Source organism: Sardina pilchardus, chromosome 15 (genome assembly GCF_963854185.1).
Source record: "Sardina pilchardus chromosome 15, fSarPil1.1, whole genome shotgun sequence".
NCBI classification, from domain to species: domain Eukaryota; kingdom Metazoa; phylum Chordata; class Actinopteri; order Clupeiformes; family Clupeidae; genus Sardina; species Sardina pilchardus.
In genome coordinates this window covers 33,319,326-33,391,414 of record NC_085008.1, presented here as the reverse complement: position 1 = coordinate 33,391,414, position 72,089 = coordinate 33,319,326, and the positions used below count along the sequence as shown (strand labels likewise).

The following is a 72,089-nucleotide window of genomic DNA, read 5'->3' as shown; positions in this document are numbered from 1 at the left end:
GGCTGCGTTCTCTCCCCTCTTCTGTTCATTCTCTACATGGACGAATGCCGATCTACCCATCCCAACTGCCATCTTGTCAAGTTTGCCGACGACACAGTCCTCCTGTCCCTTCTGTCTGGCTCCTCCCAGCACCACAGGTCGTCTTTAAGTGACTTTGTGGATTGGTGTGACAGATCATGTCTGGAGCTTAATGTGACCAAAACTCAAGAGATGGTAGTGACCTTCTCTAAAAGACAGAGGGAGCTGGCTGAGACTGAAGTCTCCATCATTCACGGCGAACCAGTGGAAGTAGTGGAGAGGTACAAGTATCTGGGTACAGTGTTTGACCACCAGTTGAAGTTTGACCACAACACAGATGAGATTATGAAAAAATGCCAGCAACGCCAGTACCTCCTGAGGAAGCTGAACTCCTTCAATGTGAGCAAAAACATCCTCACAACATTCTATTACTCCTTCATAGAGAGCATCATCACCTTCTCCTTCACATGCTGGCTTCATTCCATCTCACTCCAAAATAGGAACCGGCTGTCTGGTGTTGTCAAGCTCTGCTCCAGAATCATTGGTCTTCCTCTGAGACCTCTCTCCACCCTCTGCGAGCAACACACCTTGAGGAAAGCCAGCAGGATCCTTCAGGACCCATCTCACCCCCTCTTCTCCACTTTTGAGTGGCTCCCCTCTGGGCGTCGTCTCCGATGCCCGGGCTGCAGGACTCAGAGAAGGAGAGCAACCTTTGTGCCCAGGGCTGTCCTCCTGCTCAACTCGCAGCCATCGCTGGCCCAAGAAGTGTGTGGAGCCGCACCCAATCCCAGCCTCACCCAATGCCCCCAGCCCATCCCCACCCAGTCACTTCAACCCAGCCCCACCCAACCACCCATCACCCTCCACCTACCACTCACCTCCTAAGAATGAACTGTGTGGAGGGTTGGACTGGACTTGATTGGCCTGAAGGACATGAATGCACTGCACTTTAAAGTTGCCTTATTTATTATTTATTATTTATTTATTTCATGCTGTGTGTGTGTGTGTGTGTGTGTGTGTGTGTGTGTGTGTGTGTGTGTGTGCTTGTGTGAGTGTTTGCTGTTATATTGTGATCTGGACTGCTCAGCGTGCTTCTTAATTGCCCCTTGGGGATAAATAAAGTTTTTTGAATTGAATTGAATTGAATTGAATATGACAGCATACCCTGGCTTTGAGCGCAACATACCTCGCTAAGCCAACTGGGGATTCGTTCGTTGTCCCACTGTGGACAACTGGATGGCCAGGCGTTCGTCCTCAGAGAGCTCCAAGGAAGCAAGGATTGCCTCTTGTCCCCTGCCTCTGTGCTCTTCTGCTGAAGGACAGTGGGCATATCCTGATGCAGAGAGTGTGGCTCTGGTGACAACAGCCATGCCATCCCACATTGAGTGACACAGGAAAGCGGAGTGCTCAGACCAGGGGGTCAGGATTTGGAGGGTTAGCTTCAGCCAGTTAGCATGCCATTTGGCCGCCGACATCTTTGAAAAAATGGCGTTCCATGGTTGCAACATATCCGGCACCAGCGCATGCACGAGACAGCTCATGCACGAGCTGTCTCAGCTCATGCACGAGTTTCGAGTTGGGCACGAGCTTCGTCGCGCGTCCATGTTGATTACGCATTCCAGAAGACATAAATAAAATGACTGACGAGTGACGACTTGAATTAAGTTACCGATACTTGACTTAATGCCTACTGTATCATTATACCAGGCTTTGTGAATTTAAAAAAAAAGCCCATGTTGTTCTTATAGGTTACTATTATTTGCATTAGACTATGTATGAGTTGGCAAGGTATTATAAGATATTTTAGGAAATGCGAAGCAATTCTCTAAACCCAATTATTAACCTACTCACTGTCGTGTAGGCTATATGAGGACTATTTTAAAACGCTCAGCTGCAGTTCCTACCTGTAGTTCATAACAACGCAGCGTTGTGGGGTCACATAACCTACATAACGGCAAAAGTTTCCGACAGTGACAGCAGACTTAAAATGCATGCTGCTCGTAACACAACACATTGATGCGCGCTTCTACCGGTAAGCCTATAATATGCGTCATTTCGTCTGTCTACAAATGTAGGTTTCAGCTGCAAATTCACACTGGGTGCAGGACAAATAGCATATCAGGTATCCACACGTTTCTTACATCCCATGTCTACTTATTAAGAGTCATTTTCGTCGGGTAGACAGCCTATTGCGCACATAACATCAGTCAGTTCAAAGCATTTACTGTGGGGATCATATTTATGTGTATGCTACAGAAAGTGAATTCTTGCTCAATATTAGCCGTTTACTGACTGCACAGATAGCCGGCGATGCACGGGCTTTTAGCCGGCTAGTCCCGATTGTACTCACTGATAGCCGGCTAATCGCCGAGGTGATTTACGCTGCCAATTGTCCTCCCCTGAGGGTACACATATTCCCGGGGCGACTGCAGTGAGCACACGAGCCGGCTATAGAGCTCCACAGTCCCACCCACAGCCTTGTCCGGAAGTAAAAATCCAATACAATTTCTCCATTGACAACTGGAGAATAAGCCATAAAATCGTAACCGTCCATGGTAGACTTAAAACCAGCTACGATGTGACTAAGCGATTATACCTGCTCATATAGATGTCAAAAGTTAACGGGGCATCAACCTTGTTTTGAGAAAACAATGTTTTATTCACGATTTAACGAGAGTACTACACTACCCAACACCCTACCGTGTAAAACTGGTGAAAGCAGAGCCTTTGATTGGTAGAGATCGCCGTTGCCATGGCAATCCCAAACAAACTGTACTCAACTTTTCCCGCGCCTATCATCCAGCTTCGTCTCGCTGGAACTTCAAAACATAAAATGGCTGCAGGTTTGTCAGGACCGATGTGTGGTCTTCCGAAAAAGAACGGGTTTCTCATCTTGAAGGTTGAATTTACTCAATGGAAACGGTAGGAAGTAATCATCCTCTTTTCTTAGATTAATATGGAACCATGTTAAACTATCGTTAGGCTGCAAATGTTGGAAATGTGTGTACGTTTGCAAAGCATCACGGGATTTGAGTTTTCTAATTCGGAATTTAAGATATGTACACAGTCTTGTACCTTTCGCTTTTTTTACATTTTCTGTTCATTTTTTCACTGGAAATTATAAGTTATATGCTTATGAGTCACATCGTAGCTGGTTAGCCTAAGGCATGGTCTAAAACTCTTTATATGCAGATTTTTCCAGAAGTCAATGGGAGAAATGAATGAGAAATTTACTTCCGGACAAGCACCTCTCTCGGAGGAGGGGCGGGACTGTGGAGCTCTATGCGGCGGCTAGCTGAGACATGGGCGGAGCTGTCAACAACGAGAGTTGTGCACACACTGCTGAAAGACTTAAAATCAGCAAACAGCTGACTGACTGTATGCTGAGCACAGCTGTCAGATCATCATCATACTGTTCACATATTAACACTGGTCCTTGTGGTCCATCTAGCACACTGTTCTTTCAAATGTCAATTAAATCGCCAAACATCTCAGCATTTATTTATTAATTGCTAACATATTGGGAAAACATAGCCTATCCTGCTTTATCTACAGCCAGGATAAATTAGCTAGACCTTGGCTAGCTTGCTCAAATAACCATTGACAACGTATTTCGTTAAAGCATGTAGGCTAGGCCTATATCATACCCACCCTAAGGTTTAAGAAACATAACAACGTTGTCCAATTTTAGTTTAATGCATTTTTCTGAATTGGAGAGGTCTCCTTATGAGGTATAGGCTCTGCATTTTAAATGGCTAATCGCTAGTCGCGATTAGCATCGTTGGTTTAAACTTTGCAGAGCTGTTTTGTTGTTATCACAAAAATACTGATTGTAACTGCTGTTAGGAAGACAGTTTGGAACCTGGCAGACGTGAGGCAGTGAAAGGTATAATGCACAGTCCAAGCGGAATGAGTGGAGAGTTGATATTGTGATGAGGCAAGAATTACTCTGTTAGGAAATGTTTATTACCAGATGAATATGAGGAATGACATTACATGGAAGTGGCCTGTTTAAGATCCCCGTGGCTATATCCCACAACATGGGTGGCATCCCGTAACATAAACCCCTTATCCCACAACACATCAGCTGACTAGTCTAGTACACCTATATAATGCGTAACCGTCAACTATCTTATGACAACAGGCTGCTTAACCATCTTAGCCGTAGGCTACATTTCCCCCTTGCATGAACGTAACACAAGTACCGAGCCGCGCTACAATATTGTGTCACATCGAGCTAGCAAGTCTAGCTAGCCACAAACAACAGTGCATACCAGACTGTATAGAACAGGTGCATACTGCATAGGCTACTAATGACACTTTTTTACGGTCAGTGAATAGCACCGAGTGAAAATCAATGTTTGCTTTATATCTAGTGACAGTGGTGATGTCGTCAGTTTGGATAAGTAGAGTAAACTTAGTCAGAAGATCTAGAAATATCAAACGGAGGAGCAGAGAACTTGACAGAGAGCTGCACCGCTGTTTTGAGAATGACAGTAGTGTCACGAGACTTCGACGCCTATGTTGTTGTAAGTCACTGTTCAACTTCACACCCAGTTCTTACATGTTTACGCCTACACCGAGGCGGCTTTGGAATATCGCGCCTCTTGTCCTCACTGACCTAGCCGGGGAATGGCCGGTTAAACCTAGCCGCGGATGAGGCGGCGTTCAGTCAGTTAACGGCTATTGACTCGCCATGTTTATTATATCATGACATATGAATATCACATTATAGGATTTCGAGACAAGGGGCAAACTTCTCCGCCAACATCCCAACTCAAATAATGAAATACATTTGCGTCTGTAACGATAGGAGCGCGTTCACGAACACCTTCTCTCACTCTCCAATCTTCATCAACGATGTACCTATGTTGTCTCGTTGTAACGTGGAACCTAATTGGCTCATTCTAGCTGGTGACGGAAATGAACACCCATGGAACGCCATTTTCTCAAAGTTGGCTGCGGCCAATTTCAAACTTTTTTGGCTGAAGTAGCTAGCCTAGCATGGGCCATTGAAATGAATGGGGGCGGGACTTAGTCCCTCTCTCCAGTTCTTATACACTAATCCAGCGAAACACGGAAGTAACACAACACCGCCATTACTGCGTGACTGGCTGCTAAGAAATTAGCCCGTTGGTTCCATAGGCGGCTGTTGCAGAGGTTAGCTGTCATTAATACACGTCTTAATACCTTATGTTGTTAATAAATTACCTTCATTGGTAAGTTTTGGCACAGTCTGACATCATTGATCCAATGTTCCCTTTCACCTGACATTTTCTTTCATGAGCGGGATCTCTTGTTAGACATTCTCTGACAGGATGCTTTCATTAAAAAGCACAGGCAAGTGTCACTCGTCACACTCGCAGGCACGCAGTAATGGCGATATTCAAGATGGCAGCGCCCATAAAGTTCGCGCTGGATTAGTGTATACCTCCATGGCTCAGACAGAGACAACACCACTCAGTAGCAATGCTAGATCAGTAAACAAACAGTAGCACAAGGTTTCAAATAAACAGCAATTCATGCCATGTTTTGCAGACGAGCTGACAGGGAGCCAGACAAACAGGGTGTGTGGGTGTCATTTCCCTCATGGGAAAGTAAACGGACCATCCCTTTTCCCATGGTCAAAGGGTAGCAACGGAGGACCAGCCACCCCTCCTAACACCAGCCAGGACCACACCTGTTTAGTGGCATGCCTTGACACCCCTGACAACACCAGCCATGACCACTTTTATTTACAAGTGGCAGGCGCTGAGACAATAGAAGTGGCTGAAGAGGTATTGAATTGAATTGAATTGAATTGATCTTTACTGTCTCTGTGCAGGGAAATCTGGGCTTACAGGGCATTAGCAGCACATGTAACATACAACAACATAACAAAGTAGCACATCCCTCCAAATCCTACACATCCAGCTAAATAAATAAGACTACATGATGCCCCCACATACAGTCAACTCCAAAAGTATTGGAACACATGCTTAAAGTTTAATATAAAATCATCTTTTGGAAATTGATCTTAATGCTTTAATTGAAAAAAATGAGGAAATATTCAACCTTTAATGACATCAATTTTCTTTGTGAATGAATAATGTATTGTAAATAAATAAGTATTTTCCTTAAAATATAGGGGGTCATAAGTATTGGAACGCCCATGTTAAATTCCCATAGAGGATTTTTATTTTTATTTTTAAAGGCCAGTTATTTCATGGATCCAGGACACTATGCACCCTGATAAAATCCCCTTGGCCTTTGGAATTAAAATATCCCCACATCAACACTATACCTTCACCATACTAAGAGTTTGGCATGCTTAATGTCAGTTATTAGTTGTTAGCTGTTAAGCTCAATGCAATTCAAACCAGCTAATTTCCAAAAGATGATTTTATATTAAACTTTAAGCATGTGTTCCAATACTTTTGGAGTTGACTGTACATGCCATCAAGCCCTTACACAAGATGGACACAGCCCACCTCCTGTTGGTCTGTTATTGCACAACTGCGCCATCAACTTATTGCACATTCCTCCAGATATTACTAGATATCGCACATCCCGCTAAATAAATAGATAAATACCCCCACAAGCCCCTTGCATAATGCCCAATTAACCTATTGCACATTCCTACTAAATATTGCACATCCCGTTAAAATAAATGCCCTGTTAACTAATTACCTGCAATCACACTATACAGGTACCATTGTGTCAGCCCATTGTCCAGCCTCTCCAAGTGGCAGGCACAGAGGCAATGGAAGTGGCTGAGGAAGAAGCACCGTTGCTTTCCGTTGCTCAGCTGCCCGAGGAGATGCCAGCAGCAGGGATAGAGAGAGATACTCAGTCATACGTGTACTCACCAGAAAATCTGACTGATGATGTGGTTAGGATGGAGACTGGTCTCCCAGACCTGCCCATGTTCAGACGGGTGGTGGGGCTGGTCCAGGACTTTCAGGGCAACATCAACTATGCCTATGGCTGGACTGTAGAGGGGATGGCAATGGAGTCACAGGTTCTGATGGCCCTGATGAAAGTGCGGCAAAACTACACACACCTGCACCTAGCTTAATGTTCTCCTGCAGCACAGCAACAGTTTCAAACATCGTCAAAACACACATACACCTTTTACATGCACTTCTCTACAAAAACATGATGGCAACTGTGCCAAGTACACAAAGAAACACAACAAGCATGCCTGCCTCATTTAGGGCCAGTGCCAGGAATTGCCGGATCGTCATAGACTGTACGGACAACAAAGTTGCTGCACCTAAGCAGATGGACGTGGCGAAGATGGTGTATTCCAGCTACAGGGGGATGTATTCTTTCAAGGTGCTAATCGGTGTTGCCCCCAATGGGGTCATAACATTTTGCAGCAAGCTGTTCCCCGGGTCTGTATCTGACAAGGTGGTAACTCAGAATTCTGGCCTGCGGAATTGTCTTGAGGCCGGAGATATGGTCCTGGCCGACAAGGGCTTCCTAATTTCTGATATTGTTCCAGATGGTGTGACAGTCAATATCCCCCCGTTTCTCAACAAAGGGAAATTCAGTGAGAGTGAAGTGAGGGCCACTCGAGAGATTGCCAGGAATAGGATCCATGTTGAGAGAGCCAATGCTCGGATCAAGGAATTCCGAATCCTCCACATGATCCCGCACCAACTACGTAGCCAAGCAAATGTCCTGGTACAACTGTGCTGCGCCCTCGTGAACCTGCAGCAGCCCCTAATTAAAGAAGTTGCCAGCACTCTTGTTGTTCTGTAGTTTTCCTGTAAATATCGATCTGTAAATAAATACATGTGTTCTTTTTCCATTTTTCATTGGTGTTAATTTTCCTGTAAATATAAATGTAATCTGTAAATACATACATAAATTCTTTAGTTTTCCTGAAAATATGAGCATAAATCTGTAAATACATACAGTACATGCATTCTTTGTATTTTCCTGTAAATATAAGCTTTGACGGAATTACCACTACAGAACATCTCGGGGAAAAAAAATGCTATATTTGGATAAATGCTGTATTAATCATAAATATAAGTAAATAAATGAAACACAGCAGGATAGTCTATATATACTACTAAAACAATACCATAACTTCTTTACACACAAAAAGTAAACCTAACTTACTGTGGCAGGTGGTATAATGTTTTGAGGCTTTTAAGCCTGAAAATAAGAGCTGACTACGCCACTGAGGGACTTTCACCCAAAGAATTGGTTGATTCACACTATTCTTCAAATAGGACACTCAGGTTCGTACATGGAGAGGCCAGAGACGTGACTCAATACAAAAATACAATTTATTTATTATTCACACTGTCAATTGCACACATTTCATAAAAACAACCATCACACAGGGGTCAGGTTAGATTTCGCACAGCAAACGTTAGGTCCAATGCACACAGGTTGGATGAACTGCACACCAAGTACAAAATGTAGGCACATGCACCAAACCACTACGGGTTATAATGACAGTAATTAAACAGTCCGTACAAGAGGGAATTGCACACGCATCAACACACAACAACGTACCTCAACACACATCAACACACATCAACACACATCAACACACATCAACACACATACAGGGAAAAGGCCAGGGCTGAGGCTTACCAGTGGGAGGTCAGCAGGTCCTTCAATGAACCAGACCCTGCGATCCATTTGTATCGTAAGTCACCCGCCCAAGTTGTAAAGTGTAAATTACCCAGCTTTCTTGCGGCATTTTACAGAGGAACGCCCCCTTTACCTCGGAGTACTTGCGAGTACCCCGAGTTGGGCTTACGACCTGTAAACAAACATGGCTGCGCCCATAGTAGAGATGAGATGACATGTGTTTTCTTTGTATTTGTACCGTGTTGGTCGTTTTAATGACAATGGAATGCTTTAACACACTAGATTGCATTGCTGCTTCAATCTGGTCACCAATTCATACATTTAACGGTCTTGCTGTGCGTGCAATACAATGTAATGATTTGTTTTCCAGCTGGTTTGCTAAAGAGGCTAGCACACAACAATAACAATGACTAGCTAGCCTGCTAATGCCCATCTAGCTCATTAGAAATGCGACAGCACTTGTTGAAATTGCCCAAAAATGTTTTTATTATTCATTCCCATTGACCATACCCAAAAAGGGAGAATGAGGGACAGCTGCTTGTGTTCTAGACAAATGTCCAGCACTAAGAGACAGTTGCTGCCCTGGTGGCATCCATGTTCTTTCCCAAAAGACTACAAACTCCAGCGTTCACGCTAGCCACTAATTCTCACATGTCGGGCGGGTAAACGTACGAGACTGCCAACACTAAATGGAATGCACCAAGAATACACCACAATCACACGTGCCTTGGTCACTCCAACCCACGAGAAGGGCAAAGGTCACACTCAGTGAGAGTCAAGCAGCCACACCACACACAGCTGGAAACCCGTCACCACAAGGCTGCCCCCACTGGCAGCTCTCAGCACCTAAGCAGAGGGAGAGAGACACGAGTTACAAACAGGGCAGACTCATACACACAACTTAAGGAAAATAATCAAACAATAAATAAAGAAAACAAACTGCCACTCTGAGGATCAGCAAACTCAGTCTCCCCCCAGCAATAGCAAAACAAATATACAAAATGGAGTACTTGCAATCAACAACGGCAGGAAAAAGCCTCCAGTCAAGGCTGCAGAAGACAATGACACACACAGAGAACAGGACCACGCTAAAGCCGCATGAAAGCGGCCAAACAAAGTGTTGTCGGTTAGTTAAGCACAAGTCAAATTCACAGTCGTTCACAAAAAAAGGACAGATAGGACACAAAGCACAGTGTATAGCCTGCAATGTTAGCCCAGGCCTCCCTCAGCAACCTCGCTAGCGGATAGCAAGCTAACTCTGCAACATTAGGTTACCCGAAGAGGCGGGCACGGTGAAGCAGTCGTGGGCTAAACGCAGCGTAAGCAAAGCAGCAGTGTTCAAAGACTGATTGTAGCCAATTGGTGGCCGCTCCCCTGTTAAATGGCGATCCCTGGAATACACAGATATCTGCTTAAAACACCTATTTATGTGAGATACGAAACCCGTGCAATAAATGCAACAAACATACCCATGATGTAGAGTCTGGATTCACAGAGTCACAGCACTGACGACGTGAGTTCCTAGAGTCAAAGGTTCAGTTTACTACGGGAATGAAACCGGTTGGCATGATCTAGAAAACGTAGCGGCCAAAGTAACCTACCAAGAAATTACACTGAACATACACTCAGCTGGTGGAAGGCTGATACGGCACAGGGGTATTCTATGACAAGAGCACTCCAAATAAATAAACAGTTTCACTCAGTAACTAGTAACACTTAAAAACACATAGCATCAGTCCTACCTGCGGCTGCGGCGAGAGTCGGGTACACAAACAGACGTCGCGAGTGACGTAGCTCATCAAAACAAAAGTCTGCAATTATAGCGGCTTGGCTTAGTGTGGTTGGCTCTCGTCCGACTGCCAAGAGCCACTCACAGCATGGCAATCTACACTCAGATGAAAAGGCGTGAACCAGGCCATTTCATCCTGCTACATTACCTTGTCTTGCCATGGGGTTAATAGTCTATCCATGTTGAGAGAGCCAATGCTTGTATAAAAGAATTCCGAATCCTCCACATGATCCAACTGCGTAGCTCAGCAAATGTCCTGGTACAACTGTGCTACGCCCTAGTGAACCTGCAGCAGACCCTAATTAAAGAAGTTGCCAGCACTCTTGCTGCTCTGTAGTTTTCCTCTAAATATCGATCTGTGAGTAAATACATGTGTTCTTTGTCATTTTCCTGTAAATATAAATGTAATCTGTAAATACCTACATGCATTCTTCAGTTTTCCTGAAAATATAAGCATAAATCTGTAAATACATACATGCGTTCTTTGTATTTTCCTGTAAATATAAACTTTGACGGAATTACCACAACAGAACATCTCGGGGGGAAAAACATGCTATATTTGGATAAATGCCGTATTAATCATAAATATGTAAGTAAATAAGTAAATAAATGAAACACAGCAGGATAGTCTGTATACTACTAAAACAATACCATAACAACTTCTTTACACACAAAAAGTAAACCTAACTTACCTTGTCTTGCCATGGGGTTAATCTCTCTGCCCCTCCATCCACTGCCTGGAGTGTACGGCTGCTGTGTACTCGAAGAGCCTGATCAGTCCTTCACAACAACAAAAACAATTTAATTAGTTAATGAATTAATTAAATAGTTTAATACATAAATGATATATTTGGATCATTAGCTTCCCTGCTATTGTCCTTGGGCCAAGTACCCAAAATATACCATCTGGGTGAGCAAATTCTAATTGTGTGTGTGTTTTTTTTAAATACTGTCAGGGAAATCTTCCCAATATTATGACACAAGAACCACAGACAAGTAGTATAATTTTCAGTATACTCTGGCGCCAAGAGGAGAGACATAGAGAAGAGGTGCTTTACCTCTCCGAAACAGTCTCTGAGCTCTTGGACGCAAAGAGGCTCTTTTATTAAAGAAAAGCAGAGAGCAAAACAAGTCAGCATGACCTTGGTCGAAACCTCCCTAAAATCCTCCTCTCGCTCATGCCCAGTTTCTTATCTGCAGGTGCATAGCGTTCCTGTGAGGTTCCCATGTGAAACTGTGAATAGCAACTTTGAACACACATATGAAAGTGTGGATTATAACTTTGACGCACACAAATGAAGTTCATAATGATAAATATATTAATTTCTTTGTCATTTCCCTCCTGTTTATCATTAGTAAACTTCACAATCATTTGTTCCATTGCTACATACTGTAGATTCAACCATAAATCAAATCAAAGCGTGTAGTAATTATTACCAACTCGAATAGCAAGTTTCAAACCTTTTGATGGAAGCGAAAACCTTACCGGAAAACCTCAGTCATGATTGATCTTAATTTGAGGAGAAAACCGTTGAAGGAAAAATTCTTCCATTACCCTGCTATAGCAGCGGCACTTGTGTACACAAGCAAAAGGAGAAAAACTCACCTTCTACTACACATATGTTTTTCCCAGCCCCATATTATCACAACAATCAAGCAAGCAAATTCACATCAACATTTTGATGGGCTATATGCAATGAGGGCTAGTCCTCAAATAATCAAAGCTTAATTCTACAAAATGTAGGGCTACATTCTAAACTTCACTGATAACACCTGTAGAGAGGCAAACTCCCCACCGGCACAGAACCATCTCTGAAAAAACACAGTGGGAATCTTGTTCTAGGTTTAACAGTGGCATACAGTAAGGGGTCAATGTTACACTACACTTTATGTACTTCAAAGGGTGTGTCCCTGCACAAGGTTCACAGATCATGTTAATACCATTTTTATGTATTGTCATGTGGGATGAATTATAAGTCATCTTTGCCAGACTTCCCTTCACCTATACACAAGCTCTGTCCATGAGGAATTGTACGGCTGTTAAACGGGAATGATAAACAGATATTGGCATCAGAGAACACACATGGCAATCAGACACATTATTCAAATCAGCCAGCATTTGAGCATAACGATACCATGAATTTAAGTGATACACATGTGTGATGTAGGTATGCACATCCTCTGACAAAATCAATGTCTTTTTTCCGGCTTCCTTTGTCTTTCAAGAAAAAAAGTCTTTGTTCAGTCCTTAACAAAAGTGTCAGCAAGGTGAGAGTGATGGCCGCTCCAAGGACCATCCTACACACTGAAAGTCTGTTATCTCAAGGCATCGTCACTAAGCCTAGGAGGATCCAAAATCTTCACCGACGTTGAGACGATTAGATTCTAAACCTCTAATCCCCTTTGGAGTCGGGCTTCCCCTCCTCAGCGGTTGACTGGAACCTTACAGTGAGAGAGATGCGTCCAGCGGTCCGGCCCTCCACCTTCACTGTAGTGGGTGTAGATAGGATGATTCGGTGGGGTCCTTCCCAACGCGAGTCAGACCAGCACTTTTTCTTTGACTTTGATGAACACCCAATCTTCTGGTTTCACTCTGGGATCCTGTGGAAAAACAGAGAGAGAGGGAGCAGTATCCGTGTCTACATATTCCTTTGAACACAGTGTTTTAATTAGTTGCTCCACTACTCCTACATCAATACAGTACATATGATGCACTGATAACAAACATTTTGTGAGTAGTTTGTAAATCTATACGTTATAGTGTTTGTCTACTAGTTCACACATCCCTCCTGTTGAGACATGGCTCTGCCCATGACTCAAAATTGCTACCCATTTGTACATTGATTTCAGCAATGTAAGACACAGCAAAGGCATATTGGCTGTCTGTGTATATTGTCACTTTCTTTTTGGCAAAAAGCTCACATGCTCTGGTCAGCCCAGTCAATTCGGCTACCTGTGCAGAGCATGTGGCAGACAAAAGTTTAACTTCTAATTTAGCAGTTAGTCACTGCATAAGCTGCTTTGTTTACACCATATTTAATGTGCGGTTGTGATAACAATACTGTCATACGAGATAAGAATGTCATGTTAGTTTGTAACAGCAGTTGGGAGACGGCATGTGGGATTTTCACAGTGAATGGGTGAAAAAGCACAACTTCAACAGAATTGAAATATTTAATTTAAATGTTTAGTTTAATATGTAGGCTTTCTTTCTTCACTTTCTTAGTCATTTAAACACACATCAGCTCTAGTCTAAACATTCCTCACACATTTCTAGCTCTTCTTCTTCTCCACGTGCTAGTCAGGCCTGATCTCTATCGTATCTCTGTCTTTCTTATCTTTGGTGGGGCAGACACGAGACCAATGCCCGTGACCCCCACAGATGAAACACTTGTTGCTATCATCACCTTCATTTTCATAATCTCTCTGTTCTGACCCATTTCTGCCTTGTAATGCCATCACAAATGCTTCCCCTACATTCTCTGAGTCTTTCTTTTCTCTTACTTTCTTTTTATTCTTCACTGTTTTCTCTGAATGTTTAGCATGTTCCATAAAATCTGGCAGTTCTGTAGTTCTGAAAGTAACAAAATGTTTCTCTATAACTCTGGTCTGAAACTTTGGAGTAATGCTTGTTTTAATTGCTGTCCATAAATTATCTTATCTTCTGCACTCCCTGACTTCAGGCCGTTATAGGCTTTAAAAACTTTTTCAAATCTGTCTCTAAACTCCCAGACATCTTCATCATCTTTCTGTGTGGTAGCGTGTATTTTGGTGTAATTGCAATGTTTTTTAAACACGTCTTTACATTTATTCTCTAGGCTTTGGACTTGCTGATTTAAATCCAGAGAACCAGGCGCATACGCTGTACCAGCCTGATGGGCTACAAAGCTATCTTTAACACGGCTCCAATCAGAGCCCATTTTAAAGCGGAACATCCTTTCGACCTCGAAACCATTCAGGTGGTACACCGCTATTATGTTTTTCATTTCGTCGCAAAATTCTTCAATTTGGGCTTTATGAGATGGAATTCCCTCCACTGCTTTTTTTACGTCGTCCTGTGTCCATGTCCTATAGACATACATTAACCGTGGATTATTTTGACCCTCAGCCACGTCTGGCTTAAATGTTGGATTGGGCAGTTCTACCATTGGAAATGCCTCCACCGGAGGCGGCGGTGGGGGCCAATTTGGAGTTTTACCGTAATCATCATCATCGTCATACAGGTGCACTTCTGCATGGCATGATGATAACCCTGGTTTTAGTTTGCAAATTCGAATTTATCTTTCCATCGTGATAGCCAATTTTCAGTTCCTGGATGGACTCTAGCTATGAATTTGGCATCACCTTTCAAAAGTTGTCCTTTATCTTGAGTATTCTCCATTTTGCACAAATAAGAGATTGTTCTGTGTCGTCCTCTTAGGGCAAACAACAAGCCTGGGAAGCGAGCTTCTAGACCTTAGTCCGGCTTCCCCTGGGTGTTTTATCTCTCACAGGCTCTGTTGTTCGTTTTAACTCACAGACAATCCCTTCACACACACACTTCTCAGTCACACTCCTTCTTTCCCTCTATTATCAATATAGTGGACTCTAACCCCTATTTGATAGTTCAGGACTCTTTCTTTCCCTCTATTATCAATATAGTGGACTCGAACCCCTATTTGATAGTTCAGGCGGGACTCTAACCCCCTATTTTTAAGGTGGGACTCTAACCCCCCTTTTTAGATAAACCTCAGGCGGGACTCGAACCCCCCTGGAAAGTTTATCTTTTTTACAGCTGTATTAAGAGAACGGCAACTTAATGCGACTTTTCCCTTGGGAACGGCAACTTAATGCGACTTTTCCCTTTTCTAGAAATAGTCCAAGACTATTAGGCCTATGAAATTATACTCACACTGTTATGGTTCTGCTCTGTAGTTCGGAAGTCGTCAATCCAGTCTAGGAGCTGGTCGCCGTCGGCTGGCCTGCACGGAATTCACCGTACGGGGCTTTTCCACGGTTGTAGTCCGCGGGCTGCTGCAGTCTTCAACTTCCGACGATCAGTTCCAGAAAGGATATATTGACATCCGGCTCGAAGGACCAAAGAATGTCAGGGAAATCTTCCCAATATTATGACACAAGAACCACAGACAAGTAGTATAATTTTCAGTATACTCTGGCGCCAAGAGGAGAGACATAGAGAAGAGGTGCTTTACCTCTCCGAAACAGTCTCTGAGCTCTTGGACGCAAAGAGGCTCTTTTATTAAAGAAAAGCAGAGAGCAAAACAAGTCAGCATGACCTTGGTCGAAACCTCCCTAAAATCCTCCTCTCGCTCATGCCCAGTTTCTTATCTGCAGGTGCATAGCGTTCCTGTGAGGTTCCCATGTGAAACTGTGAATAGCAACTTTGAACACACATATGAAAGTGTGGATTATAACTTTGACGCACACAAATGAAGTTCATAATGATAAATATATTAATTTCTTTGTCAAATACCTACACATGGCCCATGGACTAACAAGTACTGACAGAAAACGCGACGTGAACGCTGATCCAGTGTTTCCCAAAAAAATGGAACATGAACAGAACTGATTGAATTGAAAAAAACTATGTACATATTATTTACATTTAGTCCGCTCTACCAACCAATGCTGGGAGGATGTGCTGTCGGTAAAACTCCTCCAGAACAGCAAGGTTTTGTCCCCACTCCGGGTCTTTGGCAATGGGGATGATCAGGCTCTCCTTTGTGGTCCACACTACAAAAAAACAAAGTTCCCGACCGGCAAGGTAGAGCTGGCCCTGGACCTGATGCCAGTAGGCATGCTTCTTCTTCAGGGCATACCCCTGCCCCTCCACACAGACACAAAACCTCGGATCACTGACAGCCTCAGCAATGGAGGAGTTCCGCTGGCTGTAAGGGCATTTCACCTCCAGGAGGGCAGACGGTCCAACAAGTCCATCAGGAGATGCCCCAAGGATGCCCGATGGGCTCACAAAGAGTCCACAATCTTGCACCTCCGTCTCATAAGCCATTTTGAAGGCTTTGATCCCTCTCATTCATGATGCCCCAGTTGATAGACAGGACACCATCCAAGCTCTGCCCCCCAAGCAGCCTCTTCATCAGTGACGGACAAGGAGGAGCAGAGGCGGCAGCCCGTCGAGACAGCACAGCCCCAAAATTGCTTGCGGTAAAACGCCCCTGCCTGTGCTGCTGCCACTGGGGATTTGTGCGTTGTCCCACGTGTTTCAAATATCAATTCGCTGTGCGTAAAAACAGGAACTTTGGTCACTGGCTCTACTTGGACATCCTAAAACGAGTAACCTACAGTTGCTCAGGAAAATACTACAATATCTGGGAGGTCGACAGCCATGCAGACTATAGGCTATTTTCCATACTCAGACAGTGTTGAAAAAAAGTTACTTTGCAGCTCTTGGGCGAATGAACACAGCGAGACCGAGACTTGTACCACAAGGTGACAACTATAGGGGCATAGAAAACAAAGCTGTCAGTCAAAAAAAAATAAGCTAAACTTTCCAGATGAAAACAAGCACTAAAACTCCCCCAATCCGCCAGCTGTTGACAGTCAAACTCGTGCAATTTTTTTCGACCTGTTGCTGGCTTAGCCTATATTTCCTACCTATGCATGTATGTATGTATGTATGTATGTATGTATGTATGTATGTATGTATGTTTGTATGTATGTTATTTTGTTTTCAAAAGGATGAAGCAAATATTCAAAGGGTCTACGTACTAGGGAGCAGGCACGCACAGACAGCCTGAAAAAAAAAAAAAAAAAAGTTGCACTGGCTGATGGAGAGAAAAGCTTACGGCACCTGGTATTCCCAGACGGTCTCCCATCCAAGTACTAACCAGGCCCGACGCTGCTTAGCTTCCGAGATCGGACGAGATCGGGCGTGTTCAGCGTGGTATGGCCGTAAGCGAAAGCAACCGGCCAAAGTAACCTAGTTAAAGCTCCCCAACCCGGGTTGGAGATGCGTGTGTTGTGAAAGGTGAGGTACGCTACAGTATGCGTTCATGAAAACAAGGGCGCATTTTCCGCTTGGAGTTCAACTTTGAAAGTGAAGAATACCACAAATGGCAACTGTTCCTTGTTTATCCTAAAAACGAAGGGTAGCCTACTGACAGAAGATTTTGGTTAGGCAAGTGCACATACTTTACTCACAGTTCAACATAGGGATCGACCGATAATCGGCCAGGCCGATATTTTTGGCCGATATTCTGCATTTTTATAGTTATCGGTATCGGCCATATTTTTCACCGATAAGCCGATAACATATTTTGCAACCGTTCTGTCCCTAACGCGGCCTCCACTGCCTGCACTCATCACTCTGAGCTCTACAGCAATGTCCCGCCCACCACACCATCTGATTTGCTAAGCACAAGGAATCAGCCAATCAACACCAGAGGCTGAACGATGTGAAAGTCTGTTTCGAGGCGGAGAAATTGAACAACGGGAACGAGCTCATTCGTAAGAAGCAGCATGTCGCTGGCGCTGCAAGAAGTAACAAACTTCTACACGAAAGTTGCAAAAGGCAGCAACAGAAATAGGAACTTATCAGTCCCAATGAAACTGTAATGCTGTGCATAAAGCTAACAGTCTCACCGTTTGCTAAACGTAAGTTAACGTAGGCTAATTTCTAAAACCCCATTTGGCGACGTTGCGCTTGTTAATGTGTAGCCTCGGATGAAGAGTTAGATAGCAGCCATAGAGAGAGTCGAGGGAAGCCGAAATAAAACGTTAGTGTTGTGCAGGCTAATGATCCGTTTAGCCTAGGCTAAGCCAAAACAACAGGCTTTATTGAGAATTTAAAACTCACTAGCGAAATAAACGTGGCAGTGGTAAAGCCGTTCATGATGAATCCCCGAAGGTGATAACTTGTCAGAAAGTTATAACGTGACTCGGCCTCAGGTCCTAAAAGCACATTGCTTTTGTACATATGCACATAACTTTATTATTTAAGTGCTTAAACACGCCAGTGTCATCCCAACTAAGTTCTATTTTTTTCTCTACCTCTCCCCCCTCTTCATGCGCGCTCACACACGGTATACACACACACAAGCAGACAGACACGCTGCCAAGGAGGCCTATGAAAATAAATGCAAACTAATAACCAGTAGCCTAGCCACCTCTGCATTCCACAAGTTTTAATATTTACGCTAAGGACTTACAGTATGCAAGTTATGTGTATAGTCTACATAACTAAATGAATATAGAATGAATTCAGATGTAATTCCCATCCAAAAGTCCATTTGCAATACAGCAATTGGCCTATCTAATTTTGACAAACTTTATAACCAGTCCAACTTCTGATTTATTTTTAATTGATAATGACATTAAAAATTGCAGTTTGATAGGCATCAGGCTGCTGGAAGTTATTATAAAAACAACTGATTTTGCTATTTCTGGAAATGGATTTAGAGGGTTTTGCATTCAACTCAAATATTCCTTTCTTAAAAATGGCATAATTTTTACATTTATCGGTTGCACATATCGGTTATCGGCTTCCCAATTTCATAATTATCGGTATCGGTATCGGCCCTGAAAAAACCATATCGGTCGATCCCTAGTTCAACATACATAGGGCAGATTTATTTCTGATTAAAACGCTCACAGATTTGTTTAGAAGCTAAATAAATTGGATTGGTGACATAGCATGGCAAAAACCACTTGCTGTACACCATGTGAAACTACCACAAGTAAATTAGAAAACATCACTGGAGTAAAAAAGCTCAGCTTTTCAAACAAAGATGAGACTCAAAGCTAACAGTGATGGGCAGTAGCTTCACTACTTGTAGCGAAGCTACTAGCTTAGCTACATTTCTCAGTAGCTTGGTGGTAGTGTAGCTATTTTCTGAAGCAGATAGCTTTTCAGTAGCTTAGCTGTTTTTTTGACCATGTAGTGCTGTAGCTTTTACAGAAGCTACATTTTCCAGAGCATTTGTGGAGCTCACAAGTTTAATATTGCTTGTGGTAAAAATAAACTGAATGGGTAGGCCTAATTGTACTTTTAAACGTAGCATCAACATTTCAGCCAAGTGGAATGAAACTGGGAGGTGAAGCTTATAGAGGGGAAAACCCACCCAACAATGAAGTACTTAGAATATAGAGTTAAGAGCTTAAGTTTATCCTGCAAACGTAAGAAATGGGCAAATCTAATTTGGACCACATATGCACACTCACTCAGTATAGGCCCTACCTTCCTTTCACTACAAGGAGCCTGTTTTTCTCAAATTGATTTTGGTTATTGTTTTTGAAATGAACATATGTTATAGCCCACATGTGTACACCAAGATAATTAAGTTACTGTATCTTGTATGCTGAATTATGTTGGCTGGGTCATTGCCATATCACTGACATGTCATGAAGAAGTTCACTTTATTGGTTTATGTTTGTTATGTTCTGTATGTTTTTATTTTCAATGCGGGTGTTGTCTCCCCCTAGTGGCGTGGATGTCAGTTGTAATGTAATCACATTCTCACGCAAGTTATGATATTTCTCCTCCGGTTTTATGCGTCTTCCTCCGGTGTGTCAGCATCCTCGGTATGTTCATTTAATACTGTATCTGAGTGTGTGATGTTATTGAGTGATACTTTTACCTACTTTTTGAGTTGTTAAGTAAATGTATGAAGTTTAACTGTTTATCAGTGTAACACGATGGTTAGCTTGTGCGTTTCATTAGCCCTTGCTAGGCTCTGTTAGCTATTTCTATGAGTTGTATTGAACGTATGAGATTGTCTAGAGAGTAATGGAAAATGTATTCTCCCTTTTTCAGTTTTACCTTCCTACCAATAAAACAACAGTTTGCATCTACGTCTTGTTGATTGGGAAGCGTTTAGCTGCCTGTCAAATCATGCTCAGTGTGTGAAGAGGACAGAACAGTAAAACGAGGGCTATCATCACTACACGAGGGCAGACAACGACCGTGGGATCTCGACTGCAACCACTTCACTACGCTCCCCGCTCACACAATCACAACAGCTCAAGCAGGTGAGATCGCTCCATGCACCATGTCAGAGCAACGGTCCCCTGCCTCATACAGAACGAGATCGTACACATCAGGATCATCAGCAAAGCTATCAGGAGTGTCGTCCACTAGGTCAGCAGCAGCCATAGCCCGTGCTAGAGCCGAGGCAGCCAAAGTCCAAGTTAAATTTGCTGAAAGAGAAATGGAAATTAAATTAGAAAAAGCTCGCATAGAAGCTTCATTAGACATATTGACCGTGCAGAAGAAAGCTGCTGTTGCCGAGGTTGAAGCTAATGTATTGGAGGCCGCTGCTGAAAAAATTGATGAAAATGACCACAAAGAACCCTTTATTCCAGTTTACATCCAAGACTCTCAGCAACGTACACGGGAGTATGTACATAACCTCCCTGACTGTAGCCTTGACTCAATGCCACCACTAGAGACAGTCTCAGATTATGACATACACAGAAGACCTGCTAAGACACACACCGGCCATGAGCAACGTCACACACCCGCCGTAGGCATTGAGAACACCCCCGCACCTGACATTGTCGACCTTCAATATAGACTGCCCCCACACTCTAGTGACATGGCCCCACCTGGACCTAACCAGTACAGTAGCTGGGTCAAACCCAGGCTAGATGAGCATGGCCGCCCTCCAGATAATCTTCCCACACCGCTGCATTCACCAGCACGGGCAAGCATCGATGGCTTAGGGGACTTTGTTAGATACTTTGCCAGGAGGGAACTAGTCTCCACCGGTCTGGTTGTGTTTAATTACAGACCTGAAGATTTCAGAGCATGGCGCTCGTCATTCGAAAATGCAGTGAGAGGTCTTGACGTGTCCCCTGCCGAGGAAGTTGACCTCTTAGTAAAGTGGCTAGGGCCTAACTCCTCAGAACATGCTAAACGCATCAGGGCAGTCAACATCATACAACCTGTTAAAGGACTGGGGCTCATCTGGGAACGGCTAGAGCAGTGCTATGGTTCCGCAGAGGTAATCGAAGAGGCTTTATTCAAAAGATTAGATGCCTTCCCCAGGGTCTCCAACAAAGAGTATAGCAAACTCAGAGAGTTAGGTGACCTACTCACAGAGCTTCTATCTGCAAAGTCCGGCGAAGACCTGCCCGGCCTTATGTTCTTAGACACAGCACGGGGAGTGAACCCCATTGTTCAGAAGCTCCCACACAATTTACAGGAAAGATGGTTAAGTCTTGGCTCACAGTACAAACAACAGAAGAAGGTCACATTCCCGCCATTTTCCTTTTTTGTCGACTTTGTTTGTCGCGAAGCCCGAACCAGAAATGACCCAAGCTTTGACATCACCATGTCTGCAACAACAGCCACGAAAGTTGAAAGAGGCGCGTTTAAACAGAATTATCCAAGAGCCACCATCTCTGTTCACAAAACGGACATTGTAAGAACTGATGCTGCCCAGGAAAGGACAGATACCGAGAACTGGTGTCCCCTACACAAAAGACCACACCCCCTGACGAAATGTCGTGTGTTCCGAGCAAAGCCACTAGAAGAACGCAAGACCTTTTTAAAGGAAAACGGCATCTGCTTCAGGTGCTGCTTATCGTCCTCACACTTAGCAAAACAGTGCGAAATAGATGTGAAATGCTTAGAGTGTGAAAGTGAACGCCATCCAGGCCCTGCCCCATGGACACGCCAACAGCCCGTCACAGAGGACGGCGGGGAGGAAGAGAACGAACAGCCTGCCTCCATTTCATCCAGCTGCACCAAAGTCTGCAGCGAGGGCCAAAGCGGGAGGTCATGCTCAAAAATCTGCTTAGTGAGAGTGTTTCCTACTGGTCAGAGAGAGAGAGCAACCAGGGCCTATGTTATCCTCGATGATCAAAGCAATAGGTCCCTTGCCCGCACAGATTTCTTCAGCCTCTTTAACATAACAGGCCCAAGCTCACCGTACTCTTTGAACACATGTTCCGGGGTAGTCAATACAGCTGGGAGAAGAGCCAGTGGATACCAGGTTGAATCCTTAGACGGCAAGATATGCTTGGACTTACCCACGTTGATAGAATGCAACGAAATCCCTAACAACCGGTCAGAAATACCCACCCCAGAGGCTGCTGCACACCATGCCCATCTTCGTCCCATAAGTCACCAGGTTCCCAAACTAGACCCCCAGGCTCCCATAATGCTCCTCCTTGGCCGAGACATAATCAGAGTCCACAAAATAAGAGAGCAGATAAATGGCCCTCACGACTCCCCATACGCCCAACGCCTGGACTAAGGATGGGTCATCATAGGAACAGTCTGCCTGGGAGGACTGCACACCCCCACTACTGTGAATACCTTCTACACAAGCACTCTGGAAAATGGACGTCCCAGTCTCTTCCTTCCCTGCCCCAACCGCTTCATGGTAAAAGAGAAGTACAGTAACACACAACTTCCAAAGGCCCATGAGCAGCTCATCTGTGATGGAGACAGCTTGGGATGCTCTATCTTCCAAAGAACAAACAAGGACGAGTCAGTCGCACTTTCTATTGAAGACGAGGCCTTCTTAGGCATAATGGAACAGGAATTCCGCCAGGACGAATCCAACAGCTGGGTGGCGCCCCTGCCATTCAAAGCACAAAGGCAGCGCCTACCAGACAACAGAGCCCAAGCGTTACGCCGCCTGTTGTCACTCAAACGCAACTTAGAACGGAAACCAGAAACAAGAGACCACTTCCTCTCATTCATGGCCAAGATTTTTGAGAATGGGCACGCAGAGCTCGCCCCAGCTCTTTCAAAGGAAGAGGAACGCTGGTATCTCCCCATCTTCGGGGTGTACCATCCCAAAAAACCAGATCAAATACGAGTGGTCTTCGACTCGAGTGCACAGCACGAAGGCGTGTCCTTGAACGACGTCCTCATGACGGGGCCGGATCTCAACAACCGCTTCCTCGGTGTCCTCATCCGGTTCAGGAAAGAGCCCGTGGCTGTCACAGCGGACATTCAGCAAATGTTCCACTGTTTCCTGGTGAAAACAGAGCACAGAAATTTCCTGCGTTTTTTGTGGTTCAAGAACAACGACCTTGACAAAGAAGTAACAGAGTACAGAATGAGGGTGCACGTCTTCGGGAATAGCCCCTCACCAGCTGTTGCCATATATGGCCTGAGGCGGGCCGCTCAAGAGGGCGAGTCTGAATTCGGAACAGATGTTCGTCTGTTTGTTCAGAGAGACTTTTATGTAGACGATGGCCTTAAGTCACTACCCACCGCAGGTGCTGCAATCAGTCTACTCAAAGCAACGCAAAATGTGCTGTCAAGCTCGAACCTCAGACTGCACAAGATTGCTTCCAACAGTGCAGAAGTCATGAGTGCCTTTCCTCCCAACGACCACGCCGCCAGCCTGAAGGACCTAGACCTAGGTGTTGACCACCCGCCAATACAACGCAGCCTGGGCATACAATGGGACCTGAAAACAGACACCTTTACCTTCCAGGTGTCAGAAGAGAACAAACCCTTTACACGCAGGGGCCTTTTATCTACCATAAACAGCCTCTATGACCCTTTGGGCTTTGCTGCACCAGTAACCATACAAGGCAAAATGTTGCTACGCGAACTCACTACAGACACCACGGACTGGGATTTACCCCTGCCACAAGAGAAAGAGAAAACATGGGCTACATGGAGAGACTCCCTTAAAAACCTCAACAGCGTACAGATTCCCAGAATGTACACCCCCGTCTCATCGTCTGATGGCTTACGGAGAATCCTCCACGTTTTCTCGGACGCATCAACAATGGCCGTAGCAGCAGTGGCATACCTACAAGTCACAGACAGGGAGGGCATCGACCATGCTGGGTTCGTCATGGGTAAAGCAAAGCTGGCGCCAAGACCTGAACATACAGTCCCTAGACTAGAACTATGTGCAGCCGTACTTGCAGTTGAACTCGCTGAACTCATCCACTCCGAAATCGATCTCAAGCTTGACAACACACTGTTTTACACTGATAGTAAAGTCGTGCTCGGCTATATCTATAACGAAACAAGAAGGTTCTATGTCTACGTCAACAATAGAGTCCAGCGTATTCGCAGATCTACACAACCCGAACAGTGGCGTTACGTCCGTACTGACATCAATCCTGCAGACCAAGCTACGAGAGCCATCCCCGCATCTCACCTTAATGGTAGCGTGTGGCTTACTGGGCCCAAGACTCTGTCCGGCCCAGAGGAGGAACCAGGGTCACCACAATCCCACTGCTACGAGCTAATTGAACCTACTCAGGATACAGAGCTACGTCCCCAGGTTTCATCACTAAGCACCAACGTCTCCGAGGAACACCTCGATTCACAGAGGTTTGAGCGCTTCTCATGCTGGAAAGCTTTAACACACACTGTGGCCAGGCTAATCCACATAGCAAAACTTTTCAAAAACCCGAAGCCTACAGATACAGAAAGTTGCATGGGATGGCATACTTGCAGCAAAGCTCACACAGTCGAAGGTCTGCTTCAAGCCAAACAAATCATAATACGCGCTGTGCAACAAGATGTCTATGGTCGAGACATCGAGACTATTGTCAAAGGAATGGGAGTTCCAAAGGACAGCCGTCTCAGTAAATTAGACCCCTTCATTGACGACGCCGGCCTGCTGAGGGTGGGAGGCCGGATATCAGAGGCGGATCTACCTGTGGAGGAAAAGAACCCTCTCATCATTCCAGGTCACACTCATGTCGCAGGACTGCTAATAAGACATCATCATGAGCAGATACGGCACCAAGGCCGTCTGTTCACAGAGGGGGCGATACGGACAGCAGGCCTATGGATAATTGGAGCCAAAAGGAAAATAAGCAGCAGCATCTACAAGTGTGTCACCTGCCGCAAGCTACGGGGTGACTTCCAAACTCAAAAGATGGCCAACTTACCTGTAGACAGGCTGACGGTGCAACCACCATTCTCAGAAGTAGGCCTTGATGTTTTTGGGCCTTGGTCAATCCTAACGCGTCGCACACGAGGTGGGAGTTCAGACAGCAAACGATGGGCAGTCATGTTCACCTGCATGAGCACGAGAGCTGTACACATAGAGGTAATCGAAGCGCTTGATACTTCAAGTTTCATTAACGCTCTCCGAAGATTCACATCCATCAGAGGCCCCGTCAAACAGATCAGGTCCGACCGGGGCACCAACTTCGTTGGCGCTTGCAAAGAACTGCAGATTCCATCCAATATCAGTGAGAAGATTGACAGATACCTTGCGGAAAGGGGATGCAAATGGACGTTCAATCCACCCCATTCTTCCCATATGGATGGATGTTGGGAAAGAATGATAGGTTTAGCACGAAGGATATTAGACTCAATGCTCTTACAAGCACCTTCGAGGCTGACTCACGAAACACTCACCACCCTTATGGCCGAAATAGCTGCCATCATCAATGGACGACCTCTAACCCCTGTGTCAACCGACCCTACAGACCCAATCATACTTACCCCCTCGACTCTTCTCACTCAAAAGATCGGAACACTGTCAGCACCAGCAGGAACATTTGATGTGAAGGACTTATGTAAACGACAATGGCGGCAAGTGCAGAGCCTCGCCAATGTGTTCTGGGACAAGTGGAGAAAGCAGTACTTGTCTACTCTACAGACACGCACCAAGTGGCTAAGCAACAAGCCAAACCTCGAACTCAACAGCGTCGTCCTCCTTAAAGACTCTCAGACAAAAAGAAACTTCTGGCCAATAGGGCTGGTGACCAAGGCCTGCCCCAGCAAGGACGGGAAGGTGCGCACCGTGGAGGTCAAGGTGATGCGTGAAGATGGACCAAAGCTGTTCCTTAGGCCCATTTCAGACTTAGTCCTTCTTGTTCCTCCAGAGGACTCTTAGAATAAGTAGAGACTTCTCAACAGTTTATGATTATGATGTTGTGGTATTTAGAAATACCAGACGGGGAGTGTTATGTTCTGTATGTTTTTATTTTCAATGCGGGTGTTGTCTCCCCCTAGTGGCGTGGATGTCAGTTGTAATGTAATCACATTCTCACGCAAGTTATGATATTTCTCCTCCGGTTTTATGCGTCTTCCTCCGGTGTGTCAGCATCCTCGGTATGTTCATTTAATACTGTATCTGAGTGTGTGATGTTATTGAGTGATACTTTTACCTACTTTTTGAGTTGTTAAGTAAATGTATGAAGTTTAACTGTTTATCAGTGTAACACGATGGTTAGCTTGTGCGTTTCATTAGCCCTTGCTAGGCTCTGTTAGCTATTTCTATGAATTGTATTGAACGTATGAGATTGTCTAGAGAGTAATGGAAAATGTATTCTCCCTTTTTCAGTTTTACCTTCCTACCAATAAAACAACAGTTTGCATCTACGTCTTGTTGATTGGGAAGCGTTTAGCTGCCTGTCAAATCATGCTCAGTGTGTGAAGAGGACAGAACAATGTTCATTGTTTTGTAAATTACAAAGTAGCTTCTGATGTAGTAAGCTACTTTTGTGAAATTTAGCTTGCTACATTTTGTCTTTAGGTAGCTTTTGTGTAGCTAAGCTTAATTTAATACAGAGTAGCTGGTAGCTTAGCTCACTACATTTTCTAAGTAGCTTGCCCATCACTGAAAGCTAAGGAGAGAAATCAGTGTCTGGCCATGAGAATACAAAATCACTAAGTGTTTGATGGGATATATATATTAAAAAACAATCCGGTTTTTTTAGGCAGAGCGAAAACACAGGGGACGTTTCATCGGAGAGAACAGCCCTAATTTACAATTCATAAACTATGAGCTTCGTTTTAGAAACTAAGCCTCTCGATGAAAACAACGTACACATACCGGTGGGGATGCGGACGCTCCGAGTTGGGTCTCTGGCCAGTTAGGAAGGCGCATTCGGGTCATGTGTGGTGAGGGTTGTTTCACGGATCCACTTTGCTTCCTCTTCGCCACGGCGAAAGAAAAAACAACTGCTCCAACTGCAGTTCTCTACTGGTGTGCTAGAGTGAGTCACTGGCAGCCGATGATCCATACATGTCCACAAATGTACACTAACGACGGAAAGCGTGGCGCTCCCTCCGGCGACGGAGACGTGAATGAGCGCTTCTCCTTAGCGCACGGTTTATATATGCCTTATACGTAATAGTAGACACACGTCAATCGAATGCTGCATCTAATCCGACAACATAGGCTATGTAGTAGCAACTGCTGTCAAGCGAAACTTCATGAAGCACGCTGATATTAGCTTTTCAAATATCAATTCGCTGTGCGTAAAAACAGGAACTTTGGTCACTGGCTCTACTTGGACATCCTGAAACGAGTAACCTACAGTTGCTCAGGAAAATACTACAATATCTGGGAGGTCGACAGCCATGCAGACTATAGGCTATTTTCCATACTCAGACAGTGTTGAAAAAAAGTTACTTTGCAGCTCTTGGGCGAATGAACACAGCGAGACCGAGAATTGTACCACAAGGTGACAACTATAGGAGCATAGAAAACAAAGCTGTCAGTCAAAAAAAATAAGATAAACTTTCCAGATGAAAACAAGCACTAAAACTCCCCCAATCCGCCAGCTATTGACAGTCAAACTCGTGCAATTTTTTTCGACCTGTTGCTGGCTTAGCCTATATTTCCTACCTATGCATGTATGTATGTATGTATGTATGTATGTATGTATGTTATTTTGTTTTCAAAAGGATGAAGCAAATATTCAAAGGGTCTACATGAATGAACCTGAACCTAAATGTGCCCATAGCACAACTTAACATACGTCTCCATTTTTATCCATGTAGGGCCTAACATATCTAGAGCAGCGTATTAACATGAACTGAACTATGACTCTTCCCTTAGGCCTAAATTAAATCATTCAATCATCATCAAATCATAATGATATTCACGCTTCAAGTTGGGGTTGGGTTGATTTAAATATTGGGTGAATATAAATATAATATTTAATGCAATAACAATAAATATTGTGGAACTGTAGGACTGGAGTGAGAGGCTGTAACTATTACAGAAGAAGAGTTACCCGCTGCTATGCACTTCCTTACACTGACTGTAACCCCGGTTAAATGATAATCAAACGTTCACTGAAACATAAATCACTGTTGTTAAAGGCTTGACTGTGCACTTGCGCCAGTGCAGTGCAGCCGCATGGTTGGTGTGTTTTCATGTCGGTATAACCTGCCTTGTGTTGAACAGTGCGGCTCAGCTCTGCATAAACCCAGATTCAAACCTGCACACAGCAGCATCTTGGACCAGGAGTCGAGTGTTCTAACAAATCGAGCTAAAAACCCAGGCTGCTATTTCTCCCACCAGCAATGCCTTTCCCTCACAGCTCTCTCCTTGTAAGGCGTCAGGAGGGAGGGTTATTAATGTACAAGCTGCACAGCTACGGGCCTGCAACGGGCCTGTGTTCCCATATTGTGTATGGGAAACCTTCACATTTGTATTCATAGGTTATGGTTATTTGACAACCATCAAAACATTGTCATCTACAAGTTTGGAGTTGGAGGGTCAGGTCATGATCACAAGCATCAGAACACCACACCACATCTAGAACAATAAATGTTGGTTACATATTTGGGATTTATTTAACATAACAGAAATAATTGTACAGCAGCTTGCCATGTGTTAACTTTGTAAACTTTGAACAAATCATGATTATGCAGATCAGGTCAAATAATAAAACTAATGGTTCTCATTTGACTTCTCTTATTTCAAGTAAGGGTACATATGGTTCTATATGGAAGGTTCATCATTCTAGAAATAAGTACTTCCTGTGAGGTTTGCTCATAAGCTGAAAAAAACTCATTGTTATATATATAATATATATGACAGCCATCTTGAGAAGTCAGTGCAAACTACTCCCAACAATAATGCAGTTTATATGTGATTAACCTGTACACACATATTTCAGAGATTATAAATGCTCAACAGCCCAAAGGATGGTCCTAAGAGGCATTTATTGTAAAAGTAGCATATGAAAGGCATGTCATGTCCAGATATTCAGATATTCTGTCAGCAAAAGCTTCTGTCCAGTTTCCGCAGGGCTCCTGTACAAGCAGGAGGCTTCCCTCCCTGAAAACACACACACACACACACACACACACACACACACACACACACACACGTTAACAGGACGGCTTTTCCACTACTGTTTTAGACTTATGCAAAAACTCAAAACTTACTTTGTATAAACTGCAAACCAGATGGAAAAGAGAGGACATGGCCTGGTCTTCCCATTCGTTTGTGTACACCTAAAAAGAAAAGACAATACAAATCCAATTAAACAAACTTGCGAAATAGGCACTGTCCTAGTGCAACAATGGCATTTAGAGTCATTTTGATGGTTTTTCTTGTTGTCCAATAACCAGTAACCAACATCTCATTTACCTCCGCCAAGGAGGTATTCATCGGGGACCGGCCGGCGTTTGTCTATCTGTCTGTTTGTTAGCAAGATAACTCGAAAAGTAATTGATGTCATTCCATTAGATTTCATGACCCAAGGAAGAAACGATAACATTTTGGGAGTGATCCGTAATTCCGTCAGGATTCCGTCGCCGTTTATGTATTTTGCTTAGCGGTGTAATGGCATGGCCACGTGGTGGCGATCTGAATAGTTTAGGTTCAAATGTATGACAACCTAGGAAGAACAATGCAGGCGGAGGTAGCTGCGCTCTCCGAGTGCTTTTCTAGTTGTCATATAAGTGAGTTATGGTTTGCATTACAACAGTGTTGAAAGGCACCATGTAAGCAGAAGGCATTGTGTAAAGTCAGTCATGTGTGTTTGAGCACAGGAATGATAGACAGTTGAGGTAAAGGTTTAGGGGTGTTGTCAACATATACAAAAGCGGACATTCCTTATTCAGACATAATTATGTATTATACTAATAACCAGACAGCTCCCAATACAAATCATGCTTTGACTGGTTGCAGATTTGAAGCCATCCCAGATGTAGGCCATCCATGCCATATGGTCTTGTGTGGGTCTCTTACCCCATTGAAGGTGACCCAGGGCACGTGTGTGTGTGCCGGATTCAGCGCCCGGGTCTTGGCAGCGTTCTCGTGGATCAGACTGTGTCCAAGGGGACCCTTGACGCATGCCGAGATGGACTCCCACCTCATGGATGGGGCAAACAGCTGCAAGCACTGGAAGAGAGAGAGAGAGAGAGAGAGATATCTAGTCAATTAGAGGACTACAGGCCCTACTCCAGCCCAATTTCCCCTGTGAGCCTTGGTTCAGTTAGCCTGCACCTCACAGGCCCTAGTCTAGTCCAATTAGATCACTCCTTACAGGCCCTTGTGTAGTCTAGTCCAATTAGATCGCTCCTTATAGGTCCTAGAGTAGTCTTAGGGTATTTCTCAAAGTCAAGAGCTCGTCCTTGATAGAATGCTTTCTTTCAAGTCGAGTGCTAGAGAGACAAGGCTACACACCTTCCCAGTACCCCCTCCAGCCGTCAAGATCACATGCAATGGAACAGCCTAGCGAAGTGTGGAAGTGCACGTCAATTGTGCACGGTTCCGGCTGTGCGCTTAATTAGAACCGTGGAAATTGTGCTGCTTTTACAGGAGTTCCGACAACTGCAGCTGCACTTTCCTCTAAATAAACTTTTTGGAGTAGCCTACAGTATTTCCACATTCGACTTGGTCTTCACATATCACAATCCGTAGTTTATAATTATGTTAGTGTCAATGGAAAGTTATACCGGTAATTGGCAACAGCAACGGTAATGTTAAACTTCTACAAAGTTCGTATTGGGCGAAATTCTGAGATAAATTAACAACAAGTCTATTACAACTTGTTCATGCACATTGACATATGCATTTATGATGAATATGCACAATAACTTGATAAATGACTGAGCAAATATACGATGGCATTAACAAAACACTTGATAAATCATATTTAGCCTACATTAACACACACTGCTTCTTCGCATCTACTTTCCATCTCCCTCTCTCTCTTTTTTTTTTAAACCGCACGGTCAGAACATTTCTAACTGTTCATACGCAAAGGATTGTGGGTTATTTCTTCACTCCGAGGATCCATCGATGCGTCCTCCAAAATTCTCCGAAATTCTCAGAATGAAGGACTCAGTACTTGCTAGAATCTGAAAGCATCCTTGACTTTGGAACAGTGCTTGACGAGATTTGATGACGTAACGTCCTTGAAAAAGTGGCTTGGAAGGAGCAATCCTTGACTTTGAGAAGCACCCTTAGTCTAGTCAATTAAATTGCTCCTTACAGGCCCTAGTGTAGTCTAGACCAATTAAATTGCTCCTTACAGGCCCTAGTAGAGTCTAGACCAATTAGATCACTCCTTACAGGCCCTAGTGTAGTCTAGACCAATTAAATTGCTCCTTACAGGCCCTAGTAGAGTCTAGACCAATTAGATCGCTCCTGGGCCCAAGTCTAGTCTAGTAGTCTTTTAGGCAAGTCCCTCCACTTGGCAGCCATATTGCAATGCTTTTTGGGCACTTATTGGGCATCTATTTCTGCAGAAATGCACATGCGCAAGGCTTTTTTGTCGCACAACGGGCGGGATGTGTGTAGACAATGGCCATATTGGATGTTTTGAGTGCCAGGTCTCCTCATTAGAGTGTCTCTAGTCCACATCACAGGCCCTAGTCACGTCCTGTCATGTGGCACTCACAGGCTGGGTAGCAGTCAGGACAAACGAGGCGGACTCCATGCAGTTGATGACATGGAAGGCCTCATGGCTGGCCATGTGCAGGATACATGCCTGGCAAGGACAACAAAACAAACAAAGTCATTGTGACACAAACCAGAAGCAGAATTATTTGTTATATAGAACTGGAGATATTGGCATTACGGAGGAATATTTAAAACAAACACCATGGAGCGTACACAAAGAGAACAGTACACAAATCATATTGGACCCAAACACCACCGTCACATAAGTCTCACCTCAACCAGGTTGGCATGACACTCAGGCTCTCCATGTTGGCAGATGACTGCATTCTGCATCTCCTGCCGAGACAACCGGAAAACATTCAGGAAGTCCACAACATCCACGGTATATGCGAAATATCAAATATAAAACTGAGCGCAGTCCGTTTATCTAGACGTTTATATTGACGATCAGGAGGACCCACGGAGTTGAAACCATACTATTATTAAAGTCTTCAGCATGTTAGTCCAGTTATAAACATTCAGATGGGCAAACCCACTGAATGAGAACACAACGCTGCCACCACCCGCTACCCCTGTCCTGCAATACCTGGGCGTTGCCGTAGGGCACCAGGTTGACCCTCATGATGTCCTTGAGAAGTGTCCAGGTGGGGTAGAGCTGTTGAGTGATGAAGGCCCTGCAGCCCGGGCACAGGCTCTCGTAGTACAGGGTCACCTCCACTGGGGGCGCTGCAGAGTTGGGCCGCGTGGCATTCAGCTCCAGGCACTGCTTCTGGACCTGCCGCAGACAAGTATTCATCATATGATCATCTGCACCAATGCCACTCAATCATCTACACAATCCACCATAATCATAATCTACAACACCACCATCCCCCATCATCATCCCCAGTAATAATCTACATAATCACCACACATCAGTCATTTGTACTACCACCAACTCAGATCATAATCATCTGCAACATCACCCTTTATAGTCATCTACGTCACCACCATCCTGACAAATCTCCAAAGAGTGGCAGCAGCTCTGGGTGTTTGAAAAGGATCACCATCACTGGTTTGCTAAATTAGACACTGGCAAAGTCTATCTGTTAAAAACAGACCTGTCTTCTAGTTATTAGAGTGCATGGAAATGCACTCTACTGTTCTTCTGTTTCTTCTTAATATTCATCCATTTAAATGATTTACCTATCAAAATCAATTAAATTATCGGTCTGTCAACATTCATTAAATTATCTTTTTATCAACAGCTTTTAAGCTATCCGTATTCAATTTTAAACTGTCTATCTTCGCACTATCAACTTTCATAAAATATGAAACCACCATGTCTACCCTAGCAACACCTCAGTAACCATATCTACATGATTTATCTGTACATTTTTGCATTTTCATGCATTTCCCTGGAATTACATTCTCTAGTTCCACCTTAGAAGTCTTTTATGTTAACTAGAGTGCATGAAAATGCACTCTACTGTTCTTCTGTTTCCTCTTATTATTCTTCTAATGGATTTCTGCATTTAAATCAGCTTCAACCGTACAACGTAAAAAATCATTCAAAATGCGTTGCGTAGCTCTTAATTTGGACACCCGGGCTTTGTATATTTCATCTTTGAAAACTTTATCGTTGAATTTATATGAATTTTTAAAAACATTTTTCTCCCATAGACTTAACATTGGATTATGACATCACGAGGGCAATTAGGGAAATTAGAATCTTGTGCCAGGTGTTCTGGCCACCTGCTCCTCCAACTGTCATTTCTCAGGCTTTAAGCATACAATCTCTCTCTGAAGACTATTATCCTGTTCAACCCTTTCCTGTGCTCAAAACTGTTTCAAAATAAAAGTCCTCACTACAATAATTCACTATTAAATCGTTAAATCATTTAAACTACTCAACTATTTAACTGTTTGGCCATTCTAACTGTCAGTTGTCATCAATAGACCTCTGAAGTTCGCCTACAAAAAAAGCTACCATCTTTGCCCATATAAGGAGTTACGGTATATGACGATTTTTCCTATGGGAAATTAACATGGGGATTTGGAATTATCACACCTGTTAAACTCTCGCGGGGATGACAAAATCGGAAATTCAGGTGTTTTCCTGAACACACTTTTGTCCTCTGCCTTCGAGAGGAATCTGTGATATCCGGTATGCGAAGGCGGCAGACTTTGATTTTCGCTACCCCAGAGCTAACTTGCAATGCAACTTGCCATTAAGTTAGTTAGCAAGTTAGCTCTGGGGTAGCAAAAATGAAAGTGTGCCGACTTCACGTACCGGAGATCACAGTATGCACAACAAGGCAGAGGACAAAAGAGTGTTCAGGAAAACGTCTTTATTTAAGACTATATCGTCCCCACGAGAGTTTGACAGGTGCGATAATTAAAAATCCCCATGTGATTTTCCCATAGGAAAAATCGCCAGATACCGAATCTCAAAGATGGCAGCTTTTTTGAAGGCGAACTTCAGAGGTCTATATAGCACTCCCTCCAACTGTTTCCTCTGTCCAAAACTTTCAAAATAAAAGTCCTCACTAAGATAATTTACTATTAGTTAATTCAACTATTTAAACTACTCAACTGTAACAATTTGGCTATTCCAAATTCCAACTGTCAGTTTTTATCAATTATGACTCCCACAACTGTTTCCTCCACCCAAAACTGTTTCAAAATAAAAGTCCTCGCTACAATTATTCACTATTAAATAATTAAACATTTAAACTACTCAATTAATTAACTGTTCAACCATTTTAACTGCCAGTTGTCATCAACTATGACTCCCACCAGCGGTTTCCTCTGCCAACAAAATTTCAAAATAGAAGTCCTCACTATAATAATTCCCTATTATATAATTTAACCATTTAAACTACTCAACTAATTAACTGCTCAACCATTTCAACTGTCAGTTGTCATCAACTTTGACTCCTGCCAACTGTTTCCTCTGCCTACAACTGTTTCAAAATAAAAGTCCTCAGTACCATAATTCCCTATTGAATATTATAACCATTTAAACTACTCAACTATTTAACAGTTCAGCCATTTTACTTGCCAGTTGTCATCAACTATGACTCCCATAACCGGTTTCCTCTTCACACAATTGTTTCAAAATAATCATTTCAACTATGCAACTAGTTAACTCTTTAGCTATTCCAAATTACATTAACTGTTGTCAATCAACATCATCAACTTTGACTCCCGCCAACAGTTTCCTGTAACCACAACTGTTTCAAAATTAAAGTCCTCACAAAATCATTAACCCTCTGGAGTCTAAATCAGCCCCTGGGGATTTGAAAAAAACTGTTCCAAACACACCTCTCAATCTCTGCTAGTTTTTGTCCTAGAAACATAAGTGACACCATTACAAACTTTTAATCAACTAGTTTCCAAATATGTTTTAAGAGTCATTGCATGAGAAAACCAGGCAGAGGTGGGAAGATGGGGGTCGGCCAAATCGGCTCATACTTTGTATATGTGATAAGTATGTGGAACTATGAACAGCCATATACTTAAAACCCTCCAGCTGTTTTTTGTTATGGAGTTCTGGGACCCCTCTCAGAGACCCTCAAAAATCCAACAATTCATGGCTGAAAATGACTGAAATTGACATTTCTACCCTGATTATCCTGATAAAGATATGAACATAAGCTTTATATTTCCATGGAGCCTAGGTAGCATAGTTTTAAAGACCAAAAGGTGCACCAAGGGGTTATCTACACCACTGAAAGCAGAATTTTCCTCCCTCTAAATTTCGGTCATTTTTAAGAAGCATTATCTCGTATTCGCAGTGGCTTTGGTGGATGGTTTTACTGTTGCTGGAGAAAGGAACATCTACTGATTCAAAAACAATTGTCGTCTAATTGGACCACACATAATGTGTGCCGTGCCAGGAGGGTCTTTAGCAGGATTTGTCGTGTTTTGGCCTATGATAAACCATATTCAGATCGCCATCACATGGCCATACCATGGCATTACATCACAAACAGATGTAGTGCCAGATGTTTGCGATGTAATGGCATGGTATGGCCACTCGGTGGCGATCTGAATAGTCTAGTTTCAAATGTATGACAACCAAGAACAACAATACATGCAGAGGTCTGCACTCTGAGTGCTTTTCTAGTTAATTAAAGCTTTCTTTAACAATTTGTCATACAGTGACACGAAAATTGACCATAAATTATCCTATAGTGAGATATTATTACCTGGTTTATTATACTCCAAAACCCGAAAAAACCCCGTAAAGACCCTCCTGGCACGGCGCACATTATGTGTGGCCCGATTAGACGACAATTGTTTTTGAATCAGAAGATGTTCCTCTGTCCAGCAACAGTAAAACCATCCACCAAAGCCACTGCGAATGTGAGATAATGCCTCCTAACAATTACCAATTTTAGAGGGATGAAAATTCTGCTTTCAGTGGTGCAGATAACCCCCTAGTGCACCTTTTGGTCTTTAAAACTATTCTACCTAAGCTCTATGGAAACATAAAGCTCATGTTCATATCTTTATCAGGATAATCAGGGTAGAAATGGCAATTTCAGTCATTTTCAGCCATGAATTGTTGGATTTTTGAGGTTCTCTGAGAGGGGCCCCAGAACTCCACAACAAAAAGAGTTCGAGGGTTTTAAGTATATGGCTGTTCATAGTTCCACATACTTATCACATATACAAAGTATGAGCCGATTTGGCCGACCCCCATCTTCCTACCTCCTGCTGGTTTTGCCTGGTTTTCTCGTGCAATGACTCTTAAATGAGAATGTATCATTCATTCATCAATGGCACTTTTTAAGAACAATAAAAGAAAATCCTAGGATTTCAGTCCTTTCACCTGCAGCAGGCCCATTCAAAAGGCCCATTCAACCTAATTTGCATTTGAAAGAGACATGCTCTAAGTGACACATTTAGTCTGACTTCTTGCCAATTTGTAGTAAAACTAAATAACATTTTTGAATGTTCTTTTTACTTATATGGAGCCAACAAAGATCCTTAAGGCGGAGCAAGATACGTCGTCGTAGTTCATGTCTATGGGCGCAAAATGGGGATCACTTCCTCTGCATAAAGGGGGTGTGTCATGCATGTCATTGACATATTCATGGGTTTCATCGGGTCCCTTTCCACAGGTGTATAAAATCAAGCACTCGATTATCAATGCAATTGCTATCAGTTGCTTGCTGATGTTCCAAAATAAGCTTGCTGCTCTTTCAAGCATTCTACATTTATTAATTCTAATATGGAAAGTAACACACACAAAGCATGTACACTTTCAAGGAATTGAATAAAAACATCAATGGAATAATGGCAATATGTCGCCCCAGCGCCATCTGATCGTCGTTAGCACAAATCAGGATTTAGCTCAGCTGGCTGGCTAATGTGTTGTCAAGGTAGAGCGTACGTAGCAACCGGCCAACATCAGCAGAATAAACAAGAGGGGCACACCTGATATAAAGTCGATTTTCTCCAGACAGGAATGCTCAAAAATGCTAAAAATGTACCTGAAGTGGTCAGAAGGGGTTGAGGGTCATGAAACCGTGCCCAAAATTCACATTCCTAACTCTAGAGAGCGAAGATCTTAGCATATACTTGAAATTCTGATCTATGTCCATAGACTTCAATGGAACAGTTGCTGCCTCTGCTCTGCATAAAGGGGGATTTTGACCCCCCCTCTTGCGATTCGGGTTCCAGGAAGTGGCTTCTCATGAAGTATCTTGCTCCGCCCCTTAATGATCTTTGGTTCAAACTTCAAAAGTCTCGTGTTTTTTACCTTTGAACTTTGACCTTTGGAAATCATTTTTTTAAATAGTTGTGTTTACACTGAATTATAATAAAAAGTAATTTCATTACATCCACTTTACTCCCATATAATTATTGTGGAGGACCTCTAGAATATAACCATATGTGCCACTTGTGCATAGACATTTTTAGTTCGATGATGCCTCAAAGTGCCTGAAAAGGCCCCGGACCTCCAAGTGTTAAATAGCTCAACTATTTGAACTACTCAACTGTTTAACTTTTTGCACATTTCAACTGTTAATTGTCCTCAACTATGGCTGTGTTTAGACTACAGATCGGATATGCTCAATTCCGATTTTGTGCTCATATCCGATTTTTTTGATTGCATGTTTACATCTACTTTCGCCAGTGACCCAAATCCGATCATGTGTGTTTACATTTGCCAGACACTTGAAATGGCCCGCATGCGCATGGGCTAAAAGTTTCTTGTAGGGGAGAACCAGCAAATCGTAACATTTTTTAATTTTTTCAGTTCAAACTAGCTTTACTCAAAGACGATAGACTTGAGAGCAGTGAAACTTGACCAGAACAGCGTCATACATCTCTACTCCATGAAAGTTGAAACAGAATGTAACAAATATGTTGCAGTTTGTTAATAACTTCAGTGACATAGGCTACTTGTTCCAACCTACGCAGCCATAAAAAAGTGCGGTAGGCAGTTGTAACAGTATAGCGTCATGGTTGTAACAGTGCTAAAATCGTGAATCCTATAACATATTTTAACACAAAACACTACTGGCTTAAACAATTAACATCTGTTTTCATATATAATCAACAAAAAAGGTCCAAATGTATGACCCAGGCGCGTAGGAACCAGGGGGGGGGGGGGGGGGGGGGGTCGGGACACCCGCAATGTTGGACCCCCCTCCGAAAAAAAACCGCTGCAAAGTAGGCTACAGACGTTGTTGATTTCTTATAGACTCAATTATATCCTCCTGAGTTACGGCCCCATAACTATACAGTGAGGAGCACATGTATTTGATACCATGCTAAAACAGGAATATAAAATCATCATTTGACAATTGATCTTAATGCCTTAATTAAAAAAATGAGTAAAAATCAAACCGCCAAGGACACCAATTTTCTTTGTGATTGAAGAATGTATCGTACATAGATAAATGTTTTCGTAAAATGCTAGGGGAAGGAAGTATTTGACCCCCTATGTAACCCTATGGGAATTTAACACATAGGGTTAACATAGGGGCAGGCAGATTTTTATTTTTAAAGGCCAGCTATTTCATGGATCTAGGATATTATGCATCCCGATAAATTTCCCTTGGCCTTTGGAATTAAAATAGCCCCACATCATCACATACCCTTGACCATAGCTAGAGATTGACATGGTGCTTTTTCCAGTAGGCCTATTAGGCTGTTTGATTTGCATTGAGCTCAATGAGCATCAAACAGGCTAATAGGCCTACTGGAAAAAGCACCATGCCAATCTCTAGCTATGGTGAAAGGTATGTAATGATGTGGGGCTATTTTAATTCCAACTGCCAAGGGAACTTTATCAGGATGCATAATATCCTGAATCCATGAAATAGCTGGCCTTAAAAAATAAAAATCTGCCTGCCCCTATGTTAACCCTATGTGTTAAATTCCCATAGGGTTACATTGGGGGTCAAATACTTCCTTCCCCCTAGCATTTAGGAGGAACATTTATTTATTTACGAAACATTCTTCAATCACAAAGAAAATTGGGGAGCTTAGTGGTTTTATTTTTACTCAATTTTTGAATTAAGACATTAAGATCAATTGTGAAATGATGATTTTATATTCCTCTTTTTAGGCAACTTTAGCATGGTATCAAATACATTTTCTCCTCACTGTAGCTATCAGTGCGCATCGGAGGTCATTCACATTGTGTTTTAAGAATGTTTCCCGAAACGAAGCCCGTCTCAATAATGCAGCATGGAGCACTTCCTCACCTTGAGTGCCTAAAGCTGCTGAAGGCTATCTCGCAGTCCATATCTTTAATAGGCCTATACTGCCTTCTTTCATTCTTTTCGAAAAAGTTAAGAGGATAGCCTACTGTGGGGGAATACAGTAGCCTAGTCTACGATAGCCTAAATAAGTTTTGGTCTTTGGTCTTACAGACGGCTGTCGGTTTTTTAATGTAGTCACTTGCAAAATCGGACGTGCAAATAGCCTATCTGGTTACCTGGATTTAATATAGCAAGTCCACACTTTGTTCATCCTATATTATATGCTTTTAAAATTAAATATGTAACAATTTGCCTCTTATTATAATCAAGAGTAGGCCTACACACTGTCACGACGCACATAGGTTACAGGCGGATATGAGCAACCGCATTGAAGGCCTCGGTTGACTTAGATAAACGGGCAGAATGATTACAAACTACGTCAAACATACAACAATCTAACAAATGAATAAACACAAATGAATTATGAATATATTCCTATAGGCCTACACACTGTAATGTGTCACAAATTAAGCAATGAGTTCGTGGCCACCTAACGCGCAACTTACGCGCTGAGGTGAAGGCTACTAATAACACAAAGCTTCGTAAAGCACAAACAAACAAAGTTCAGTGTCCATAAGTCCAAACAATAAGCATAAGAATCCGACAGTCCAAAACGTCAACGAGATCTCCCAGACACGAAAAACAATGCTTATCTCAGTTTGTTGAGTAGTCGTTCCAACACTGACGTGCAACGCAATCTCAGCTTTCGCGTTCGTTAGCTGTAATCCAATGAGAAAAATCCACAAGGAAGGGGTCACGGCAATGCAGCATACAGTAATCTCCTAACCACGTAACTTTGTTGAGTTGTCTGCATACAGGTAACAATAGCCACAGCTCCCCACGCCTCCATTTAAACTTATGGCAAACCCATTCATTCGTGCCCGAAACGCGCGTCCATCAGCTGACATAAGATTTACTTAGACGGCATATGAAAAGTCAAGAAGAAGAAACATATTTTCATTTAAGCAACGTTTATGCAACCATGTAAAAAGGTGATTTTTGCAACCTTTACAAACGTGCTGCGGGGAGGCATTGGGGGAGTCCGTTTATCCTACAGACTGTGTGCGTTTTCAGGGAAGAAATGTGTTCTGAATATGTGCAGATGTTCAGTTCCAAAAATAGGTGATCAAAGAAGAAGACTGAAATACATATCTTCAAAGCGGCATCTTACAGAGCACCATTAAAACTTCAACAATAGGTTTTTGTGTCTTGTGTGACTTATAATTCGCCCCCTTTATTTATTAATATAAAAAAAATCGTTGCGCGCGCGACACACCACATTCTTGTCCCCCCCAATGCTAACTACGTTCCTACGCGCCTGGTTAAAGCTAGTTGTATGAGTGATTAGCCATTGCAGACCATACGGTATTATGCTAGCTCACAATAACCTTTAAATAGGCTTATTTTAGTCATATCGACTTGATAAAACCTGTTAATATAGTTGATGAACTGCTTATTTCTTACATGTCTGAAGCAATTGGTCCAACACTGATATTTTAAGTTGCTGTGTTAACTTTCTTTGGGTGTGATCGCGGCACATAAAAATAATCCATAACTCGCAATCATAATTGCGCGTGCATGCGCTATAAAAATCAGTTCATTTTGCCAGAGACGGGTGTTACAACTAACTCTATTACTGTCTATGCAATAACCCGCACAGGTCTAGGTCATGTTTTTTATTTTCATTTAATTGCATTTGCTGTGACTATACAAATCAAATGGCACTCATGTTAACTTGAAACAGATCGAGGGACTGACGAAATGAATGACATGTGATTGAAGTCTACACATTCAAATTTCACGAAGCAAAGTTAAACAAACAGAACTGCAGTTGCAGTTTTAAAAATAGGCTAATAGCCTACAAATCGCGATGCTTGAATTTGGCACTTTTTTGCTTAATATCTCTGGTTGTAGGCTATTTACAGCTATTTACAGTAGACCATTCATATTTGGATGGCTATAGGCCTACAATTGTAGATAATTAGGTAGGCTACAAATGTTTTATTCTCAATAAATGGTCTACGGAAACGTAATAGTCTATCAAAGTATCAATAGGGCAACTTTTAACACGCTCCGCCAGCGCGCCCACTTGGAATTGTAACCTAACGTCACCAGGCGCAAAATTGTCACAGATGAATGACGTGTGGGACGCATTGCACTGGAATATCCGATTTGTCTGTTTAGACTGTAGACACATGCACACAAATCCGATCCATATCTGATTTAAAACCACATACGAAAGGGGCCTGTATCCGATCTGAGGAGATCGGAATTCATGTGTTTTTTTTCTGTTTACACTGTCGTGGCACAGATCGGATGCGTGCCACATGAGAGCAAAAAATCGGATCTGGGTCACTTCAAACTTGCAGTCTAAACGCAGCCTATGACTCCCACCAAGTTTTTTTGCCTCTCTCACCTCTATCTTTGGGCTTTGATTATATTTGAAACAATATTTAACAAAATGTTACTCCACAGCATTTTTTGCATTTTCATGCACTCGTAATTCCCTGGAATTACATTCTCTAGATATTCTTTATTGCTTTCTTTTTTTTTCCTTTTTTTAAATTATTATTATTATTATTATTATGATTACTCTTTGCTCATCTATGCTTTTATTACTGTTTGGTTTTTGTTTATGTAAAGCACATTGAAGGACCTCTGTGTATGAAATGCGCTATATACTTGACTTGACTTGACTGACTGGAAAAAAAAGGGAAGAAAAGTTCTGTACCCTCAGCCATCACTGCACTAAACAAACTCCTGTGACAATCACCCATCCCTCCCTATACTTTTGTGTTTATTTTGTGTGCACTGTCCACCTTTGCTTGCACTGTGTTGGGGAGGGAGGGAGGGAGGGAAACCCATCACAAACCCATCACAATCATTTCCACCACAATGGTCACCGTGCTCAAATAACATCACATGTTTTTGCCAGTTATTACAGCATCTCATTACATAATCATCGTCATCATCTTGGCACCACCAATGCACACCATCACCACCATGATTAACATGTGAGTAATGTAATGTATGATCCTTTACAACGGTCATTTTGTTGTGGCCCAATAAATTCAACATGCATAGCCTCCATATTCGCACACATTGGTTACATTTCACAGACTGAAGATAAAGAGGAGTTCATCAGGTGTGTTCATCATGGGCTCTATTTTGATTGATGGGCAAAGAGATGTGTTCCAGTTCACACACTCATGTAGCCTACATACCATAGGCCTACCTACTAGTGCAGTGCACAGGTGCACTTGCAGACTCATATTAGGTATTGTAAACTGTAATGGTAGTTGTGTAACAGATTGCTACATTATGGGTGTGTTAAAAGTCTGCTGATAAGGCCGGAGTATCAATACGCCGGTGGCAGGTAGTGAAGCTAACATGTTCCTGATTAGTCTCTAATTTGACAATTCTGCAATAGAGCCAAATATCTTTGGTTAGGTTACTCAGTGAATAATTCAACATACTTCTACAGTAACTACAGAAGTACACAAATTGGAACACAACCAGTCTCCAAGAGGAGGGCACAGAGGATATGAGTCCACTCTCCTCTAACAAGATTCCCCTGATCTTCCCCAGCTGAGGACATCACATGCCTGCTGCAAATTAGGAACCTGCCGCTCCAAATCTCAAAAGCATGACGCTATGGAGCACGGGGCCATCTCTCCCTTTGAAGGAGGGAACCATCCCACACACTGATATTAGTCTATATATGCCTGTTAGGCTATCCTATATCCGCTACGAAATAAATACACTACAATACCCATTAAGTGATATATTGTAATCAGTCTGCGGATTAGATTAGCCTATACCAGACTAAGATAAGGCTAGGATGGAACAGTCAATGGCAGCTACACTAGACGACTGATGTAATTAATGCCATAATATTATCATGCCGTTTTAATTCCTAACGTCTGAGAAATGCAGAGGGTTTCGATAACTTAAGCTCACCCCACACTCAACCGCTATTTCCAAACTTCGGCACCACTGCGATGGAGGATATCCGCATGTCGATGGTTTGTGGTTTACTTTGCCCTCGCATCTCTCTGAAGTCAAACAGAGAAACAAAATCATCAAAAGGACTTGAAATTCCATGTCGCTCCAGACCATGACCCCACTGTTACTCTTTTGTCCACCGTTTCTCAACTTCTGAGCTGATTTAAGACAATCAGGAGCTCCTCCCTTCAGTCATGTCCTCTTGTTCAGGGTAATCAGCGGACACACGCAGCTGTGCGCTCCAAGCATAGACCGCATAGACCGGTGTAGCCTACCATGGTATCTGGTTATCAGATCAGATTGTGATATTTGCATAAAACTCGTGAATATTCAACAAGTCCCTCCCTACTTGGTAACAGCGCTCTGCTCTGTCTCCGCCCCTCCAGTGCAGGAGATTCACATTTTCAGGAAGCGAAGTGAGCTAAACAATTGGGAATAAAAATCTTGCCAAAAAACATGCGGACATATCGATTCATGCAGGTGTGCTTAAGCATTATCCACACAAGATGTTCTAGAAAAAGGAATTGTTCAAGTAAAACAACAAGGATTTGTTGGGTTTCGAACATGAGTCTTAGTCCATGGGCCAGAGCAGAAGTTGGGCTCACCAAAGGTGGCAAAATCTATCAATGATTTTCTTAATCCTCTATGTCTGAAAGATATGTTTTGGTATGATAACCTTTTCTAAGTGGTAGCTTAGTTGTATTTTTACTGGCTTTTATACCCATACCCAGTACAATTCACAATACACGCCTATGTGTAGGTATAGGTGTATACAAGTGTGTGGGATGATGGGATATGTCTTAATCCATGTTATATCACATGTAGATGCCATAGGCTTTTAGAAAATATATAGTTTAGATGGATTATATAGCTTTTCATGAATCACATAGGCTAAAATGTATCAGTCGTACACTTTTTCACCTACATAACAGGGCTGTACGCTAAGCTTTTTCACTAGGAGCACAGGTGCTCCTAAATGAAAAAGTTTAGGAGCACAGAAAAAAATTTAGGAGCACTATGAAATTTCCTTGAAAACCTTCTTGCCTTAAGCAGGATACAGATCATTCACAGCAGTGGCAATCATAGTCTCTGCTCAAACCTATACACACAGAAAATGGCTTGTCTTGTTTCTATTTCATATTTTGAATTAAGAATTTGTATACATTTTGTTATCAATTTATAGCATTTTAGGATCTGCATAATTACTTATAGCTTAAAATATTCAGTAAACTGAATACTTCATATTGATTACACTGTAATGATATTACAGGGGTGGTGTGTAGGTCTAATTGAGTGCCTGTCACTTTAAGATGTACGTGAACATAATTAGGTTTCATTCGGTTTTAGGAAAAGAGTCAAGCATAGTTCAAGGATACATCATGTTTTCATTAAATAACTTAAATGTTCAAAAAACGAACAAAGGTAAAGACAAATATTTCTGGTGTAATAGAAAAGATGAGTGTCCACTGTCCAGTAACGTTAACTGCTATGATTTAGGTAGCCTACCATGGCATGGCATCCTGAGTTGTCATTTTTTCCTTGGTCATGTTTAATTGGCTGGGTGCTTAACTTACTCTACCATGACTCGTCTTGGAGTTTGGTAGGCTATATCTGTTATATCCAATGAGTGACAACCAGAGCTCAAAATAAAACGTTACGGTATTCTCCTGATAACTAGTGGAATGGAATGAATGTAACCTCCATACAAAGACGCAGAGTGGCTATATGATGCGCACATTTGCAATGAAAATGTTCCGCCTTTTTAAAGCAGGTGTAGCCTACACCAAATCGTGATTAAATCCATCATTTAGACAACAGAATCAGTCGGATTTCTCTCATAGAAGTCAACCAGGCCTATGTCAAATGCAGGCTGGGGTGAAGCTTACACGGTTTCCACACCGTGTTTATCGACCGTGATAATAATAATATTTGAAATGAACACGGTAATTGTAGGCTATATAGTCAACATTCTTATCATGGTTTGCCGTTTCAACGGTAGGCTAATCGCTACAAAGTCACCAACTGATAACGAACAGATTGAAGAAAAAGAAGAATGGTTTTGGAGTGACATTTCTTGCGTGTGTGAGAGACAGCGAGGTTGATGCTGAAAGCCTGATTTTCCAGCCAGGAGTGTTAGAGTTGTCAACTAACTATGAAATTTGTATAGCCTAGATGCGCGAAAATTGTACTAGCCTATACTTTGATCCACTTGGTGTGGATTTTCAGGAGCAAAATGCGAATAAAAGGGTTGAATTCAGTACTCGCACCTGTGCTCCCATTTCATTTTTTCAATTAGCAATAATATATATTTCCTCGCATTTGCGACGAGGTGCTCGCAGTGTACAGCCCTGCATAATATAGGATTAGATTGATGCAAAGGACTGAAAGTGGGTGGGTCAAATCCCAACTCTTGCTATATCACATCTAGAGAGTATGGGCTTTTAGAAAATGTATGGGTTAGATAGCTGAATACACTTTACACAGCTACTTTAGACCCATAATCAATAGCTGTCCATTGAAAATCAATGCATTTCAATGTAATGCAAAATACATTACAGCTAGGGTATAGTGATATGGAGGAAGTTGGGAGATATCTCAATGCACATTTTTATCACATCTAGAGTATATAGACATCTCAGAAAAATATATTTTAGGGTAATTAACCAGTTTTCTTTAATGATACCAGAACTATAATGATCGGATATGCCATGATATTTCAATTCATGTAGATCCTGCATAACTATTCGGCCTAAATTCAGTTTTTTATTTGCGTTATGACTCAGATGTGTGAGAATGAGTAAGGATATGACCAATGACTAGGCTACTAGACTATTACTGAAAGACTAGACATAATAACCCAACCGGCCCAAGTAAGGTCCTAACATCATTATCAAGCAATGATGCCTGCTGTAAACTGTAAAAGTAGGCTACTATACTTCAGTTGGTAAGTGAATTTATTTGAATTTGGAATTTACAGTGGCAGAATACTGATGATGAACAGTCAAATCCACAGTCAGATCCACAGCTCAAGCCACTGTATTGCACTCTCACTCTCTTTCTCTCTTCCTCACATATACTCACACATACTTCATATATACAAACACATTCTCTCTCACTCACACACACATACGCTGTTGCTGAGTAAGAAAAGGCCTCATTTCAGCACATCATTGATTCTCTGTTGCTTTCAGGTTGCAGATTGTTGTACTGTACATCCAAGAATAGAGAAGACATAGAGAGAGGGAGAGAGAGAGAGGGAATATTGCAGATTGTTGTACTGTACATCCCAGAATAGAGAAGACATAGAGAGAGGGACTATGTGAAGTGTGTTTTGTATGTGTGTGTCGTGTGTGTGAGTGAGTGAGTGAGTGAGTGAGTGAGTGAGTGAGTGAGTGTGTGCATGTGAGGGAGAGAAACGCTATCAAATGATCAACTACACTAGAGCTATCAATTAGAATTTGGATACATTTTTTCCAAAGCATAATTGCACCAATCGCACTATATGGTTCTGAGGTGTGGGGTCCAGTAACACACAATGAATTTCCCAAAGTAGACAAACACCCAACTGAAGCCCTGCATGCAGAGTTCTGTAAAAGCATCCTCCGAGTACAGAGGCAATCTCCAAACAATGCATGCAGGGCAGAATTAGGTCAGTACCCACTTATTATTACTATTCAGAAAAGAGCCCTTACATTTGGGCAATATTTAAAATTAGCAACCCCCTTTCACTCCACTATTTAGCCCTGAAATGCCAAGAACAAAATATAGAAAAGAGTGCACTAAGCCAACTTGTCCTATAGACTCCGTGACATAACTCCAACCAACATCACTCAGTCTCAGGACAACTTTATTGTCAGAAAAATTGGACCCAACCAAATTATAAACACTGAAAAGGAAGAATACATTACATATTGGAAAGAAGTCACCAAAACACAATGCTATTTGGCCCTCAAACATGAATATACAACAGCTACTTACCTGAGCACAGTAAAAGACCCTAAACTCAGGAAAACATTGACAATGTACAGACTCAGTGAACACAATCTTGCCATAGAAAAAGGCAGACGCAGGCAAACCTGGCTGGCCAGAGAGGAAAGATTGTGCCCACACTGCACTTTGGGGGTCATATAAACAGAATTCACAAAATATGAAGAAATTAGGAAATCCTCATACATCAAATTTAGTTCAGCCATTCCTGAATTCCCAACATTTACAAATGAGAGAACATGTTTTGTGTATGTGAGGAAGAGAGAGAGAGAGCAATACTGTGGCTTGACTCTATCATCAGTATTCTGCCAGTCAAACTTCCAAATTCAAACGAACTGCCTTCTCTCCACTGGATGCCGACCAAGTTGAAAAACTGGTCACCTCAGCTAAGACATCAACCAGCAGTCTTTACCCAATGCCCACCACCCTGGTCAAGGCCTGTCTTCCCATTCTCCGTCAGTTGAAAACATCATAAATGCATCTCTTGTCTCTGGTGTGGTACCATCCAGCTTCAAAATGGCAGCAGGCATCCCCACTCTCAAGATGCCAGGCTCAGACCCTGATGACCCCAACAACTATCGTCCAATCTCCAACCTCCCTTTCATCAGTATCCTGGAAAGAGCAGTGGTTGCCCAGCTTCAACATCACTTGTCCCACCATGAGCTCTTTGAACCTCTCCAATCTGATTTCAGGATCCACCATTACTGATGCTGCCGACACCATCCTCATCCTCCTTGACTTTTCTGCAGCTTTTGACACAGTTTCCCATCCTTCTCCATTGCTTTTCTGAGCTCATCAGCCTTAGTGGCACAACATTGCCCTGGTTCACCGGCCGGACACAATTAATCACTCTCAATGGCTCCTACTAAATGGCCATCAACCATGGCATACCCCAGGGCTCTGTGCTTGGTCCTCTGCTGTTCACCATTTACATGTTGCCCCTAGGTCATATTATCCGTAAACATGGACTCATCTTCCACTCCTATGCCGATGACACTCAACTTTATATCAGCACAAACCTCTCCTCCCATCTCCGACCCACACAACTTTTCAACTGCCTGTGGGAACTCAAATCATGGATGACCACAAACCTACTCAAACTCAACAGTAATAAGACAGAGGTTATGGTGGTGGCCCCTGCACCACTGCTCAGAAAAATTGGAGACCTGGCCATGGTCGTGGATGGCTGCTACACTTCCCCATCTACCGAGGAGCACAACCTGGGTGTTATCCTACTCCACTCTCTCCTTCGGGTCCCACATGAACAATGTCATCAAGTTCTTCTACCACCTCAGAAGCATCTCACTCCGGCTTTCGCTCACACATTCAGTAACAGAGACACTCATCCATGCCTTCATCACCTCCCGCCTGGACTACTTAGCAGACACCAGTATGTCCAGAACTCAGCTGCCAGGGTTCTAACCCACACAAAGCCCTGGCAGCATATCACTCCCATCCTCCAACAGCTCCATTGGTTGCCAGTCAAGTCACACACTGCCTACAAGATCCTCCTGCTCACATATAAATCTCTCCATGGACTCTCACCTCACAGATCTCCTGCACCCCATCCCCTACACTCAGTCACGTTCCCTGCGGTCCTCTAACAAGGACCTGCTAGCCACCCCCCGCACCAGGTTGCGGACTTTTGGGGACAGGGCTTTCTCTGTCAATGCTCGCACACTCTGGAATACTCTACCACTCCATGTCTGTTCTGCCCCGTCCCTGCCCATATTCAAAAAGCACCTGAAAACATTTATTTACATTTATTAAGTCCTTTGACCCTTAACCCCTCTCCCAAATTTTTAAGCAACCTTGGATACCATGAAAGGCGCTATATAAATCCAAGTTATTATTATTAGTAGTAATAGTAGTAGTAGTAGTAGTACTGTATAACTGAAACTGCTCTCTCATAGGCTACATCTCTGAATATTATTTTTGTCCTTTCTATTGTTCATGCACAAATTGGAAGTCTACAGCTTAAACTGGCTACATCTATTGAGTACGGTTTACAGCAGACATCATTACTTGATAATGATGTTAGTACCTTACTTGGGCCGGTTGGGTTATTAGTCTTTCACAAGTAGCCTAGTCATTGGTCATATCCTTACTCTTTCTCACACATCTGAGTCATAGCGCAAATAAAAAATAAACAGGACTCACCTTATGCCCTATGTGTACAACAAAGTATAAAGGTAAAAAGGTGTAATCTGTTTTTGACGCTACAACAGCCATTGTTGTTCTGTAGCCTAACTGTACTGCTTCCACACACTGACCCAGCAAACACCAACACACTCTAACAATTCTAAAGTTGGCGGTTTACATTTCTACTGTAGAATGTTCAGAAAAGAAATCTTCTTCCAGACAAATTGAAAAAGCAGAATTTAGGCCCAATACTTGTGTAGGACCTACATGCACTCTCTTTCGAATTGAAATATCATGGCATATACGATCATTATAGTTCTGGTATCATTAAAGAAAACAGGTTAATTACCCTAAAATATATTTTTCTGAGATGTCTATATACTCTAGATGTGATAAAAATGTGTATTGAGATATCTCCCAACTTCCTCCATATCACTATACCCTAGCTGTAATGTATTTTGCATTACATTGAAATGCATTGATTTTCAATGGACAGCTATTGGTTATGGGTCTAAAATAGCTGTGTAAAGTATATTCAGCTATCTAACCCATACATTTTCTAAAAGCCCATACTCTCTAGATGTGATATAGCAAGAGTTGGGATTTGACCCACCCACTTTCAGTCCTTTGCATCAATCTAATCCTATATTATGTAGGTGAAAAAGTGTACGACTGATACATTTTAGCCTATGTGATTCATGAAAAGCTATATAATCCATCTAAACTATATATTTTCTAAAAGCCTATGGCATCTACATGTGATATAACATGGATTAAGACATGTCCCACCTTCCTCCAGACTTTGAGGCACCCACATCTGTAGGCTTGTATTGTATAATTTACTGTGTGCATGTATAAAAGCTAGGAAAAATACAACTAAGCTACCACTTAGAGAGGGTTATCATACCAAATAATGTCCCTCAGGCATGGAGGATTACAAAAATCATTGATAGATTTTGCCACCTCAGGTGATACCAATATGTGATTTTTAGGGTCCTGGCCCATGGACTATCTCGCGTGGGCAAAATGTTCTATCTCTTTACCCCCAGCCTACACTACAGCCCAACTACAAACTAGGCGAGTGTAGTGTATAGCCTATTAGTCAAATCATGACGTCCATGTTAGGCTAAGTGTGATGGCTCATGACATGAGCAAACACAGGAATGCAAGCCTTAAATAATGTCACACAAACAAACAGGCATACCTAATTTCAGAATTTTACTTTGAGGGAGAGAAACACGTTATCGCGCAAACAATTATGAAGATCACTATGGGCCTTGAACTGCTCATTAAAACGTCAAAATTTACTAGAAATGCAATTCCAAGGAATAGGGCTCGGGAGCCTTGCATTCTAGGAATATTGCCGCCATATTGGTAGCGCACCGAACGTAATCCATTCATTCAGATGCAGAAGACAAGAAGCAGAAATCTTTTTCTCTTGCGATCATGGGTGGCGCTGTTACACCCCACTACACAGCAACATACGACCAAGAAAGCAAAAACAACAGGAACACACTAATAGGCGGGAGTAAATCCATAGTAATCCATAGTAGGGTAGAGTGGGGGGAAATGCCCCCGTGAGGTAAAACGCCCCCCGCCTGTTTCTCCCATAATAATCACTAGATGCAGTCAAGTTATATTTTTACTGTTGCCCTGCATCCCATTGACTACGGGGACACACATATATCCACTGTGAAGTTTACTGTGAAGTTTACTGTGAAGTTTACTCTCGCGACGTAGTTGAAGGAAGACTGATTTCATAGTAAAATGTCGTAATTTTTCGTGGTCAGTTAAGGAGTGTAAGCTATGTTAGTTTAGGTAAGGTGTACTTGGCTGCTGGTAAGCCTAATCTATGAATTAAATATAGTATCTTACAATTAATGTATTGCTTAACAGCTGGTCTGTTGATTTGGCTATTAATGTATGAAGCAAATAGTTTTTTTAGGAGGGGGCATTTTACCCCACCCATGGGGAGCATTTTGCCGCACTGCTGGGGTAAAACGCCCCCTTTGTATACATTTTATTTTTGTAAGAAATATAAAGTCTAGGCAGTTTTCATAGTTGGTTTATAATTAATGTCATTGCCACTTATAACCATGATAATAATTCAGAACACATTTAGCTTTTGTTTTCACAGTAACGCCACATTTTCCTTAAGGGGGGCGTTTTCCCCCACTCTACCCTAAACTAAGGAGAGCTGCCAATATGGCTGCGCCCGTGAAGTTTTCACGTCATGATCCCGAGCCCTATTACCAGTGCATGAAAATGCAAAAATGTAGATAAAGATAATGTAGATATGGTTACTAAGGTGTAGCTAGGGCAAATATGGTGCTTGCATAGTTTAAATAGAAAATGTAATTCCATGGAAGGAATTACCATTGCATGTAAATGCAAAAAGGTTGCTGACTGTGTAAAACATTGTATTAGATATTAGGCCTATAGTTAAAAGACAACTAGGCTACACAGAAGAATAGATAAATAACAATTACCCGATTACAATTCCACTGAAATTACTTGGAAATTCACATTTAAAAAGTGATTTATGAAAATGCATCAAAATTGTGGATGTAGGCTATTTTGGAAAATAACTCTTCATTTATTAGAATTTAAAAGACTGAAATGAAGTTGCCAACTTCAAACGAGTTGCAAGAGCTGACTTTAGTAGCCCACAGTGAAACGACTGGTAGAAGCTTACATAGCCTTCATATCTACACTAATGCAGGTTAAAAGTAGGCCATAGGGAAAGCAGAGACGGTTTATAATTATGTAACTATACGATCTTTGGGGAAAGTAATGGAGGATCTTTGCTATAGACTTAGACACCATTGGAATACGGAATACAATCTCAAACAACGCCAATCAACGATGATGCAGCAACAGGTAGGATCTAGCAAATGTAACGTTAGCTTACAGTAGGATATTTTATGTAGGCCAGCTACACATTAACAGGATGAGCTAGTATGTTCTTCGAAGTGTTTCCAGGTGTGTGATTGTCCTAATAGGAATGTAGGCGTTAAGTGGAACAATCAACGTTCGAACCGGAAAACGGAATTCTCCGTTTCCGCTTCTCACTTCCGTTAGGTGATCTCCACGGATCTCCTCTGAGGTAACTGTTACGTTTGATGAAATTAATTACATTGTGCTATTTTTAATAAAAATCTTATTTGTCACGTAACATCTGTATGTTTTTTTTAAATTATGTCACGAATGTTAACGTATCAAAAACGGCAACATCCTAGCAGCAGTTTTTGTTGTGTGCCGAGATGCTCTGTGTCAGGGAGAGTTAACTCGGTGGTCAGTTTCCACCAGTTCCCCAAGGATGTGTCTGTCAGGGCGATATGGGTCAGAAACATCAGGCGTGAACATTTTGTTATAAGAAAACACTCCACTGTCTGCAGTCGGCATTTTATGTCGGAGGATTTAGTTGAAGGGGGCCGGCGCCGTTTGAAACCCGGGGCGATTCCGGTGTTGTTCGCCTGGAACAATTACAGCTTGCCGGTCGCTCGCCAAAGTGTTTGGCAGAGGACACAGCGGCAAGATGAGGATGAGGATCTAGTCGATGCTAGCGTGTCGTTGGAGTGTCACGACTATGATCGCAGGCCTGAACCTTCAGCTGTGGATCTGGCCTGCGAGAAGCTTGAAGCTCAACAGCAGGCCATAATCGAGCTACAGACGCGTCTGGAGGAGATGACATTGAGGCAGTCGTTTGGACTAGAGAGGTTCAAGGGCTCTGATGAGGACATCAGGTTTTATACCAGGTAGGACAAAAGTTTTCAATTTCAGTTCTGCTCCTCCATCTGTGTGTGACATCATTAGGCTGGCAATTTTAATTTCAAACAAAGGCAGAAATGATTTGTAGACTAGGTTAAAATATAGGCCTAGGCCTACATGTTATGAGGGACAAGACAGTCCTAGCCCAGATATTAAGCAATAGAGGATGTATGTTTTCAATATAGACATGACATGACGGGCAAGTTTTTTTTTTTTTTTTTTGCTGCAGCACATTGAGTCAGATTCCATTTTGTGACCAATCTATGCAGAAAAACAAATAATACCAAGGGGTTCACAAACTCTTTCACAAAGTAGGACTGTCTATCGCTTTTCAAAGAAAATGCCAAAGCTGAAGCACAAATCAAATGCATGTGACATCACGCACTACTTAATGGGAGACATTTTTAAAGTTGATTGCTATTGTGCTGCTTATGCTGTATGGGTACAATCCAACATGGTTTTACAATGCAATTTGATCTTTTTCCTAGATTTGCCAGCTACCAGCATTTTTATGGATTTTGGCTCCAGATCGAACCCGCCACCAGGAGAATTGTCCGTGTTGGACAGTCAGCGACATCCACAGTTCCTGATACGACTGCTGACCCACCACGTAGACCAGTAGGCATCTGATTGTCTGTGTTTTTATGTTGTGGGAAATAAAATAATGACTATTAAATGTCGATGTGTTCGGATGTAGTGCTATGCTGTTCACTATCTGGTCCAGGGTTCCCACTCTAAGTCAAATGTAAAATTCCATTACTTTTCCCTAACAAAAAACCTGAATTTCCATATACTATACATGAATAGTATAAGAATGGCACAATATACTGACCAATGATTTCAGAGCAGTCATGTAGCGTTCAAGATCCGTTTACTTTTTTAAAGCGGGAGTTGAGTAAATGGGCACTGAATAAACAAACTCAAGCAAGCAGTAAAGCTGATAACCAGATATATACCATATACACAAATATTTGTATTAATGTATTCTGGCAAGTACATTTTAAATGATATTCCATGATATTCCATGACTTTGCCCCAAAAATGATACAACTTCCATTGAATAGACTCCAAAATGTCATGATATTCCAGAAGTGCCATGACCTGTGGTACTGGGAACTCTGAACGTACAGCTAATTGATTCCTATTTTTCTACCAACAGAGCCGTTGTCTACCGCTGGTTGATGAGTTGTTCCTCTTTTTGGTCTATCTGTCTCTGGGGCTGAAGGAGAGGGATCTAGCGGACCGCTAGAATAATTAGAACTTGGGCTAATTTTCTGTACACAGTTTTGGGTGCTGTAGGCATTTGGATGTCCCCTGATGCAGTCCGTGCCATGATGCCTAGTGTATTCGAAAGGTACTCTGACACACAGGTGATAGTAGACTGCACAGAACTAAAATGTCAAACCCCTTCCTCACTTCTTTTGCAGAGTGAGATGTACTCCCATTACAAATCCCACACCACAGTAAAGGGAATGATTGGTGTGTCCCCACACGGTGCTGTCACCTTTGTGTCAGCACTGTACGCTGGTTCCATCAGTGATAAAGAACTGTTTAAGCAGTCTGGAATCATCCCGTTACTAGATAAAGACATGGCTGTGATGGTTGACAAAGGCTTTACCATTGATGATTTAGTACCTGGTAAAGTGCACAGACCACCTTTTCTGGGAAAGAACTCTCAGCTGTCTCGTGAAGAGGTTTTAGCTACTCAGGAAATTGCACGGCTAAGAATACATGTGGAGAGGGTGATTAGGCGCATTAAAGAAAATAAATTATTTGATTCCATCATCCCTCTGACAATAGCTGGTAATATCAACCAGCTGTTTGTAGTAGCCTGCCTTCTATCAAATTACCAGAACAAGCCACTGGTCAAGGCTTGGGCCAAATAGATAATCTATGATATGCCCCATTGTATTTTTTTAAGCTCTTCATTTATGACTAACAAAAGATTACAAGGATGCCATCATAGACCTTTTTGTCATAGTGAGAGCTCCTGAAGTCGTCATGCAGCCTCTCAATCCCTTTCTCTGCACTGACATTCCCCCCTGCATTGCTTGACTGTGCTGGTGTGTGAAACTATTCAATGTTGCATCAAAGCAACTCAATTGAGTTGAAATGGAATAGGTTCTTGTAAATACTGTACATGAAGCACAATTGAAATGTTGACAATGTTTACAGAAAATCTTTTTATTCTGTAAAATAAATGCTGTGTCCAGTACCTAACGTCTGTTAAAAGTCAGGTACTTTGGCATATAAAAATTGAAATAATAATTGTCTGCCTTCTTTCGAATGACATTTGTGACCTCTGGGTTAACCACTATTCTTTGAACTAGCATGTCTTCTTGGGCACAAATGACAAAGTCACACCATGCCATTCCTGTCAGCATAAGTTGCCCCTGCACCTGCCAGTAGTACATGTGGCTTTCTTTTAACTGCAGTGTTCCTTCATGCATGTTTAGATACTTGCAGTCAACGTAGCTGGTAACATTGGGGCACTTGATCTCAACTAGGCCAAAAGGTGGCTGTGCAAGAGGGTCAAATACTAGGCCATCTGGTGAGGTGCCAAGCCATGGGGCATCAGGGTGAACAATTAGGCCACAGGGCATGTAGTTAATGTTCTTTATCTTGCAGTACTCTTGTGCTGCCGTAAACTCCATATCTGCACCTGTTTGAGTAAAAGATGTTTCTAAATTTGAGTTGAATCGCAATACAGTGATCATAATATAAAATGTTGTAATTAGCAAGGTAGGGTAACATTTAATTTAGAAATGGACAGTTACAGTATGTGTGTGTGCACCTCTTTTCATCTCCGCTGTCTGCCTCGTTCCTTTGAGGATGCGTTCAGCCAGAGACTGAGCTGAGCTATCTCCCCTGACAAAGCACACCTCTCGGAAGTGAGAGGAGGTTATTCGAGGCCTGCGCAGCTGATGCCACTCTGAACTTCCAGCCTGTTCTCTGGTTGCTACCTCAATCTTCCTTGCCATTTCAAAGGTGACATTTAAACTTTTGAGGTGGAAGTGTTGTTCCTCAGTCAGGTCATGTGCCCAGTCTGTCGGGGCAAGCCGGTATGCGTCTACGGGTAGTTGTGGAAAGGGTGGAGCGTCCATATGGGTATGTATTAATTTCGTAGGGATTATGGGCTGCTGGTAGGACAGCACACTTCCTTTTTGAACTAAACCAAATGATGTCTCCACCAGTGTTTTTTCAACACTGATGGCCATTGTTGTAATGAGGGGCCTCTCTGTAATTTGGAATTCTTTGTACGGGTCCTCAATGCATAGCAGCCCAATATCAAAAGGGCTCCCATTCACACCCTTGTAGAGTGTACTTCTGTGAGACAGTGAGAAGTGATACAGTTAACATCTTATTGTAAAAAGTTTAAAATTATACAAGTAAAATTATGCATGGTCTGCTGACTTTAGTAACTGCAATGTATGGAAAGAGAGAAAATATGCTTTGTGGCAGGGGAGTAGCGTGCGACAGTGCAGCAGGGCCCTAGGAGCGTCGCAGAGCTCTTTCCAGCTTGAGTTTTACCTGGTATATTTCAGTTACACGACAATAAGTTATCTTTTAACATCTAAGACGCCATCTTTCTCTTACATATCTTTATAGTAAACTGATTGCTATTTAACTGCTTCACTATCTCCTACAACATGGTCTCATGGTGGCAGATATCCATTCCCCAATTCTTGTATTTTCTCCTACTTTTAATATCATTTTGATTTTACTAATGACATTTCAATGTTAGAATCAAAATTAATCAATAAAACTAATACCATTATTGATTATTTTATCGTCAATTTACAAGATGTTGTAACATGGCCTGCTGGGAAATCTGTTTGTCCAGTCATAACATTTTTACGTCATCTCTGATCATAGGCTGCTGCACATGCTAGCAAATGTAAACAGGTATAGGCTACTACTCTTAAAGTCGTGGAAAGTCAGCAAATTAATAAATGACCTGTGCCATGGGTCAGGAGCGACTGAGTGGATTGGCCATACTCTCCCTCGAAAATGACAGGGCGAGGAAATTGGATTTCACAATAGTGAACGAGTTTGCTGAGCAGAAGGCACGCAAAGTACACTTCTGACGGGTGAGTGCAAGTGTTTTTGCTTAAATGGCGTAATGGCCGCTGTGCCATAATTGATGTGTCTGTTTGTTCTCTGATGAGTTTGTAGAGAGAGGCGCGCTCAAACTCCAAGATATCTCCTTCTTCGGGTGCGAGTTAAATATCGTATTCCAATGTGCAAAAGAACCGCACTCACTAGTTAATTATCTAAATAGGCTACTTTATTTTAGCACCATGCCTATAAAACAAACGCGTTTCGGCGTCAAGCCGTCCTCAGTGTGTTCTTTGATGAGGCCATTGTAGTGCTGCAAGGGAACGTGGTGTTTTCCGTTGAATCAATTTGTATGCGTTCTGTTTTTGATCGTAGGCTGTGTGCAAGTTACGCAAATAGTCGCTGTCCATGTAATAATGACCGTGCGTGCGTTCTTTCCCTCTGTGGTCGGTCGGTGTGTGTCTTGAGATATACAGGGATGAGATGGCGTGGGGTGGGGGTGGTCCAGCGCCAGACTTGCACCGGGGCCTTGCGCAACTACGCTACGCCACTGCCTCGTGGCATCAAAATACAATGGGATTGTTACGCATCATAATATACTGTGCCCCAGCTAATGTTTACGTGTACGATGACAGTGACCACAGAACACCTCACCTGATTCCTCCTTCAGTGCGCCTATCAAGTCTGGGCCTAGTGATAACCATGTTGTTAATGGGCCCTGGTTTCACTCCCTTAAGAAGTAAAGAAAATAAACTGAGTCTCCACTTCATTATGCTGCACCTCTAATGCTTCTGACCTTAGATCACTATACTTTCTAGCAATTTACTATTTTCACTGCTGCATACATAGCCTTACTCTTACATACATATACAGTACATTTGCCTCAATCCTTACTGCAGTTCTGGGCTTGTGCCATTGCTGTTCGGTTTCTGTGCAGGCATGAACAGGGGGGACAACTTGGATATTGAGCTCCGAGTAATGGGCTGTTTGAAAGAGCAGTGCAGCAGTGTGATTACACACTGCTGTACCAGCTTTGCAGGAACACTGACTGGAGGTCATAACGACAGGTTCTGAATCACGAAGCACTATCTGTGTAGAAAACACAAAGAGACCATTGGAAACATTGACACTGATGTATCCTTTGCGGTGAAGTTTGTTACTTAAACAGTAGTCAGAACAGACCACTGAATGAGAATTGGTCTAGTAAGGTTGCTGGAGCAAGTTTGTTGGCAGGGAGGTTCCAAATCTACTACAATAAAAGGTGAGGTGTTCTGACTTAAATGTTTATTTGTAGGCTAGCCAATAATGCCTTTTAGAAATGTAAGGAGGGCACCTACTGGTGTAACTTTGTAATGCAATGTATTTTGGAGGATAGTTGTACCTTGTGAGATGATGTCTGCAACGAAGATGTTTCAAATTACGTTCAAAGCCAAGGGAAAGCTATATCCGTAAGTGTGTTTTTGCTTGTTCGTGAAATAAGAAAGACTTACTGTCAATAAACATTGCCCTAATTACCTTAATTCTCTCACTAACCATTAATCAAGTGTCTCAGAATAAGCGTGTGTTAACATATGAGAACATGGCCAAATGAAAGCAGTACAGTGTAGCCTACATATTTTCATTCTGAGAGGCTTGATGAATGTATGCTATGCAGTCATTCATCTAGAACAGACTGCGAAATTGAACAGAATAGGCCTACCCTAACCCATCCCTAAACATGAGCCTACTCTCAAGCTGTGTGGTTTCTCGTTCTTCATCATGGACCTGTGACAGGCTGCTCTGACAATGACAGTGCCTGTCAACATGTCTTTGTTTGAAACTGGTGGACAAGAGACATAATTCATTCATTCAACAATATTTTAGAAATACACCAGCATAAACACACAGGACATCGCAGTCTTCATTTAATTGTTTTAATCGTCTGCGTGCAAAAATACAAGGCTAGGCCTACTGATATTACAAGTCTATAAGTCTAAGCTAATAACTGATAGCAAATGCTACACTAGTTGCCTACCTTCATAATTGTGAATAAACGACGAGGCGTAAAACTTGAAACCTTTGTCTAACAAAGTGGTCGGAGCTCTGGACGTTCGCTTGGCAATACGATGAACATCGGAAATTGTTAATGACGGTAGCTCTTGTAAACAGCGGCTGTAAAAGGTAGCCATAACGCTAGGTAATACCAGTGTTTAGCAGTGTTGACAAACGACCGGAAGTCGAACGTTCCGTTATGTAGAACCCGGAAGAAAGTTCCACTTAACGCCTTAACGAAGGTTTTTAATTTGTGAATGATACCGAAAGATTTAAATGATCGCCTGGCTGGCAAGTCCTTATAGCTGAAACGACTAGCTTGCTAACAAACAAACAAACGTGAAAATGATAGCAATGCAGTTTGTACTAGAAACGACTGTGAGAAAAAGGCTTGAACCTAAAAACACTGGGATCAGTGTCGTCAGAGCGGTAGATAAAACAGAGTGGCGACACTCCCATAGACCTCCATAGGAAAAAATGGCAGCGCTTTTTCCAGGCTACTTCCTCGCTATGGGGGTTTTGGAACTGTTTACAGCCAATCTCTTGGTCAGTAGTCAATGAGTTAATTGATTACATCTTCCAGCATCAGAAGTACATCCCACCCTCCCGCGATTCAGCCATTCAGCACAGGTTCTTTTTGGAACTTTTGATCGTGGCGGCAACATCAAAGAGTGTCGCAACTCTCTCTTTCTATGGCTCTGAGTGTCGTAGGCTGCTCTGTCGAGATGGCTAACTTGCTAGTCGTTAGCTAAATACAGTGTTTACGTTGACGTTAGGTTAGGCTGTTCTCTCCGATGAAACGTCCCCTGTGTTTTCGCTCTGCCTAAAAAAAACGGATTGTTTTTAATATATATATCCCATCAAACACTTAGTGATTTTGTATTCTCATGGCCAGACACTGATTTCTCTCCTTAGCTTTGAGTCTCATCTTTGTTTGAAAAGCTGAGCTTTTTTACTCCAGTGATGTTTTCTAATTTACTTGTGGTAGTTTCACATGGTGTACAGCAAGTGGTTTTTGCCATGCTATGTCACCAATCCAATTTATTTAGCTTCTAAACAAATCTGTGAGCGTTTTAATCAGAAATAAATCTGCCCTATGTATGTTGAACTGTGAGTAAAGTATGTGCACTTGCCTAACCAAAATCTTCTGTCAGTAGGCTACCCTTCGTTTTTAGGATAAACAAGGAACAGTTATTGGAAATGTTACCAAGTTTTAAATGCCATTTGTGGTATTCTTCACTTTCAAAGTTGAACTCCAAGCGGAAAATGCGCCCTTGTTTTCATGAACGCATACTGTATAGCGTACCTCACCTTTCACAACACACGCGTCTCCAACCCGGGTTGGGGAGCTTTAACTAGGTTGCTTTGGCCGGTTGCTTTCGCTTACGGCCATACCACGCTGAACACGCCCGATCTCGTCCGATCTCGGAAGCTAAGCAGCGTCGGGCCTGGGAATGGCTCATGACCCCCACAAGTACATATTGCTCAGCCCTGGGAGCGAGCAAAAAGGATCAAAACGGACAGCTCCATCTGGTGGTCAAAGTCCTGAACTGTTATTTATTAGGTGGCCTAATTTATTGAAATCTATTAGTCTGCTGAATATTTTGCTCTTTATTTTCATAGTTTGATTTGATCTAGCTGATGTGATTCATAATTTTCAAGAGGAAATGTGTGCAATATTACATTTGGGCTGAATCAAGACAGGGTGTAATGCATCAGTGAACTGTCACTTTGTCTGGAAGACATCAGGGGCTGTACTACGAAGGGAGCTCAACCTACCCAGATGTAACCCAGGGTTACTTTGCTTAACCGGGGTTGACAAAACCTGGTTATCTTCATTGGTATTAATCGGTACTACGACGCTGAGTAAGAAGTTGATTTGTTGAACTGGGGTTAACCTCATCGGAGTTGGTGCGCGTTCACATAAAATGGGCGGGTTGCAGCGCAAATCATCACTTTTAATGATGACGCGATCACGTTATTTTACGGATAAGCAATGCGCAATGATTATAAAAAGTGCGAGGAATTAAAACCCACTTTACTATACATCAAATAGCCTACGTCGGCAGCAAACAAAGCAAGACAAGGCTGTTGGCAACGTAGGCTATTGCAGATCGGATATATGAAAGTAAAGTTTTATTTCATGTTCCTTAAATAGCCTATGTGTTACGCAGGATTAAGCTTGCGGAATGTCTGAAATGTGTTGAAATAAATACATTTTGAGTTCATAAGAGTCCTACAGATGCAACACAATTCATGCCATGTATATGAATAAATATTAATAAAGGATAATTGAATGTTTAGCCCCATTGACTGATTTAGTGTATGCCTATCCTGTGAACATTTTAGATGCAACGGCAGTGCCGCTGGCAGCAGGTGAAAATGAAACTCAAAAACATTCCGAAGGTTTATAGGCCTAGTTATAGTTTGCATTAATATGTCTTAATTATGAAAATGTTATATTGGCAATGCTTATAGCCTCCACTTTGCCTCGATCAGCTGACAAATGCAACGAATTCCCTCGGCTGAGAATGTATAGGCTATCTTTCATAGAGAATATTATATGGAGAAAGATTCTGGCGGTCTTTAAAAACCCTCGCCTTGCGAAGAGAGGCGCTTACAATTTGCGCTCCAATAATGTATCTTCCAAGTAGCCTACGTCGACATTGTGGGGTGTGGTTAACCAAGATCATAACCTGCTCGGAGCAGGTTTGAGATGCAGCGTAAATTGCCATGGCAGCATACCTCGGTTAAAACCTATCCACCTTTCGTAGTACGGGTTAACCGGGAAGTTACGCCACACGTGATCAACTTACTCTCGAAGTTACCCAGCTAAGCCAGTAACCCCGCTTCGTAGTACAGGCCCCAGAGCCGTTCACAGAAGTCATCGTTGTGATCACTCAGGGGATACAGCCAGCGCACAGAGGGGTGTATTCATACCTCTGGTAGAGGCAGAGAAGACACAAGGACTTCTAAATTATGTGTTTTTTTTTTACACTATCCCACCCCTTCTGAAACCCAAGCATACAGAGACTCCAACATACTTGAAATACTTTTACAACTTTTATTTTTCACATAGAATGTGTTTCATTTGAAAAGCAGTGCATGAAAGCACATGTGAAACGTTTACTACCATTTGCAAACATTTAGTTAAACATGGAGCTGACAGACATACAAACATTACAAGGACACACACACACACACACACACACACACACACAACAATAATAATAATAATAAATCAAACACTTAACAATTAAAAACACAAACTTGTACTTCAGGTAAAAAAAATGAACAATTGGTTTGTACTGGCCAAAAGCCCAATAAATAACAGGATTATCCAAAGACTCAGGTCACCAATCAACAAATAAAGGCTCAAGCCATTCCTGTAAGATACATTTGTTGTGTGTGTTTTCTTTGGCAAACTTGTGTTAAACATAAAGCAGACAAAGACATACAAACATCACAAAGACATGAAGCTGACAAAGACGAACAAACAACACGTATGACAAAAACAGATTATATGAACATGAACGACCATTAAAGGGTATGCAAACTGATTGTGTTAGATTGGAACTGCTTAAGGTTAAAATGATGGAGGTTAGATTGGCCTTGATATTGAACATGACAGAACATATTTATATACATAAAAAGATAATACAAAGTGCCTTTTAAGAGCAACATAAGTAATAATAAAAAACAAATATAAGAACATTTTTAAACTGTTAAGTGCATGTTTTAAACTTTTGAACTATATAAATAAATAGATTGCTTGTTTTTGTGCATGTGTTTGTTTGTGTTTCAAAGTACTTCAGCATAACACAAACAAGCCTCTTCAAGTTCAAGTTCAAGTGTTTTTATTTGTCACATACATTTTACATGTAGTGAAATGTAAAAAGGGACCATTGCTCTGCATTAGGGCTGGGATAAACGATTATTTTTTAAACGATTAATCTAGCGATTATTTTTTCGATGCATCGATTAATCTAACGATTCATTTTTTCAGTTCGATTCGATTTCGATTCGATTCGATTATCGATTATCTCCCCACTAATTGACTAATTGCAATATATACATGTTGATTTACATATCTGAATGAAATAAAACATTGCAATGTATGTTTATTGCTCTTAAAATTCCAAAATGAAAGACTATGCAAGTGCAAAGTAATGCATTCTAAGTCAGAGGTAGCATTCAATAAAACCTTGAAGCCTTGAAAACACTGGGAGTGCTGTCAAATTGAAGGGGACAAGATCCCAACTGTCATCAATAAAATGACAAGTTAAGTAGGCTTATTTTAAGTCTTTGGGACTTTGGAGCCATAGGGCCCATACACATACTGTATACCCCCATCAAATCATCATTATGATGATTATTATTATAATTATTATTATTATGCTGTATTAAGTGTACTTTCACTTCAAAGCAGTCAATGTTTTAAATGCTAATATTGTTCACAAAAAGTTTGTGAAAAAATCAGACCTGCTTTAGTAATGTAAGATTACAATAGCTTTTGCATGGTTGCATGATAAATACAGTAGCCTACTTCTGAAAACAACAGCAATAATATGGGTGCTATTGTTTTGGGATGTTTCCCTCATGCAAGCATCAAACTCTGGTAGGCAAATGGAGACGAAATTAATATGCTTTTTAATGAAATTCCATTTGAATCTCTGAATGTAAGGATTCAGGAAACACGTATACCAACTTTAGTCTATGTATTACGGCCGAGCAGATAGGCGTAAATCACTGATCTGGAGATTTTTAGATGAAAGACTAAGGCTACAATCTTTTGACCATACTCAAATTTGACTGAACTATACTCTGCTCTGTATCAAGAATCCACGTTGTTCTATTAAATGTCGTTAAATAATTAAACAGCAGGTTGAACAGAACTTGCCACCAACGTTATCGATTAGTTTCAGTTTCTGTCGCGCAAACACGCACATGCATGCATTCAATGAACGCTCATACCAACACTTCATTGTGTTGCTGTATGTTTATTCACATCGAATTAGCAAGTATTTCTTCCTGATTGCTGAAACTTTTAGATAGGCGTAAATCACTGATCTGGAGATTTTTAGATGAAAGACTAAGGCTACAATCTTTTGACCATACTCAAATTTGACTGAACTATACTCTGCTCTGTATCAAGAATCCACGTTGTTCTATTAAATGTCGTTAAATAATTAAACAGCAGGTTGAACAGAACTTGCCACCAACGTTATCGATTAGTTTCAGTTTCTGTCGCGCAAACACGCACATGCATGCATTCAATGAACGCTCATACCAACACTTCATTGTGTTGCTGTATGTTTATTCACATCGAATTAGCAAGTATTTCTTCCTGATTGCTGAAACTTTTGTTTTCTTTTTCTGTCGGGCCGCGTTTGCTTCATCAATTGCGCAGCAAATTATCAGGTGAAGCACTGAGCCTAATTTCACTGGACGCCTCACAGACCAGCAGTCTCTCTACATTGCGGACCGGTGCAGCTCCGTCCGCGGCCCATAGTTAGAGAAACGCAGTAGAGGAACGAGTGCGTGCTGCAGTGCCTTGCACTTTTGAAATTCTGAGGAGTCACTCACGTTGCCGCCAACCTTGTTTTGATTTTGACGACGTGTCGATTCGCATATTTTGAACCGACGTATTTTTTGCGTCGAACTAATCGGTTAAGTCGATGCGTTGTCCCAGCCCTACTCTGCATAGAAGTAAAAGAAAGAAAATATACATAGTAAATGAAAGCAGTATAAAAATAAATAAATAAATACAAGTTTAAAATCATTTCTGTCTAAGGGACAAAAAAAAATTATTTAAAATGTGCTGTGTTTAGCAGTCTCACTGCCTGTGGGTAAAAGCTTAGTCTCAGTCTCTCCGTCCTTGCATTAATGCAACGTAGCCGCCTGCCCGATTGTAGAAGTGAGAAGAGGTTAGAGTTGGGATGAGAGGTGTCCTTCATTATCTTCACCGCCCTTGCCCCCACCCTCTTGGTGTAAATGTCCCTCAGGCTTGTGAGGGGGGCTTTAATAGTCCGCTCTGCAGAGCGCACCACTCTCTGCAGGGCCTCCCGGTCGTGTGCGGTGCAGTTACCATACCAGGCAGTGATGCAACCTGTAAGAGTGCTCTCCACCGCTGAGGAGTAGAAGGTCCTTAGGATGGCGGGAGAGACCTTGAACTTCCTCAGTCGGCGGAGAAAGTACAGTCGCTGCCTGGACTTCCCTGTCAGATGTTGAGCATGCAGTGACCAGGAGAGGTCCTCAGTGAGATGAACCCCCAGGTACTTAAAGCTAGGAACCCTCTCCACAGGCTCCCCACTGATTCTCTCTCCTACAGATGGCACAGGAGAAGTGGCATCACACAGGTGAGTTTTTACAGTTATTTACATAGTTCTCCTCTTTTCCAACTCCGCATCCACCACACATTTCAAGTGTTCAAAGCTGTCGTACACCACATTGTCAGACCCAGAGGTGGTGGATATCCTAGTGGATGGACAGGAAGAAAATATCTTCTGGGTGCTTCCAGACACTTTAAGGTGTGTACCTCTTCCGCTGTCCACTACAATTGGGCACGTGGCAAGCCCCACATGGCCGCGAGGGCTTGTTTGGCATGAATGCCTTGACTGTTGGTGCAGGACGTACAAAGCTCTGGCTGCACGATGGCCCACGAAACAGGACGGAGGGAGCCTGTGGCTGTGGGGGGAGAACCAGCAGTATGGGTGCTGCCGACACAGGGGGTGGCGCATAGGTGGGCGCAGCAGGCTTTGGCTGGAGATGGGTGGACGCAGCAGGCCCTGGCAGAATGGGGATGGGCGCAGCAGGCTTTGGCCGAGTGGAGGAGGACGACACCGTGGGCTGAACGGACCGGTTCACAGGAGGCACAGGCTCTGGCTCTTCAACATATAATCTGGAAATATAAAATACACATGCAATGAGTATTGATATTACGTGTGTGCTATTTGCTTTCCACAGCCAACAGGTGAAAAAAAGTGCTTATGACAACCAAAAACAGCCCATTCATTCATCACTTTGTTTTTAACATGCAAATCGCGGTTGACATGTTTACACTTCTAAGGCATATTTATACATCAAACGTCAACTCCACACTTAAGTAACACCACCTCTATGGTCTTAAAAAAGTGAGCTAGAGTGTCTGATGACATTTTTAAAGTGTTTCCAGGGATTGTCAGGTCATTACAGCGGCGATTGGTATCTCATTCATTCACGTTCAATGTATTGTTTACCTCTGACAGGTGAAGGCGACACCGGTGGTAGCTAACGCTAGCTCGACAGAGGCGGCGGCTGAACAGTGAATGAAAACTTTGTCTATAGCCCCCAACTCCCACAAACACGAATTACTTATGAATACTAAGAAAACTATCTTCTAACAACACATTTGGGCTCTTAGACACTTTCAACGCATAGCAAACTCTACCGTTGTTACAGTGAGCAGCACTGTTTACCTTTGCGGCGCCGGGTCAGAGTCAGCCTGCTAACGTTACGAGCTGCTAACGAGATATCGTGTAAAACATTGAATATCGGACCAACTATTAAAAAATACATCGAGTTTCATTCATTACTTGGCACATAACTATACAAAACTTACCTGAGAGTAAAAAACAAAAGGTCCAATGGGTCGGAAAAACGCCGCCGATACCGGAGTAGTTAAAGATGGCCGCCGGTATTTTTCGAGACGCAGCTTTAACAGCGCCGACGTCATGACGTCGTGAATATTTTCCGATCCTCGCTCAATGATTGGTCTGTTGAGCGCTCAGCTCTGCTCAGCATTGCTCAGTGATTGGCTGAAGGCTGCTCAGCTTTGCTCAGCATTGCTCAGTGATTGGCCGGTTGAGCAGAGGATATGTACTTGGGGGAGAAAGTGCCTGGGAATACCAGGTGCCGTAAGCTTTTCTCTCCATCAGCCAGTGCAACTTTTTTTTTTTTTTTTTTTTTTCAGGCTGTCTGTGCGTGCCTGCTCCCTAGTACGTAGACCAGGGGTCTCAAACTCGCGGCCCGCGGGCCAATTGCGGCCCGCGAGACGATATTTTGCGGCCCCCGGGCTGAAGTCGAAGCTTAATGTTAGTGCGGCCCGCGCAGATGCATCTTGGCATTTTATATTTTGTAACAATCGTGGGCTGGGCTCTATGGCTGCGCTACCATAGCTCAGGTTCGTGACAGCATCACGAATTAGCAATTGTTTACTTGCAACATGTTCCAGCCCGCAACTTTCTGTCAAAATAATAATGTAGCCTAAGGCTGGGATTATACTTGCCGTTAGACCAAGCGTAAGCGTATGCGCCCGTGTGCGACCTGCTGTGTCCTGTGTACAGACTCGCTGCAGCATTACGCACCTTACTGGAGGTCTTCACCAGGGGGAGACTAGTAGCCTAAAGGCCTATTCGGACGGGATTAGTTTTATGGGGTGACATCAGGTAAAGTAATAATTACCAGGTAATGTAGTCCCGTCCGGACGCGCCATGTCAGTAAACATAACGGAGTATGTCGGTGACATTTAGCTACCAACTGCGGGGGACCTGGCTACCAGCCGCGGGCGACCTGGCCGCCAACTGCGGGCGATGTGCTGCTGCCGCGACTGATCTGCTGCTGGCCTGCGAGCTGCCATGCTCTGCAGCGGTGCTGGCGATGGAGGCCGGAGGCAACTGTTGCTGTCGGGGGTCCACCGAATTGCTCATCTGCAGGGTCGCTCACAACTTTGGACTGCTTGGTGCTTCTGCTGCTAGGCCTACTGCTTCATGGTGCTCTCCAGACGGCCTGTCTAGCGCCGTCTTCGGTTGGCCTGATAGCTAGGCTAGGCTGTGCGTCTTCATTGCCCTGGGACTTGAGTGCAGTCGATTGGACTACGTTGACGTGGACTTTTCTGTTTTTTGTTTGTTTTGTTATTTATTTAACATTTGTTTATTGTATGTCTTGTATTGTATGTCTTGGTGCCACGGGTACGCTGGCGATTACGCCACTCCGTCCGGCATCTTGTCTTGTTATTTTGTGAATTTGTTTTGTTTGTTGTGTTGTCATGGGTACGCTGGCGACTACGCCACTCCGTTTCGGCACTGTCTCTGTGTCTCTGTGTTCTGTAAAGCGCTTTGGGCTGCACTCAGTGCACATTAAATGCGCTATATAAATAAAAGTACCTTACCTTACCTACCTATTTACAGACACTTTTACCTTCCGTAAAACGGTCCGGAGAAATTACCTTAGAGGCCTATTCGGACGGATTAGTTTTATGGGGTGACATCAGGTAAAGTAATAATTACCAGGTAATGTAGTCCCGTCCGGACGCGCCATGTCAGTAAACATAACGGAGTATGTCGGTGGCATTTACAGACACTTTTACCTTCCGTAAAACGGTCCGGAGAAATTACCTTAGGTAATATTAATCCCGTGCGAACGCGACCCTCTGTAAAGATGTCTGTAATATTTCGTCACATCCAACTTGTGTAGTCTTTCAAATCTGAAAATGCCGCACGTACCTGACGCAAAGTATCACGTGCACGGCGACGAAGATGTGACGGCAGAACGTAAACGTAGTTACTCCTCCCATGTCAGGTAAAATAACAGAGATGTTTAGTCCCGTCCGAATTGGACATTTATATTACAGAGGTCATATGATAAACCTGCATTACTCTACGTCCCCCCATAAAACTAATCCCGTCCGAATAGGCCTTAATATCAGATGTGGATGTGGCCATGTGCCATTGTTTACTCTCATGATTGCCCCCAGCTTTGATGTCGATAATGCATCTTGCAGTCACTTTGTTTTGGCAATGATCGCCCCCTACTTTCTTGTCAGTATTGCATCTCGCGGACGCGTCGTGTTCGCTTGCGACGACGTGCACGACCGACGCACCAAATGACCGCAAAATACGCGAGGCAGCCATGATGCGTACACGAACGCGTTGTCTACAGCAAGTCTAAACGTGCCTTTAGTCGCCCTTGAGGGTATTTTTTATGCGATAAATGACGCGGGTTAAAACAGACGGGAGGTACGGTGACAAATCTCATTTGTAGCCTAGACTCCACCTGCTAGACATGAAGTGTTTCGATTCAAGCAACGTTTTCACGAACTAGCCCCCTCATTACAAACTACACGCAGGAGACGTGCGGTTTGTAATGACGCGAAAGCGATGCATGCAGGCCATAGTTTTGCACAAACTGAAGCAGAAATACATCAAATGTTGAAACAAAAAAATAACGTTTGATGAGGTCTTGAGTCTGTTATTCACATTTGATTCTGAAGTATGTCTGCCTTTTGGAGATTATGATCGATCGTAATTGACAGTGATCTGGGTGCGTCTGTGAAGGTGCGTCTTTTGAGTGAACGACAGTGTTTTCTAAGCGGCTACCATGCTTCGACCCTCTGCCCAACATAAATGGAGGTGCCAGTGGTAATTGAGATGATAATGTCCTGGACCCCGTACAGACAGCTGAAAAACTAAAAAGTCACTTGACAGGCACTGATTTGACCAGGCTACTTCATTGTATACAAAAGCTTTGTGTAGGCGTAGGCATAGTTTAGCCTACTGTTGTTGGTTTGCATTTGACTGTTTTGCTGTTGATTTCTTATGTAGGGGAAATGACAAAAAAAAGTAAAGTAAAACTGCTCAAATATGTTCAACATTCAGTATTTACTGAGAGGTGCATAATTCGAGGAAGTTGTCATCCAGACATCATGCTGATTAGATAGGTAGGCTATACAGTATTTACACCTTCGTAAACCACAGACTTGGGGGGGGGGGGGGGGGGGCCCTACCAGTTGATGTTGGTTACAGTGGCAAACACACACCCACACCCTTTTTTTTGTGTTCTTCCATCTTCAGCGAGGTGTAATTTACTAGACTGGGTAAACCCAGCCCAATCGGCGATTGGATGACTCCCTGCAGCTCAGGCTGGACACCTGCACATTTCTCTCTCCTGCTTCCTGTCCACCTTTTCTGAAACCAGAGCCCATTTATGGAGAGCCGGTCCACTCGCTATTAACTCCATTGTACCTGCATTGTACCTGAAGTTCCAGTTGAAGTTCCACTAGGGGCGATCACGAGCAAGTGATCAAACAATGGGGGTCTATGGGGCTAGACGGCTAAATTGGTCTGTTTCACCTGATTGTCATAAAAAAATCGAAGATTGGACTTTAGTTTTTGCAAGCTCAATATGGGTTATATAGGTCGAAAGTTGAAGGAACAATTACTTATGGCCCTTTGGTTTCTCACAGGCTTGGTCGTTGTTGCCCATAACACACTAGCACCCTGCTAATGAATGACATCATTGACACGTTTGAAAGGCTTTTTAGAGCAATTAAGGGACTTAAAAATCTAATACTCAGCCGTATGTATTTTCCTTGACCCCCCTTTCACATGCAATATTCCGATTTCTACACAAAAAATTATATCCAGAGAAAAGTGGATTTTAGGAGAAACTCCATTCGCCTCCATTCATTCTCCACTTGCTCGCGATCGCCCTCTAGTTGCAGTATCATGCGGAAGTATTCAGTGGTCGTTCTCCCCTTATTAGACATTCTCTGCTGAAACCAATCACAAACTGGTTTATCCGCCTGGATCGTTGGTCTGATTCAATTTCAAGTTCAATTTAATTTCACTTATAGAGCGCCAAAACATTACACATGTCACATGGCGCTTTACAGAGTGTTAAACATTCAAAGAGAGCCCATGAGTAACAGGGGCAAGGAAAAACTCCCTAGAATTGGAGATACATATAGGAAGAAACCTCAGACAGATCCACGACTCAAGGGCCCAACCCATCTGCCTGGGGTCAGTTACAGTAAAGTCATTTGTAGTTTGAAAGTTACAATGACAATGAAAGTTCAAATAGTCCAGTGTAGGGAATAAATTGTCCATTAGTAATCCATTAGTTATTTCGGAAAGTGATGGGTCGCTAGGATGCGTGGGCCAAGGATTCGGGCAGGGAACCACAGCAGGTGATGGTAGGGCAGTCATAGGGATGGCGATGGCAATGGCGATGGTAGGGCAGTCAGAGGGATGTGACTTCAGGTGTGATGAGGGACAGGCACAGAGATGGTTGATGGCTGGTAATGGTTTACACAGGTGAGGTATAGGGGAAAGGGAAGAGAAATAAAGTGTGTTAGTATTACTGTAAGTCATGATGGTTGGTATTAACTCATTAACTGCCATTGACGTCTTTAAACGTCAATTTAGACACATACGTTGACTGCCATTGACGTCTATAGACGTCAATTGCCGTTTTCAATGGGGAGGGCTCCTGGGTGGGCTTGGGAACGATCTGGCAGAGTTTCAGGCTTGTAAACAGACTGCACTAGCGATCCGAACCTCTAGATGGCAACAGTGCCATTTGGATCATTAGTATCTGCCTAGAGTGCACAAGTCA

At 42.7% G+C, this 72,089-nt stretch overlaps 1 protein-coding gene and 1 non-coding gene across 2 annotated transcripts; both read right to left on the bottom strand.

The window, feature by feature from the left end:
* Nucleotides 1–17,201: 17,201 nt before the first annotated feature.
* On the bottom strand, nucleotides 17,202–17,320 carry LOC134058348 (5S ribosomal RNA). The gene has a single exon (XR_009934994.1). It is a non-coding gene; the product is annotated as a 5S ribosomal RNA (ribosomal RNA).
* Nucleotides 17,321–29,245: 11,925 nt separating this feature from the next.
* On the bottom strand, nucleotides 29,246–43,965 carry ifi30b (IFI30 lysosomal thiol reductase b). Its single transcript, XM_062555942.1, has 7 exons — nucleotides 43,683–43,965; nucleotides 32,543–32,731; nucleotides 32,230–32,292; nucleotides 31,955–32,044; nucleotides 30,298–30,450; nucleotides 29,490–29,558; nucleotides 29,246–29,379 (listed from the first exon to the last, which is right to left on the bottom strand). The coding sequence occupies exons 1-7, from the start codon at nucleotides 43,839–43,841 to the stop codon at nucleotides 29,320–29,322; spliced, it is 783 nt and encodes a 260-aa protein (XP_062411926.1). The 5' UTR covers nucleotides 43,842–43,965; the 3' UTR covers nucleotides 29,246–29,319.
* Nucleotides 43,966–72,089: the final 28,124 nt, after the last annotated feature.

What these genes read in the sequence shown, in the direction of transcription:
- ifi30b (XM_062555942.1), bottom strand. Translation starts at nt 43,841, where the DNA reads ATGGTCTGGAGCGACATGGAATTTCAAGTCCTTTTGATGATTTTGTTT. An exon ending in GTCATGCCAACCTGGTTGAG is followed by an intron (nt 32,045 to 32,229) that starts GTGAGACTTATG and finishes TGTCCTTGCCAG; the next exon opens with GCATGTATCCTGCACATGGC. An exon ending in TCCTGACTGCTACCCAGCCT is followed by an intron (nt 30,451 to 31,954) that starts GTGAGTGCCACA and finishes TCTCTCTTCCAG; the next exon opens with TGCTTGCAGCTGTTTGCCCC.